The 72089-nt window shown below is 37.1% G+C and overlaps 5 protein-coding genes across 5 annotated transcripts; 3 read left to right on the plus strand and 2 right to left on the minus strand.

The window, feature by feature from the left end:
* Nucleotides 1-19635: 19635 nt before the first annotated feature.
* LOC115227736 (activin receptor type-2B-like) lies at nucleotides 19636-20304 on the minus strand. Its single transcript, XM_029798479.1, has one exon. The coding sequence runs from the start codon at nucleotides 20302-20304 to the stop codon at nucleotides 19636-19638; it is 669 nt and encodes a 222-aa protein (XP_029654339.1).
* A 1855-nt stretch (nucleotides 20305-22159) lies between these two features.
* On the plus strand, nucleotides 22160-22980 carry LOC115227737 (probable tRNA N6-adenosine threonylcarbamoyltransferase). Its single transcript, XM_036498736.1, is given in 2 exon segments — nucleotides 22160-22666; nucleotides 22669-22980. Coding segments are annotated over 2 exon segments (582 nt in total). The 3' UTR covers nucleotides 22744-22980.
* A 15920-nt stretch (nucleotides 22981-38900) lies between these two features.
* LOC115227738 (helicase SKI2W-like) lies at nucleotides 38901-39880 on the plus strand. The gene is given in 2 exon segments (XM_029798480.2): nucleotides 38901-39065; nucleotides 39362-39880. Coding segments are annotated over 2 exon segments (684 nt in total).
* A 5878-nt stretch (nucleotides 39881-45758) lies between these two features.
* LOC115227739 (transcription elongation factor A protein 2-like) lies at nucleotides 45759-46196 on the minus strand. The gene has a single exon (XM_029798481.1). It carries the CDS (start codon nucleotides 46194-46196, stop codon nucleotides 45759-45761), a length of 438 nt encoding a protein of 145 aa, XP_029654341.1.
* Nucleotides 46197-48755: 2559 nt separating this feature from the next.
* Nucleotides 48756-49697, plus strand: LOC115227740 (casein kinase I-like). Its single transcript, XM_029798482.1, has one exon. The coding sequence runs from the start codon at nucleotides 48756-48758 to the stop codon at nucleotides 49695-49697; it is 942 nt and encodes a 313-aa protein (XP_029654342.1).
* The last annotated feature ends 22392 nt before the right edge of the window (nucleotides 49698-72089 follow it).

Raw genomic sequence — 72089 nt, forward strand, 5'->3', positions numbered from 1 at the left:
TACTAGCAGGTCTTCACTTTCAGCGAACATTTTAATATCATCGATGAACATAAAATGATTCGTAGAAAAATTTTGCGTTAAGGCTTCTTCACTTGTTTTGACAGATATTGTGGGAAACTTGAGATTTAAACCTCTACTCAAGGGGTCCATCACCAACACAAACAATAATGGAGACAAACTATCCCTTTGTAATATGCCTCTTCCCAATTTCACTTTACGAATGGTACGAGTACTCAGCTTTAGATGCACAGTCCATCTTCCCACCAATGATTTGACAAAGTTAACAATCCACTTAGGGATTCCAGAGTTGTCCATGATTTTAAACAAAAACATATGATCCACAGAATCAAAAGCCTTCCTGATATCAATCCATAAAGAATATAGCTTGTGGTCCATGGAGTTAAATACAGATTTATTCAACAGGGCTTGTTCCTTTGCACCATGACAACTTCGTCTCGTACCGAGTTGGTTTTCTGATATAACATCAAATGCCTCCAGGTAATCAGCCATTTTTAAATATACACATTTAGTCATCAACTTATACAGTGACGGCATGCATGTTATAGGCCTCAACTCCTTTGGAGAAGTCAGATTCTTACACTTTGGAACCAAATAGGTTACCCCAGTATAGAACCACTCTCCAGGGTAGTAATTATTTCCAACAATCCTCATTATTTCTGCATAAATAAATTTGTGAAAAAAATCAAGCTTCTTGATGAAGTAATTAAATACTCCATCACACCCAGCTGCCTTCCAATTGGGTAGAAATTTAATAACATCCGTTAACAACTCCTCATTAATCTTAATCGGATCATTCTCAACTCCAGTAGTTCTTCGGAGAAGCGGATAATCACCATTCAAGACGTTTTTAGGTTTCCATACACTCTCCCAGAATTCAGCACACTCTTCCTCATCAATATTTTGGGTAGTAACTGGCTCTTCAGATTCAAGGTTCCTGTAGAACCTTCTTCGGTTTAGCTCAAAATTCATATTATCACAACGGAACTTCCTCCTCGACTTTAATAATTCCTTTCGTTTTTCCACAATCTTAATCCTGTCATTTATTAAGTCACCAATCTAGTCCGCTCATTCTGAACTTTCCTGTACCCAAATGATGATAATGCATTTGCCGCCTTTGGTTTTTCCTCCTTGGTCAACTTTTTTCCAAAGAATTTTGTAATAAGTTCTAGTTTTTCCTTCAGTTCGCAAATAATCTTATCAAAAGAGTCCACTGGGTCTTTCTTAGCAGGGTTCCTCATAGTCAATTTCTCATAGGCCACTTGACCTGAATATATTATATCCGAGATTTCGTCACTTCCAAATATTGGCGTAATTTAGGAAAATGTAAAATATTTTGTTAAAAATTAAAAGAGCCTACTTAAGAGTTAAAGAGCCTCCAAAAGATCGCGCGCCAGCTTTTGCCGACCCCTGTCGTAGTCGGACTAGTAGTTGTTGTGGTGGTTATTGTAGTCGGACTAGTTGTTGTTGTAGTGGTGGCTGGCGTTGTAGTCGGACTAGTAGTTGTTGTGGTGGTGGTTATTGTAGTCGGACTAGTTGTTGTTGTAGTGGTGGCTGGTGTTGTAGTCGGAAAAGAGCTAACAAACGTAATCAAAATATAAAATGACTAATTCATTATAAAAATGCAAAACTATCATTTGGAGTACAGTAAACATCGGTTAATTGCATAACATTTGTCCACGGAAAATCTTATGCAATTAACCGATATATGCAATTAACCGATGTTTTTTAATAAAAATCAATAATTTTTTAGTAGTCAAGAAAAGAAAATAATCAAAAACGTTTAAAAAAATCATTAATTTTGGACTGTCTAGTCTCTGGCAAAGGCGTAGGACGCTTTTTTCTAGTTCATAGAAGTTGTCCATATCCATTTCACTTGTTAAATCGCTGTTAGTAAGAAACTGCGTATTAATCTGCATGTACCCATAACTTCCGAACTGGTGTTTTCACGGGTATGGGACATGTGTAATAATAATTAAATTTTAAAATTACAATTATAATGCAATAATTATTATAATTATAATTACAAATTCTAGACGAAACAGGATCCAACGAGACTCGTCATCTTTTCCAAAGAGTCCGAGGGAACTGCCAGGCCATCTTATGCGCCGGCAGTTCAAAATAACTGCTTGGCTTTTTTTCTTGAATTGATAAGTTTTATTTCAAAAAAAAAATTATGCAATTATGCGAAAATTTTTATAAGAAAAAATAGTAAATGTTCCCCATGAGAGTATGCAATTAACCGATTTATGCAATTAACCGATATGCAATTAGCTGATATTTTTTCAATGGAAACCATATAAGTTATGGTTTTAAACATGAATTTATGCCATTAACCGATTATGCAATTAACCGATATGCCAATTAACCGATGACTACTGTATTTAGGCCATGATTAAATGTATTATTGTTTTTCTGTATCAAAGGGTAACTTTGAAAAAAATAACAAGTTCCATTTAATTTGTTTTTAATTATAATTAATTAATTCATTTGTTCGGTTTTACTTGCATTATTTTTCTGGTTCAATAAATAAATAAATTGGGCTGATCAAAAGCCATAATCTTTAATTCCACTCAAGGTCTTTTGCCTCGACCATCCCAGCTTGAAACTACAAACTAAAAAAATTAATTGATGAGTCTGATTTTTTAATTGGTTTATGATAAGCACAAGGTTTGAGTTGGTCCAGAAAGACAAGTCAGCACTGAGTATTTCCATTGAGAGATAGCTAAAGAAGTCAAAAATCTCAGTAGTGCAGCCCTTATAAGTTTGTTTCTAATCTGAGATGATGACAGACGTTGGAGAGTATTGATGGCTATCAATCATTAAAAAAATTGTAATTTTTATAAAAAAAAGTAAATTTTATCTCTAACAATGTTGAAAAAAGAATTATAAAACCAGCCAAGATTATATTAAACTCCATAAACGTGTTCCAACAATCATAAGTCAGTCTTTATATTGGACGAGAACATCTTTGTTGTTTATTTTAACTAAAATGCAGAAAATAATTTCTTTAAGGGAAGGTTTTAAGTACCTCATCATCGAGGATATTCTTGATATATTAAATTTTTAGGTGGATGGTTCTTGGATGACCTTGTCACTTTGGACTTGTTTCCCATTATTGGCTAGTCATAAGGGAGAAATATTTTCACAATTTAACTGTGTTTTGCTAATTTAAAGTTGGTGTGCAGACAGACAAAACACACCATTCAATTTTATTTTTAAGATTAATGAATATAAATCTACTGAAGATATTGGATAGCTGCTTACAGCTCTGTTATAAAAAACCGTTTTTTTCAAATACACATTTTTTATGACTTTAGCACTTAATGTTTAATGCAAACTGATAAATTAGTTCCTTTAGCGACATGTTTCTATTCACAACTAAATATTTTAAATTATCATTTAAAATTTTCAAAATCTAATTTCGTCGGTTTTTTATGCATTGAAAGCATCGATATTGAAAGACTTGATTAACTGTTTGCATATAAGTTTAGGGGAGAAAGACTTTGTCTATTTATTCTATAGATTGATCTATATTTTTTCAACGTGGATGAGAGTCTATGGTGACTTGTTAGAATTTTATAGGAATTTCTGTATCAATTTAGAGTAGTTTGCTTTTTTTGTATCCAAAAACTTTAGACAAACATTCACTGGGATATTCAAGTTTTTTTGGCAATTAGTCATCTGCCTTTTTCTTTTGACTTTAATTAAGTAATCTGAACATAACCAAGTAAAAAATAATATTGAACACGTTCAAATACCACAGGGTGAGTCAGTCATCTCTTATAGACTAAATTGCCTGGAAAAAATGTTTTGCTCATTCCTTTCAGTCTCTGCCAAACAGTTTTAGCCCCAAAAACTGAGGTGGTTTTTTCAGATCAAAAATATTTTTACAGAATAGAAGTTTTAATTTCCGTACAACCGGGAGCTTAACTATTTCATACACTCATTTCTGCGAGAGTATTTCAGGAACTAGTGTTGACTAAACCTACATGATGTTTGGAGTTTTGTTTATAAATGCAAAATGTGAGCAAATATCCCACAACCAGAAGTTATTTACGTCAAAGGATGTAATAATTTGTAGAATTAACTCGTCCAACCTATAAAAGTGGGTTTCATATTTTTGAACTGTGTCAAAGATCGTCTCTAGCCTGTAAAATCTTTGAAGAACTATTAATTTAAATTGATCAAAACAAACCAATAGCAATCGTGAAAGACACTTTTGAAAAAGATCGATAGTATGATTTTGAAAGAACTGTGTTTTAGAAAATCTTAGTACCGATCCTGTTTAAATTTAAAACCAAGTTCTTGTCCATGCACAACATTTTAATGTGTTTATTAGTCAAATCAGATTAGTGTTAGAATTCTCAGCTACAGATGATTCTGTTGACGTATTTATTACAGCAATTATCCCACATTTTCTCAACAGAACAGTCCTCCTGTCCCTTCTGCAGACTCTCGTCATAACACAGAGTATGTTCACAGTCCTCCTCTACATCATACAATTGTCACATTATAACCATAATTGGCAGATATCAACAAAAGGCAGGAAAGTAATAACAATACAGGTTTCATTTTATGTTTTTATTTATGCTTCTTTTAAACTTGTCCATGTGACAGCTGCTGTTTGGCATGAATATTTTTGTAATTACTGACTTGTGTCGCACTTCCAGCATGTCATTTGAATACTCAGCACCTAAGTGCTCTCAAGTTACACAGACGTTTCCAAGAAACGTACTTTAGCCATTAAGAGTAACAGAATGTGCCAGCAAATGTAGACCTTCAGTGACCAGCCTATTCCACCTTTCCCATTGAATTCAGACATTTCAGGTTGTGTAGGTCCTAATATTTGGGATTAAGTTGGGGTTTAAAACTTCAGTCTTCAATAGCAGTTTATTGACTTTATTTTTATTATATGACCAAAAACATATTTATCATTAATAATTATCGTTAAAATTTTTCTTAAAGCCCTGACAATGCTGAGCAAGGTGCCTTATTCGGTCGATCCTCAAGGAATGGCCAATCATGGAGTTGAAGATATCTCCACAGGCCTACTATGCTTGAATCCAAACATACCTCATTCCAAGTGCTCTTATTTCGTCTGTATTCCTTCCACTTTTTCTGTATAATTTTGACTGCGACAACTCGTCTAAATTTATCAATTTTCCTCTGAAAATGAGAATTTAAATTTGACTTGATAGGTCAGAATCCCCTCTGTTTTTTGTTGCCATTTTTTCAGTAAACGTCTGAGCCTCAGACGTCTCACGGCGAGACACTCCTTCTTCTTGGAGTAATGACAGAAAAGGTTACTAGGAGAATGTATTTCCGCACTGTTTTTTGGATTATTTTTACTGCTCTGTTTTTTATAAAATTCTGCTGTCGCTTTTGTCTCAAGACAAGTTTGAAAAATTTTTGTATATTTATTGCTGCTCTTTTTCGGATGAACTGGTTAACCTCTCTCTAATAAGTAATAAAGGATGTAACTCCCTCCTTATGGACCGACGCCCTGTGTCTCCGCCAGTTCCTTTGAATCACTATAGATGCTCTCTTGCGACTAAAAATGTCAATCTGTTTTTTCAAATTCGTCTCCACATCTCGATCACTAAAATCACGTGACTCATCTCGACCCAACTCGACATATTCCCCTAACACGATTTGTTTAACTGGTTCCTCCACTATTTGGGGTGAACTTGAGTACTTAACCAAGTGACTCACCTCGGGACCTCTTCTTCACATTTGAGAGTCAGTCGGTTGATCGTGGTTTGCATGTCGTGGATTTTTCTCAACAAAGCAATCTCCCGATCTTGTAAAAGGACAATTCTTTCCTCGACAGTGCCTCTCAGACGGATCTTCTTGCCTTTATTGAGGTCAAATAGAACTCCTCACAGTATTTCTGAGCCAATTTGTTCTCTACAGCAACGAGGAATAGTTTGTTTGTGGACTAAGTCCATATAACAGTACTACTACCCCCATTCCCAATGTGTCCATCAGTCTTCTCTCTTCTTCAAGTTTATCTACGTGTGATGGGCGGGACTTACTTATTTGTGCTTTGAGGACGCCGTTTTCTTGTATGGTTTTGTTAAGTTCGTTTTTTGTGATGGATAAGTCATTTTTTGCGCCTTCGTAGGTTTTGCTTATTCGGATGAGACTGATTTGGGATTCTGACAGTTTTTCGATCAGTTTTTCTTGTCGGCTTTGGATTTTTGCAGTAAAAATAACTTTTCTGAATTTTTTTCACTGCCTTCTATTATTTTTTTAAGACGTAGACATTCGTTGTAGTATATCTCCAATTCGAGTCGTAGTTCTTTATTATTCACAATTTTGGCATCTGATTCTAATTCCCTAAATTATTATTTTTTAAATATATTTAACAGTATTCTTTCGTCTTTTTTTCGTACTAGTCTTTTTAATTTAATGATGTTAAATTTGCTTTCTCGCAGTATCTATTTTAGTGGCTACTTTTATCACCTCATCATCCTCTTTGATCTCTCCAGTTTTTTGTTCACCGATGCCGCATAGTTTTTCAATCTCCAGTCTCTAACAATTAATTTTTTCTTTTCTGTACCTCTTGGTCGCCGTGACGGACCTTTATTTTTAACTCTTTTACAACTCTGTTTAATTCTGAAATTCTCTTATTATTATTTTTAACTTGAAATACTTTTTTAAGTACAAGAATTTCTTCATCTTTGTCTTCCGAACAGTCTTGACTTGAATTTACTTTTTTTGATTGTTTTTCTGACTTGCCTATCGAATGATGATCAGAGAATACATGCTACATCTCCTATGTACTTTCCTGGCTTGATTTTGGATGGCTTGCTCATATTTGTTTGGCTGGTATTTTTCCGTACAAAACGTGTATTTGTGTGAAGAACTCGATCACCATAAAACTGAAGAAATAGTATGTGAGTGGTATACAAGAATGTCATAGTCCGATGCTTTGCTGGCTGTTGAAGACATCAATAGTTATGAAACTATAGAAATAATGACTTTGTTTAAACATCATTAGATTTACAAAAATAATTATTTATTTATTATTTATTTTGCACGATACAGTTAGCGGAAATGATATTCTCGATGCGGTTTTACAAATGCTGACAGAAACGAATATGGATATATCTAAACTTGTTGGAGTTACAACAGATGGAGCTCCCGCGATGATAGGAAACAAAAAGGGGGTGGTGACATTACTTTAAGAGAAAATGAGAAATTTGGGAAATACGGAAAAGTTAATATTCATTGTATTATCCACAAGAGGTCTTATGTGGAGAAAATATCATTACTAAGGACGTTATGGATATTTTTGTAAAAACTGTTAACGTATATGTCACATTGGCGACTATGTCGCTATGGGCACCAGTCCTTTTACGTGTTTCTATGAAACCGCAGAAAGGTAAATATTAATATAGCACTATATATGGAAAGTGTAGATTAATCATTATTCTAATTTAAAATACATTTGAATTATCTTTTAAAAATGGCTTACCAGATATTAATTTTAACAGCGTGGTTACTCACACTTTGTGATGTCTGGGTTTACGGGTTCGTAGAAATATTAACGAATACAATCAAATTAAGGAAGCGTTAATCGGATATTCCCGGAGATATGAATGCTTGAAGCAAACACCGGTTGCCAAAAAGCTTCCAATTTTTGTCAAAAATGTCTGAAAAATCGTCAGCGGAAACATCATTTAATTTCGAGTTGGGTTAGGTAGATTTGAATATTTAGTTGTCACTTGCCACGTTAGGTTTGGGTTAGGGTTAGATTTTAATTTTATGTTGTCACTTGCCAACGTTAGGTTTGGGTTGAAGTAAGTTAAAGTTGTTACGAAAATGATGTAAATTATAATTTGCTAATGTTGCAATTTATATTACAAATAAAAATAATTCACTTATAATTGCTAAGGTTGTAATTTTACTATTTTAAAGCAGCATGTTCAAATTAAAAGATCATTTTCTAAAAATTTAAAATTCAATCATAGTTCGCATCGTTCCTTTATATAGTTGGCCTTTTAGTAATATTTGCTATGTAGTTGCCATGGAAACACGTAAAGGCAGGTTGCATAGGGGTCTGATCACCCATGTGATAATATTATCACGAGCCTTGTATCATCGTCAGTTTCAGCAGTTTTTGCTGATTATAGAATCCGAATACGGAGATCTAACGTATTTTTTTAAATGTTAGATGGCTAAGCAGGGGATATATGTTGAAACGATTGTTTTCATTGCATAATGAAGTACGATTATTCCTTGAAAATAAAAATTTTCGTGATCTTGAATGGCTTTCAAAATTTGCATTTCTGGTTGACATTAATTTCCATCTTAATGATTTGAATTTACAAGGAAAAAACCTGCTGATACATGAATTATATTCTCACATTATTGGATTTGAAAATAAGATTAATTTGTGGATTTGTCAATTCGAAAATCGAAACTTCATTCATTTCACAAATTTAAAAGAAACAAAATCAAATGAGATGTCCATATAGAATTGAAATCCTAGTTCTCATCTCGATTTTTAGACTTTAAAGCTCATTAGGACGAATTTAAGATGATTTCTATACCTTTCGATGTAGAAATCAATTCAGCGACTGAAATCTATCAATTGGAACTTATAGATTTGCAGTCTGATCACGTTCTTAAAACGATTTTTTATTCAAATCCTTGTAACATTGTGGAATTTTATGAGAAATATGTTCAACCGTGTGGAAAATATCCCCTATTAGTAAACCATTTCAAAAAAATGATATCTTTATTTGAAAGTACTTTTGTTTGCGAACAGATTTTCAAAAATGAAAAACACTAAAAACAATGATAGAACAAGAATTACAGATAATCATCTTAATGGTGCTTTAATTTTAGCGTCCACGACCTATGCACCTAATATCAATGAACTCTCGAACAATAAACGACAATGAAAAATTAAACATCAAATTCAATTAAAATAAAATTTACTCGTTATTTGGTTAAAGTTTTATTCAATTAATTAATATTAGCCTTAAATAAGTAAAAAAAATTATCCGGCCCGTGAAGTTGGAAATTCTGCCGACCCTGCTTTAGAGGTTTAAATTGTTTTAATTCCAACTTGTTAGAATTTGTAATTCTTAAAGCATTAGTATATAACCCAGACTGGCTAAACCAAGAACCTCCCACTTGGACCCAATTTGGTAAAAATTAAAAAAATAATTGAAGGCATAGTTGCCCTCGCAGTCGCCCTATAAAATTGCACGTAAAATATTCTGGAACAGCTAGTAAGTCTTGCGATATTTGCAGATCTTTGAGCAGATGATACGATTGAGGCATGGGAAGATTAAGATGTATCCATTAGTGTTAATTAATTATTAATAAGATTAAGGGTTTCGTTAAATTGGTATTTGACCAATTCTTTTTCTAGAAATTCATTTTCCTTTAACAACGTGTACATTTCTTTGCTATTTGTTGATTATTTTTTATTTCACCTGATTTGGTATTTTTGAATTTGAGAGATCTCATCAACTTGAGTCAAAAGACGTCTTCCATGACCTGAGACCACTCATATTCCAGCTCAAACTTCAATTCACCGTCCTGCGAGTATACACTTTTTTCAAGCTAAAATAATCCGGATTTTTCAACCTCTTCAACATCAAACGGAAGTGCCAGTTTCATGACTGAGGGGCCTGCCAATTTAAAATAATGAAATTTGATGGGTCGTTGACTCAATTTAAAATTATTCTTCCCCTGAACGTAGGGAACAAGACTAATTCTGAAAACCAGCCTCTTGTGTTGTCTACTTGCCAGTTCGTCGATATCTGCTGGACTGATTATTACGTAACATTTCTGTCCTTCACAATTCAGGGAAACACAAAGTTTGAAAAATATATTGCTCAGAGTGAAAGAGCCATTTTTCAATTTCAATGGGACAGTGTAAAGTGTGAAAAAGTTCAGAAGGTACAATTCAAACTTGAATGTGTTGGAGACTTTGTCAACGATTTGGAAGACGTTGGCACTCACTTCGTACCCTTCAGAGACCTGGTCGCTTAATTCCTGACGAAGGACGTTGGATTCAATGTTTTCAGTTCCGGGAAACTTTACTTTATACTCCATAAGGCATCTCTGAGTCGTCGTTGACAGTCGGTTAATGTTGATCATTATTATGTTTGGCTTTTTTTGAGTCTGGCCAAATGGGTAGACTGATATGTTCCATTTGTATCCGCCATAGTAGAACTTTGAGGTGACAAGACAAACTTGTCTTCCGTAGTTAAAATCGGGTTTTTTATCCAATCGTAATTGCTGACTGAGAACTGTCTGAGTGTTGTGTAATTCCAGGCAAAGCAGTATCCTGTCTTGACCCACAGTCACATATTTGTGTATATTTCCAATATAAATAAAAGCCTTTCGACATTTTACTGGTGAATTTGAATTGAAAATGCTATTTGTTTCTCCAAATGAAATGTTATCAGTGTAGTGATCCCTACACTTTATGACACGATGTTACTGAGCTTGGAGGTAAAACTTGAAGTCGACAAGCACTTTGAGGTGTTGAGATGCGTTTTTAAGTTCAAGGGATGCCCCAATATGTCGATCCGATGCAGGAAATGACACGATCCAGTCTTGGTGACCGACTGTCACTTCCATAGAATTGTGAACTTGGAGACCGCCAGGAACGCCATGTATCATCGAAAAAGTGAATATTTGGGCCCCGTCCGTAGCTCGAACACACTGACAAAGTTTGAGTCCGTGAAGGACATTTCTAGATTGTTCTAAAAATTTAATTTTTGCTCAACTTGTTTCCATTTAATTGTATTAGAAAGTCCCGAATGCATTAATGATTCAATTTAAGGCAATAAAGCCAAATGAGTCAATCGATGTTAATTAAAGGCCGTTAAACCGGGAAATCCAGGACTATTTTAAAATAGTCAAAATTATTTTAAACTATGGTCCGTAATAAGTGGACTTAAATAATCGGAAATATTTTTAACTTTTAAAAATGTCACCTGTAGCAAATAAATCATCAAGATCCCGTAAATATATATTTTTTTTTCTCTATTGCTCATCATTTTTCGGACCGAGCTAAAAACGGCGACTACGAGATTTTTACGAATAAGAGAAATAATCAATATCGTATCTTCTATTGGAAAAAAAATTTATACAATTTTTAACAATTCATTTAAACAAAAATCTGAATCATTTATTCGAAAAACAAAGATTTTCAGGAAATTAATCATTTAGAGTTTTTCTATGATCGTTTTTTTATATTTATTGCATTTGTATTGAACTTTCAGGCATATTCACATCAAAATTGTCGTCATGTGAAAAATATTTTTGAGGTCCAAAACACTTTTAATCAGATCTCCTTTAATTTGTTAAAATGAGATTTGAATGATTGAATGACCCCTTGATCCATTGGTTGAAGTTCAGTCGTCGTGTTTTTTGGTAAATATAAAACGTATATCATACATAATTAGATTGTTATTTTATGAGAGGGACAATGGTCTACAACCAAAGTATCCTACTTTTTATGTAATCTATCCAGATAATGATTTCGGAATCAATTGATAAATATCTACAGTGGGCCCAAAAAGTCATGGCACCAGTTAATAAATTTTAGTATTTTACGTTTTTACCCATAAAATATGAAGTATTCCTCCAAATATATTTGTTATAATTGAGACCAAAAAGTTCAATTTTGGTTTCATCTGACCATAATATGTTCATTATATATTTTAAATCTTTATTTAAAATATTCTGAGCGAATTTTAGTCGCGCTGATATATGGACTTTTCTTAGTAGAGGAATATGTCGTGCCCTCCTTTTATGAATTCCTTGTTTACGCAATGTATTAGTTATCGTAGATAAACCAACTTTGATTCCCACGGTATCTAAATCATCTACCAGCTTGCTTCTAATAATTCTGGGATCATTTGCCACACTCCTTTTTATCATTGAAAGAGAACGGCTCGATATCTTTTTAGGTGCACCAGACCTCAATTTATTGCAAACATTTCCTCGTTCTTTCCAACGGACTATTATATTCCTTACTGAACTTTTCGGAATATTGAATTGTCTGGAAATTTGGTTGTAACTTTTTTTTCTTGGTGGGACTTGACGATCATCTGTTTTAGCTCAAAAGAATATTCCTTCCGATTTCCCATAAAGTAGTGCTAAAAACGGCTGTTTTCGTAATATCAATATTGATAATGCGTTATTAAGTGATAACAAAGCTTTTGTGAAGAAAACTTAAAAGAAATAATCTGACAGAATGACATTCTCTTATCATATGCACTTAAACTAAAACTGTAGATATAAAAGTGCCAACACTTTTTGACCCTTCAATAACGCTAAAAATTAAAAAAGTTGTTTTTTCTTTGTAAATTATCAATATTTTAAGGATTTAAAATTATTTTCTAAATCAAAATCTTTTTAATTTTTCAAAAAAAATAATTAAAAGTCAAAATACTTCATATTTTATGGGTAAAAACGTAAAATACTAAAATTTATTAAGTGGTGCCATGACTTTTTGGGCCCACTGTAAGTTCCAAAAAACGACAACTTTTTTCCATAAATTGAATTAATTCCAAAAATTTCTGAACTTTTCGATCATAAGTAAATCTAGAGCAATTCCTCATGTTACACAAAAGGACACGCGGGATAAATATTTTATATTTTAATTTTTAATATTAAAACTTAGCGAGTAAGAGAATTTGGTGAGAAATGGGATTTTCTTTGTAAAAATGGCATTTTTTCTAAAAAATGACGAGTTATAGAAATAACGAGCAATCGAGGATAAACTGTATTCTCATAATAAAATTATTAAAACATTAAAAAGTCAAACGTAATAGTATTTAGTGGTCGTCAATTCTAAATGGCAATTTTTTAAAATCTTAAGTTACACAAAGATCTATTTGATGCAGAAAAAATTTGAAAAAGAAAACATGATGAATATCTAAGTTTCAAAAAAGCAACGACTTCTTTCATAAATTGAATTAATTCTAAAAATTTCTTTACTAACATCAACCTTTTATATTATTATTAACGAACACAACAATAAGAGTGCACTGGCTCCTTTCGAGGCAGGCCACCTACAACCCTCTCTGTGTTTATGAATAATGACATGAATAATGACATAAAAATGACAGAATAGGAATGCAACCTTTTATAATATGTATCATTTCGGACAACATGATCTTTTCCCCGATCTTCATAGAAACATCCGGAGCCATAAGCAACAAATCTCTCAAGAATCAGACAACTGATCTCCACAAGACGAAGAGAGCCTCGGGAGAAGCAATGGCTGTTCCAAAGAATCTTCATTGCGATTCTGAGGGGAAACGTCTTCTCGATCATTAGTAGTTTTAGATTAAAACTAACTTAATAAAAGTTCTGACTTAAAAATAGTAGCATTTTATAAAATAAATTTATAAATTATAATAAAAAAGTACATAGGTAAAAAATACGAAAAATTGATCTTTAAATATAGAGGAAATCTTGATCTTGCTAATAATTTCAATGATAAGTAATAAAAAGTTTGTCAAAATATTTATTTTATAGAAAAAAAAGACAGTTAGAAAAGGAGAAAGATTGTTTAAGACTACGCAGTTTAGGGCGCCCTCCTATCCTCACGGAAAAGATTAATCATAATTCAGTCGACGTAGTGACATGAATCAACAACACATCAAATACAATTTTCATGGCCGTTTGTTTCGTTTGTAAAATATCAAATACGCGCAAGGAGGATCGCTCTTGTGCTTTTTGTGGACATCCTTTTTATCTCTCCTGTGTGGGGCTTTCTAAGGCACACTCTTTGTTAATTCCTAATTGAAAGTATCAATAATGTCTTATGCTTTTCATTAACCCTTGCTGCGTTCGTCCCGCAGCTGCGATTCCTTCTTCCCAGTGCTTAGGTACTGAGTCATTTTTTTGCCTTCTTTTTTCCTTTCGGTTCTCTTCGCATTTTCTGGTGAGAATCCCTAAGTCAGCGAGGCTATCAGTCAATAAAATCTGATTTCACGAAAATTAGGCTTTCGTTAAATGGCGATAAATGTGAAATAGTACGACTTTTGGAGCCACTAACATTTCAGAGTAATGCTTTTATGGTCCTTTTGGAAAGGATTGATGGCTTCCGTCTAACTGCCCTTGTCTAACTGAAAACCCTGTTGGTGTTCACGCCAGGAGATCACTTGGACTTGACTTTCCGGAGAGTCCTTTCATACACAAGAATTAAGATGTCATCAGGTGTTCACACCTGTTGGAGAGTCTTCGCTCGCAAGCCGACCTGTTGCATCTAGCTTCCTTGAACTGCACCTGCCAGCCCCACTCGGGGTATTGGCTAAACGCTCTCCCGTTGGCGCACAACGGTCTACTTTAGGAGGATGAGGCTGTTCGCATCGGAGTGTGTATTTGACTTGGACTTGATTTATGTCAACTGCACTACTGCCAATGTGGTTTCATGATCCCTTTGTTTTGATCAAAAAATCAAAAAACAATAAAGATGTCATAGAAAAAAATAAACTTTTCCCAAATTGTTGAATACATATAACTATATATTGGATGCCACACGCTACAATATAGTTATCAGCTAGGAACGAGAAGACAATGTTAAGGTAGAAAGGAAATGTGTTTTAATTCTTTATTTTTTACTTATAGACAATTTAAAACTATTCAATTCTAACATTTCTTGCCGTCTTCTTTTTTTATATCAGCACTTTCAATTAGTTTATTACAAAAAAAGAATTCGGTCAAGTGTTGAAAGCTTCATGGACGGGAAGCCGACGCGATCGAGAAAGAATTAGAGCGTACTATCGCACTTGGCATAAATTATGAGACTACTGGCTAAATTTATTTCCTCTCCAGTAATGTTGATCCCATGTCTGTTTTTGACCATCATGCCATGTACTATCTTTAACACGGCTGACTGTACTGGATTTTCGTGTTTTAAATTATTAAAGAATCAACATTTTGTGGTTGATATAACTCACTAAACTGCGTATCTTTTCAATTTTCACACTTTTCTGATTACATATTTCACACAGAGAATTCACTTCACCACTTGGTTATGAATCATAATCTATGATTTTGGCATAATCTTTGTTAAACAATTTCGCACATTGGGTTGACTTTGTGGGCCGAAGAAAAAAACAACCCATATGGCCACATCACTAATTACTGCTTTTAAATATAAAATAAGCACACTCAATAGAATTGCAGATTGCAGCATTTGAGTACAGGAAAGTAATACAGTACGACCCCGGTTTGGGGCAGACCCCATGGGTGGGGCACCCTCGGGTTTTGGGGCACCCCCGCTTTTAGGGGCAGTTTTTGAAAACAGTAAATTTTTCATTCTATTATTTATTTTTGATGACCCCGGTTTGGGGCACTTATTTAATTTATTTAATTACAAAATGTTAGTTTATTTATTAATTATTAATTAATACTATTATTTCACGTGTTTATTTTGACTTTAGTATGGTTCGTAAAAAGAATTCAAAGATTAATTATGAAACAAAAATTAAAATCGCTAAAGATATAAAACATGGTCAATTTTCAGAAAGAGATCTTGCTAAAAAGTATAAAACGAGCAAAGGTATCTTTTTTAACTAATTATTAATTACAGGTACTATTTCTCGCATTAAACAAAATTTTGTTTATTATTTTGACGCGGGATTAACTGAATCCGATAGAATCAAGGAATCACATGATCCAAATAATGAATTAGATAGATTAGTTTTTGAAACTTTTCTACGTCTGAGAGATGAATTTCTTCCAATTTCTGGAACTATCTTAAAACTGATTGCAAAAAAATTATCTAAAAAGATAAATTATGAATCATTTAAGGCATCAAATGGATGGCTAGACCGGTTCAAGAAAAGACACGAGTTGCTATTTAAAACTATAAGTGGAGAAAAGAATTCATCTGACCTTTCTACGGTTTCCAATTTTTTTGCTGATTATGACAACTGTTTGGAAACTGTAGGAAGTGAAAATATTTTTAACTGTGATGAAACAGCTTTATACATAAAGCGAACGCCGTCGAAATCTTTTGTTCAATTTAATGACAAATGCAATGGAATTAAAATGAGCAAAGAGAAAGTTACCCTTCTCCTTTGTTGTAATGCACTTGGTGAAAAGTTAAAACCTCTATTAATTGGAAAATTCAAATCTCCTAGGTGTTTAAAAAATTTTAACGCTGAGGATCACGGAGTACTATATGCTGCATCAAAAAATTCGTGGATGACTAGTGATATTTTTGGGAAATGGTTATGGAAAGTAAATCAAGATATGATCAATGAAAAGAGAAAAATTGTCTTAATACTGGATAATGCGAGCTGTCACAGAAATACAGAATATTCCAATGTTTATTTACTTTTTCTTCCCAAAAATACGACCGCTTTAATTCAACCCCTAGATATGGGAATAATAAAATCCTTCAAGTCCCTCTATTTCAATAAACTGATTGATTTTACTCTTATATTTGAAAAAGAACAGCTTTCTGATTTGAATTTGAATAATGTCAATCTTAGACAAGTCATTACAGTTGTCGGGGAGGCATGGAAAATGATGTCAGAGACAACGATAATTAATTGCTGGCAGAAAATAAATGAAAACAGATCAAAAATTCGGATAATGTACAGTTGGACGAAGAATTAATAGATGACGTGATTTCAGATGTTATTTCAATGGATTCGACAGATATTATTGAGGACAAAATTACTTATGATGGATATGAATCTAAAAAATCATCAATTAAAGAAATCATAAACATCGTGAATTCTCTAGAAGATAATATTTTCAGTACATGTCCACAATTTTTGAAAATCTACTACGAATTTAGAAAAAACCTATCAGGAGAACTGAAAAAAAACCAATTCGGTGAGAAAATTACTGATTACTTTTAATAGTATTTTTTGTTGGATTTATTAAAATTTTTAAATTTTATTAAGAAAGGACTATGTTAGAATTTTTATTAATATTAAATAATTTTAATTTATAGTCTAAAATGCAATAAAAATCTATTGAGGAGAAAATAAAAGCAAAAAATCTTTACCCTCGCATTTTGGGGCACCCCCGCTTTTTGGGGCACTATGATAAAAATGCTGCCCCAAACCGGGGTCGTACTGTATGTGTGATATTTTAACATCATAAACACGACTTAAGAAAGGCAATATATCTATTTATTTTGAGTATATATCTTTTCTTGAAACAGAAACACATTTTACAGATATTCTTATGAAAAATGTACTCTTTGGCTGAAAAGGTGACCCATCTTGAAACTCGATGTAATAAAATGTGAAATTCAGATTACACCAAAAGACATAATGATATTGTGAATGTATTCACATGAAATTATCCCGGAGAGTTGGAATTATAATAAGAATAAAATACAACAATATATTCCTTCACAACAAAAAAACAGTTTAATATTAAAGTGAGTGTAACCTCAATCGATAATACAGTGGTCGTCAAAAAAAATTGCTCACCAATGTTTATGTCTTTATATAGCATTATTCTGATTTATTTTTTTTGTAAACATCTTTAAGTAGTATTTTATAAAATTTTTCTTTTTTATTTACAAACTTAAACAAAAACAAAAAATTGCAAAACAAAAAACATTAGCACAAATTTGGAAATCTCATTATCAGTAATTAATATGTCCTCCCCATGCTAAATATAAAGAATAACTCCTTTTTCTCATTGAATTTACTAGGTTTTGTAAAAAACTTTTAGGAATTGACTGCCAAATTTTCATAATATTTGTCTTTAGATCCTCTTTACTTTTCGGGGGATTTTTAGCTAATTCTCTTTTCATAAAGCACCATACATGCTCTATTGGGTTAAGATCCGGCGATTGCGATGGCCAATCAAGAATAATATATTTTTTGGTTTCGAAATATGCCTTAACCATACGAGATGTATGGCATGAAGCATTATCCTGTTGAAAAATAAACGAGGATAAGCCCATTTTTTCAGCTGATTGGTCCAGATTATTAGAAAGTAAATTTATATAATGTCCAGAGTTCATAGTTTCTTTGATAAAAACCAAATTGCCCACACCACTATACGATATACAGCCCCAAATCATAACTCTCCCTACTTTGAACTTAACAGTCGGCAGCAAATGTGCATTTTTTAACTCCGTTTTATTTTTTCTGTAAACAACCGTATGTTTTCTGTTGTTAAAAACATCGAACATTGACTCATCTGAGAATATCACCGATTTCCATGTACTATCAGATATCGATAAAAATCGTAGAGACGCAGACCATCTCGAAATAATATTTTTTGAGAAAGCAATGGCTTTCTTTTTGCTACACGACAATATACCCCATTTTTATTCAAAGTTCTCAGAATTGTCCTAGGGGAAACATCAATATTGAAAGTTTCTTTAGTTTTGTTGGACAAATCCACTTCCAACAATGTAGGATGTGATTCGGTTTCATTACATAAAAATTGTATTTGAGGGGAACTTAGTTTCGGAAGACGTCCTGAGCCCGGTCACCGATGCAGTGTTCCAAATTCTCGAAATTTTCGAATATTAAATGGTATTGTGGAATACGGCAAATTAAGTATTTTTGAGATTTCTCTGATTGATTTACCCTCTTTAAAGTACGCAATAATCATGCCTTTTTTAAATTCAGTTAACTGTTTCTTGGGAGAACGTGGCATATGCAATAACAAGAAAAGTGAGCAATGTTTTTTGTCACGAGATTTAAATTTTTATGCTTTAAATTCCTTATATTGAAATAAAATCGCATAAATAAATTAATATACTTAAGAATTAGAATAAAAAATGAAGCGTAAGATTAAATTTTTTATTAATTTGTCAATAAAAGCATGAAAAAATGGCTGAGCAATTTTTTTTGACGAGCACTGTATAAAATCTGTGCAAGTAGAAGAACTGCACAAATATGACATACCAGTCAGTCAATTACAATTAATTCACAAGGATACCAATTTCCCTGCCTGCGATGGGATTGTCCCTACGTTGCTCCGGAAATTATGAACCTTCTTAAGATCAAAGAAAGTTTCCATGGATTTACAGACAAAAATATTGGACAGCATCATTTTAGAATACAAATTTGGTTTTGAAAGTTTTTTTTCACTCAAGTAACAGATTTGACGAAGTACCGAAATTAACTATGAGAAGGCCTAATTCTATAATTGCAAACGACAAAAAATCAAATCAAAAAGTGTCTTTTCTCCAAACTGTTTTGTTAAATTGCTCATCACTTAAAGTGAATTCTCGAATATAATTTGACCAAGGAAATGTCAGAAAGATAAACAAAGTTAATTTAACCATTGAGATAGGGAAATACACAAACATTATTCAAATTAAAAAGCAAGTTAAAGTTCGAGAAATAATATAAATTTATTGACTATTAGAATTCCCAGCATCTTCACGAGTGCAACTGACTCCAAATAAAACGATCAGACAGGTGGATTGTTAATAACAAGTTGGTGGACACACTGTGCGGACAGTCTAACTCCGGGGTCCTCATCCCAACACGCAGTTATGATTTGACACCACACCCCGAACACCTGCGGAATATACTCCCCAGCCATACAGAATGGAGTGTCCACTCGGTGTCCATACTAGGCCTATACTTATTGACGCACACCAACTCCCTCAAACTCTCCACAGAACCATCACAACTCGCGAATGGTGGAGAATACGCAAGTCCGGCTGAGATAAACAAACACCAAACCTGCAGTCGACAACACTTCCCATAACACAAGAGAGAAGGCGTACATGTCGATGGCCAGATAGGCCGAATAGTCCACATCCACCAGTCCCTCCAATAGCTCGGGGGCCATGTAACGACAGTCCCCCACTTTGCTTCTGCTTCGAGAGTCCTCACATCCATTAAAGACCAGCGCAGAACTCATGTCGCTCAGAAATGCTCTCAATTGTCCTTTCTCTGACCTTCCAACCAATATTTTGGAGGATTTGAAATTTCTGTGTGCAATTGCTGGCTTGTTTGGACGCAATTCGTGGAGAAAGACCAACCCAAGCACCACAGACTCCACCAGATGACACAACTCGTCAACTTGTAGCATAGTTCGGCCATCTTTGAGCAAGTCATAGAGCGATCCCTGAGGGTAGTATTCCCCAATCAATCCAAATCGCCAGTTTGAGTCAGAAACAGAAACAACAGAGAGCAATTTGGCAATATTCGATGACAAATAACCCTCATACTTACTCAATATGTCAAAAACTGCCAATTCCCTCAAAATATGCGAGGAAGGGGCCACTTTGAGCACTATTTCAGTCCCCTTGTAGGACCCTCGGAATACACTCTTCCAGACATCGCCCATCTCAGTTTAACCACACGGAATACCAGCAACAACATCCCCTCAGTCGACATGTCACCTTCAGCTCGATCAACCAATTTTTGGGTGGTGGAAATTCTGCTTTTTGGAAGTCTCGAAATGTAACGAAATGCAAAAATCGCTGATATCACCATGGAAACTCCCGCCAAAAGTAGAATAAAAATCAACTGGGTAGACACTGATGTGGCATTTTCGAGTTTTTTAATCTACTAAAATTATTTTAAAATAAAACGTGATTTTTGGTGGGAGACTTAATAATTGGGACGTGGTTGTTGCTTTGGTTGAGGAATCGGTCATTACACCCGTCAAAGAGACAGCAACACCAGAGGATGTTGTCCGGCAAATATGTGCAGTTGGGGATGGGAGGACAGTTCAGTGGCAGAATACAACCACTGGAGTACTGGAATATATATATTAGTTATACTATTGTTGAATTTGTGGTAGAAATGGCAATTGAGCATGCCATTTCACGAGGGGGACATTCTCGAAGGACTGCTGTCTTTAGTTTATTAGGCTTGTAGTGACATTTTATACAAAGATTTGGGGCTATGTTTATATATTATTGAGTTACTTATCAGGGATATTAGAAGAATATAGGAAAACTGCATCTTGACAAAATTATATAAAATCTTCACAACAACTAACTAAAAAAATGAAATATATTTTAATTTAAATCAGCAATTAAATTTGAATTAAATTAAATATTGGTAAATTTAGTTTATTTATAATCTCTGAATGCCTACTTGTATATTATTATTAAAACCAAGATCACCGTCCAAAACATAGAACTAATTAATCAAATGATCCCGGGTTCTCTGAGAAGGGTCCTCATCTTTGCCCGGTGCTGCTCCTTAGTCCCGACACAATTTCTATGAGGGCGCGGTGGTGGAGTTTTAGGGCCTGTAGGCTCAAGGTTCCTTCCAAGATTTCTTTAAATGAGGCGATGGTTAGATGTTCATTCGGTCCTTGTAGTGCTTTCCGAAATCTTTCTTGAGTTTTTTTGATTTTTTCACGGTTCGTTTTACTGACAAACCCTCCCCACAAGCATAACTAATGGAGAGTTCGATGTATTGCCGATAGATTGATTGGCGTGTCGGGAAACTGATCCATTGTTTGCATTTTCGGAGGAACACTTTTAAGATGTTCAGTTTTTTCAACATTTTCACCTTGTTGGGATAAACACATATGACTACCGTGAGTCACGCCGAGGATTTTCTGGGATTTTTTAAAGGGGATTTTCATGTTGTTTAGATATAAGTTCACCACCATTTCCCAAGCTTCCTTGCTGAAATCATAAGCGTAGTGACTCATTTTTTACGACTCGTTGATAGTCGATTTATCGAAAGCCAACTTTCGAAATTGTGGAGGTAGTTCTGCAGTTTTGAACTAACCTCACGGCTCCGAGTAGCAATCACAATATCGTATGATAGATAGTATCCAAATAGTGTAGAATATAGATAATATTTTTCATAATTAGTAATTATTAAAGAACAAATTAAGTTAGGAATGAACAAAAAGGAATTTCCGAGGGGCTAAAGCACGCGTCCTTCTGCGATAAGTACCGCATGCGTATTTCCACGGAGAATGGCGATGGATATCCTCTGCAATAGCCACGAAACCTCGCGTTGCTCTTTCTCCCTATGGGCCAATTTCCTCCCGATGTCGCTGATAAATGCCGAGGTTAGAGGCCCGGCGACGCCCGATGTCTCCAGTGTGATTGGTGCAAATATACAGCAGCGTCCGAGTTCTTGGTATTTTTTTATTTTGGCCGTATATTAAATATTTTTAAAATGTCAAATATATATTTATATTTTAAATAAACATTAATCGGATTGTGTGAATGGTGGTGGCAATCGGGTTCGAAGGCAGTGCCAATAAACTTGGTATTGGAATAATATCTGATACCGTCGTCCTCTCAAATCCTCGAATTACATTTTGTCCCCCCACAGGGGAGGGTTTCCAGCCAAGAATCGTCGCTTCTCACCACAAAGCACACATCCTCGATCTCCTCGAAAAAGCTTTAAAAGAAGCCAAAATCACCCCCAAAGACGTGGACATAATTTGTTTCACCCGAGGACCTGGAATGGGTGCCTTACTCTCTTTGGTGGCCGTTGTCGTCCGGACTATATCCCAGCTGTGGAACAAGCCCTTAGTGGCAGTCAATCACTGCGTGGGTCACATAGAAATGGCCCGAATGGTCACAGGAGCCCACAATCCGACCATTTTATACGTCTCTGGAGGCAACACACAAGTCATTTCCTACAAAAATGGTCGCTATAGAATATTTGGGGAAACTCTGGATATTGCAGTTGGGAACTGTCTGGACAGATTTGCCCGGATTGTTAAGGTTTGTGTGTCTTTTAAGTCGAGATTTCGAACGATCCGAGTCCTGGGTATAACATTGAGTTGCTTGCGAGAAAGTAAATGTTGGGTAATTAAAGTAGGGGTGTTAAGTACATTCCTCTTCCTTACTGTGTGAAGGGAATGGATGTCTCGTTTAGTGGACTGGTCTCTCATTTGCAGGCAACGGTGGACTCCTATCTTAAGGAATATTCGCTGGAGGATTTGTGTTATTCTCTCCAGGAGTGTGTGTTTTCAATGTTGGTGGAAATTACTGGTTTTTGTGTGTATTTGGAGGACAGAGAGGGCAATGACTAATTCTGGTTCTGAGCAGGTCTTGGTGTGTGGGGGAGTGGGATGTAATGAAAGACTTCATCAAATGTTGGGGATTATGGCCGAGGAGAGGGGAGCACAATTATTTGCTACGGATGAATCGTTTTGTATTGATAACGGGGCTATGATTGCACGGGCAGGGACATTGGAGTATCTCTCTACTGGTGCTACCCCCTTTAGTCAGACATATGTTAAGCAGAGGTAAGATTGTATTATCCATCTCAGGTATCGGACCGATGCTGTCGATATCACTTGGAGAGACTATTGACTTTGTTTTGTCATTTTTTTACTAAAAAACGATTTTTGATATTAAATGAGTTACCTCGCATGATTGCTATGGATACCCTCTGGTACAGCCAGCTGGAAGTGGTACACGTCAGGAAGCGACGCGTACTTATTCCGTTTGTTTTCCTCGGCCTGGTGAGACGCGCAGACTGAGTAACGGTCCCCGGAGCAAAGGTGTCCGCACAGGTTACATACCATACGAGGCACTTCCCCTTGCTGAATGGGAAGAACGTCATTCCGTCCGGACGCTTGCCGTCTCCGCGATCAAGACCAGTGCGAACCGAAGGGAAGCCTGTGGCATTAAGTCCCCTTTTGACGAGGTTGTTCAAACTGGAGTGTTTCGGGGTACGTCCAGTGCTTAACCGGGTGGAAAGAGGGTAGAGGCCATCGGAGTGTGCCCACACTTGCAATGGTGGGGGTAGCAAATATGGATCTCGAGTAGTAGACAGGTACCGAGTCGAACTGACTCTTCGGTATGCAAAAAGAAAGTAAAGCAGAAAAAGAAGTCAAGTGGAAAAAAGACAAGCCCCTTTTTTTTACTTTGTATCATATAGCAATAATAGCAACTTTTTATTTTTAACAATTTTTTCAATACTTTACTTTTTTTGTTTGCCTTTTTTTCAATTTCTGAAATTTTCCCATTATAAATTTTCGAAATTTAGCGCAAAAGAAAAAAAGTCCAGTCCGTAATTTTGTTAACGAACTAGACTGTTTTTCCGTTTTGAAATAATCGCTTTTCCTAAATTAGTTTAAGAATTTTAGGGTAATAATAATAGTGACTTGTAATCAATTTTAAGGCTATCTGGTTAAATATTATGCATGCTGCAAAACTAAGTGACAAAATGGAGATAATATCATCTAACAAAGGAAAAAAATTGTTTCAAAGGTTATATGTTACAAAGCACTAAACAACAAAAAATTATATATTTTTTAACTGTGTTAAAAAATCTTCACAAGGATGCAGGAAGCTTAAAATAGTAAATGAGTAAATGAGTATAACTTTAAGTTTCCTAAAGAAGGAATCTTACACAATCACGAATTGTACCAAACTCAAATAAAACTTAAGAAGTTGTGCAACAAAGCAAAACTTAATGCAAAAAAATAGCCAAGAGAATCCTTTACTAATCTATTCAAATGTTGTTTCTCAATGTGATACAGCATCCAGAATTATTCGCCTCTTTGCAGATTCTTGAAGCAAACAATAAGAAATCAACGCTTGTCTCTACCAATTCCAAAAAATATTCTAAATTTATAAGATATTCTAGCATTTTTAACTTTAACTCTTGGTCCAGATTCAGAAAAATTTTTAATTTATGTTAATCATAGAAGAAACAAGGCAAATTCCAAAACACAAAATATAGATGGAAATTTTTTTATGGCACCATGTATATTCAAGCAAATACATTTTATCAGAACTGAGTTTAATTCCGGTCCAATTACAGCTATTTATGGATTATTTCCTTCTACATCAAAAAAGATTTACAAAGAATTTTTTGAGACTATTCAAAATGCAATTCATAATTTGAATTTGGAAGTTTGTCTTTATGGCAGACTTTGAAGATTCGGTATTTCTAGATGTCCTTGCAGTATTTGGAAGACGAATGCATATTAGAGGATGTTTTTATCATCTAAGGTAGTCAACTTGAAGAAAAATTCAAGAAATGCATTTAGTAAAAGAATATAAAGAAAATATTATTTTCAACATTTTTTGCTATGATCACACTTTTGGGTTTTTGCCCATTCAAGATATGGAAGAAGAAATAGAATTCCTAATAAACAATATACCAGAAGATGTTCCAGATTCAAAATATATAGTAGATAATTTTGATCGAACATATTTTTGTGGGTATTATCGTTGCTTAAATAACCAGATTATAAAAAATCGTGTAAATCAATTTTTTACGTTTTTAAATTTCTAAAGGAATTAATCCTGCGCCCGTTCTTATTTTAATCAGTTTTCGACTATTTTTAATTCTTTGGTTTAAATATATTAATTTAACATTACAATATTGATATTATAACAGCTGGACAAATATAAAACAAACATGACATCAACATTATCAATTGCTTTGTACATCTGGTGGAAATCATTGACTCCTTTTTGATTTTCCTCCGAAATTTTAAACAAAAAAACATAAATATAGACAAAAGAATATTTTATCTGAATAAATATTAACCTCATTCAAAAGACAAAAACAATCAATATCCGAACAAAGCTTCTAAATTAATTATATGACTATTAATTTATTAAACACAATTTTGATATAATTAATGAGACTTGCACGACAACAAAATTTCAGCACTTTTAATAAGCTTAATCGCAGTCAGCCACAGATGTTGACGCTGCGACCGAATCTTATTTAAATAAGTCAATGTCGACGGCTAATTAATGAAAACTGTCTTAGTCTTATTGGTATTTATTTCAATGTGCATTTCCAGGTTTTGATTGTATGCATCGAAATGGTCGAATCCAGAAAAGGTGACTATTTTGACAGACCTTAGGAATTTGCATGGACTTGTCTGGAAAGCTGTACTGTAAAAGGTCAAAGATGTACGGAAAATGTAACAAAAAACTGTTCAAAATGCTCTTCTGCAGAGAGACGTGTGATAACTGCGGTGGTTTGGAAAATAGAATTATTAATTGATTGTAGTGACTTGTATAAAAATTGTCAAATGTTGAAAGATTTGTGCCGTAAACAAAAAAATTTTAAATTTTCGTGTATGAAAACATGCATGATTTGTTAACTATCGAACTAGTGAGCTAACATTTTCTAACTTTATTTCTGAATAATTTGATTTAAAAATGATTTTAATAATAGTTTAAATTATTTATATTTTTTAAATTAATTAATATTTATAATTATTGTATTTATACGTTTCCATTTCCTCTCTTGTTGTCATTTAATATGTCAATGCTAAGGCTTACTTTATACACTTATTTGACTATTTATAGAGTATCAAATCATTATAAAATATTAATTATCAAATAGATCACACATGGCCGATAAGACAACAACGAAAAACCGAATAGTAACTCTTAAATATTAATCAAATTAAGGTATATAAAAAACCAATATCAAAACCCCGCCAAATCACCCCTGAACGGGAAATTCCGAAGATTGAAACTTTTTCTGACTCGATCAAACCTTCAGCAGTCCCCTCTAACCTTGTTGTCCGCCAAAACTACGACCCAAAGCGTAAATTCCGTGTTTATACCGTCATAGAGAACAGATCCCGTAAAATGTCCAACAACGTGACCCTAATTTCCCCACTGACCAACAAACGTATCACTGAAGTGTCCCATCACCTAAAAATAAGTATAAAAGTGGCCAGAAGGTTTAGATCTGTTGACAAATACGTGGAAGGAGGAGAAGGAGAAGTACATTCAGGACAGAAAGCGGATTGGCCAAGTCTTTGCGACGGGAGACGACATGCATCACGCTCTTCAGTTCATTGCTGAACGACGGTCGGACATTTTCGGGTTTGGGAGTGAAGAGACGATTATTGGGAAGAGGGTTTGTTAGTTTGGATATGTTTTAGATGACTGAGGGTGCCAAGAGTGCGGATGTGTTGGTGTTTTGTATTTATATTAACAGTGTCACTGTCACCACTAAACGGGAGAAGATTGGGCCTTCTCCTCTGCCGCCTTCCAAGAGAATTAGATATGATTGATTCATTTTTGTTTGATTTTTCTTAGTTTTCTTATTTTTTTAGCATTTAGGTTATTAGGTCTGTACGTAGTATTTGTTCTTGGCAATCCGGTTGTTTTTTAAAACAAGGAGATTAAGTTTTTCAGTTTAAATATTAAAATACTCAATTATACTTATTTGGCTATACTCTAACAGTTTTGAAGGAATTCATTTTTTGGGGTATTACAGTCTAACAGAAAGCGGGGGTGCCCTTCCAAACAGGAAGTCTGGTTCAAACTATTGAATTATAGTTCATTTAAATTTTTGTTTATATTGCGAACAAAGAACTTTTTCACATTTTCCAAAGTTTTTTTTTTTTTTTTTCACATATTATATGTAATTAACAAATAGTTATTAACTAACTAAATTCCCGGCATCGTAAATGGAAACACAGTTTCCACGTACTATGGCCAAGGAAATCCTTTCGAAAAGCCACTTGGACTCGCGTGGGTCGCCCCGTTTATGGGAGATCATGCGGCCAAGCTTTTTTAGAAAGGAAAGAGACTTTTCGCCGATGACGCCGGAAGTCTCGACGGCGATGGGAGTGAACAGATACCGTTCAGAGAGCTCCTTGTACTTTCCAATCTTCATCTTCTCGGTTTTGCGAGAGACTGAGCCAGGCTCGACAGCTGAAGAAGGAAGGTTGAGCTCCGAGAAAGTGTCTGAACACGTCGCATCCCATAACAGAGACTTGCCGAACTCAAACGGGAAAGTCGATAGGCCGTCGGGTCTTTTTCCGTCTCCCCCCGAGATTAACAGGCAGGGAAGATTGAAGCCACCCCAGAGCGTCGAAATGGATGTTGCACAGATACTCGGCTCCAGACTTCAAGATAGAATCGATATCGGATAACAGATTAGGCATGCGAAAACAAGGAGAACTCCTTAGGGTGTACAAAAGCCTCGGAGTTGAGAAATAGTTACGCAGAAGAAAGAACCCGACGTGGGCATCAATGAGGGAAAGCCGTTCGATCATGTTTGACAGATTGCTTGCCTTGGCGATGAGCGTTTGTGAGAGGGCCTCGTGACCAATTGGCGAACCAAGGATTACAAGGTCCTTTGTTTCTGATACCAGCGCGCCTTTTAGAATAGGTTCCAGGGCGTCCAGAGTTTCGGCAAAAAAATCGGAAGGAATATTCAGATTTAGGACTTCGGACTTGCTTGAGTTTATCTCCAGACCGATGGATGAAAGGGCCGGGATAATGCTCCGCAGGTCGTCTAGGACAGGGCGGGGAGGTCCACAAATCGTCGCGTCGTCCAAGTACCAGATATTTACCGAGACGGAGAGAGCGGACAGAATGAGCGACGGAGTTGACACACATAGCAAATAGGAAAGGCCCCAGGGGATCTCCCTGTTGCACTCCGGTCGATGAGACGATAAAGGAATCGCCAAACAGGAGGAGGCTGGGTTGTGAGTACGAAAGGTGGACTAGAGGATAAGCGGAGGGGGCGAGAGAAAGGCAGGTCTCGAGCAAATGATCCCGTCTCACTGTGTTAAACGCATTTGATATGTCCAGTTTAACTAAAAGATATTCCAATGAAGAATCCATAAGTTCTCTTACGGCATGGGCAGCCGATTCACACCCTCCACTGACGCCGACGCCCAATTGGACTGGCAAAAATTTCGGGACCAACTCGGGGATCACAACGTGGCAAACGAGCTTTCCGGCCAATCTGCGGAAAACATTACCCACGGCGATCGGCCTGACCCCGTATATTTTTTGCCCAAAGCAGTGAGATTAGCCGAGAAGAAAATCGCCCGGGCAAAATCCGGTAAATTCCCACCGATAAGACGGTTACAGAGATTGGTGATAGATTCCAAGAGGAGACGCCCTGCCTCAGCAGTAAGAGGTGAAGTCAAGTCTTTAATGTGTCCGGGCTTCAGCCCATCTATACCCCCACTGCTGCTTGGGGAAAAACTTTTCAGTGCCTTCTCAACCTGTGAAGCGGTAACCAGCAGTTGCGGAAGGGCGGTCGTATCGACAGCGGGTTGGGTGCGGGAGTTTACTGGAGGACTGGGGTGCTTGGATCTCAAATTAGACAATGCGGAGGGAGATGGGGACAAAAGCCGGTTAGAGGAGGCAACAAGTCTGACAGCTCCGCGGACGTCGCCGTCCAACAGCTTGCTGTTCACCTTACGACGGAGGTAAATGCCAATCGGAGGAAGTTTTAGTGTTAACCACAGAAGGGGCGACACATTTGTGAGAGTCAGAGTGGAGGGAATCGAACTGGGAGGGAAACAGAGAAGTACAATGATCGAATAGGGCGAGTGCTGTTTAATAATCGATGCGGGAGAAAGTTTTTTAGACTCGCTGTCGGGCCGGGAGGGTTGGATCCAATACCGAAAACAGCAAAACCAAAAAGGAGTAACCAGTCAGACTGGTCATTAGATGACAAAGCGCGGTTTATAGCGTGGACAAAGATGAGAGCAGCTTGAATCCTCGCTGCCTTCGGTATCCGTGCCGGAATTTTGCGGTTACAGCGAGAAGAATAGATGAATCTTAAAGCATCTTCGGCTGGCGGAGATGGACTTTCAGCAGGGATTTCCGGCGGACTGTTGGCCGGGAACGGCCTGCAAGAACGACAAACAGGGCAGTTCCAGGTTATGAGAGAAGCTGAAACGCGCCTGGAAAGTCGAACACACGAAAGGTGGAAGAAACTGTTGCAGCCAGAACAGTATCTACCTTTCTTCCGATCGTTGCTAGTTTTGCACGAAGAGCAAATAGCCATCGTAGGAAAGAAATAGAAAAGAAAGATGGAAATGTATAAAAAAGAAATAGAAAAGAAAGAAGAAAGAAGGACAGAAAGAAATGAAATAAAGAAATGGAAGAGATAGAAGGACAAATAAAATGAAAGAAAAAGAAATGAATGATAGATGAGAGATAAAATGAAAGAAAAAGATAAGATAGGTTGACAAATATACTGAAAAAGTGCACCACAAAACACAACGTGCAACGTGCAAAAAAAAAAGTATGGCGATAATATGTCACGAGCCTAGGATGTTACCGAGCCTAGGTCGTTACACTTATGGACTTAGAAAAAAATTCAAAAAATATTTGAATTCAATTTCAAAATCGACTTTGTCAAAAAAAATATTATAAAATGACAAATACTTAAACGAACGAAGAATTTTATTGTAAGAAAGAAGAGCGAGACAGAAAATTAGTGCGGAAAGTAATTTTGACGAGACGATTGCTTTGGGCATTCGAGCTCTTCCATGGTTCGTCCGCTTTGTCTGTCTATGAGCAGGGACACCTGCTATTCTCCACGATCGATGAATAGGTCAGTTACTTTAGAGCGTTTCCGAAAAGTTCGGATAGAAGCCTCGATGGCCTGCCGTAGCTCTGGAGACTTGCTCTCCGCCAGCTTGGGACAGGCTCCCATGGATTTAGCATATAGGCTAGTTTTAGAGCGTATCTTCGTATTTTTTCGCATTTTCGCAGAATTTTCTCATATTGTTTCGAGTAGAACCAAGCTTCCATACCATACAGTAGGCTGGGCAAGATTGTTGCATGGTATACAAATAGGAAGGTATTTGGATTCAAGTGCATGCTTCTTAGGAGTCGGAGAGCGGCGATGGCTTTCCCTTTTCTCCGTTTGAAATGCAAATGGTATCTCGAGTTTGCGTCGATTGTGAGCCCCAGGTAACGTATGCTCTCAGGGCGAGCAATTTCCACCAAAGAGCCGGGTTTGCGATCTTGCGACTTTCTTGGGTTAATTTGGAGATATGCAGATTTGTCCATGGCCAGCGAGAGTCGCTTACCAATGCACCAATTCTTTATCTCCTCAATGTAGCCGGCAAGTCGTTTCTCCGAGGCATTGGTGTCCATCGAGGTGTCCAGAACGAGAACATCGTCCGCGTAGAGGAGTAGGGATGTCCTGGGATCGGAGGGTGGGGGAAACTGCTCATTACCAATTGAAAAAGATTGGGCTGAGACAGGACCCCTGCGGAACCCCCCTTCGGAGCGAAATATATCTTGAGAAGAAGCCCGACTCAGAGATAAAAGAGTAGCGATTTGAGAGGAAGCAGCGCATCCAGAGGAAGACTTCCGCTGTTGGCTCACAGAGTTCGATCCTTTCCAGGAGGTCTCTGTGCCAGACGCTGTCAAAAGCCTTTGAGATGTCCAGACATACAAGAGATAAAGTTTCTTTAAACTCCGTTGCTCTCGAGATGGTGGACTGTACCGTAATGAAACAGTCACCGCAGCTACGTCCAGAGCGAAAACCCCATTGCTGCGGGAGCAGCACTTTCTTCTCTTCGGCGTGGAAGTCGAGGCGCTTGGCCATAATTTTCTCCATCAGCCTTGAGATAGTTGGGATTAGGCTTATGGGACGGTAGCTGCTAGCGAGATTCACCGGTTTCGCAGGCTTTTTGATCATCCGGACCTCTGAGATTTTCCATTTTTCCGGCACATGGCCCCATTTGAGACTTGCCGTAAACAGATCCGCGAGGAACACATGTAGGTCTTCGGGTGCTTCCTTAAACAATCGCATCGGTATTTTGTCATGGCCCGGTGCGTTGCCTTTTGACGAACGGATGGCCCAGGTCACCTCTGCAATGGTGAGGTGATGGTCCGGCGACAGTGGGCGCGGCAGTGGCTCCGACTCCCGGTTTTGCGACGTTTCCGGATTGGCCTCCTGGATAGTGGCCAGGTGTTCTGCAAATATGTTTGGCATCTCTTGTGGCGAGGCGGGCATACCAGACTGGTTGCACAACCTCGGGGGTGAGGATTTTCCTTCGAGGTTAGCCACTTTGTGGAAACAGTCCCAGAAATTTGGGTTTCTGTAGTCCAGGTTTTGACAAGCCTTCTGCCATTTCCTGGCTGCTTCCAGCTTTGTCGCGACGGACCTTATAACCAATTTCCGAGATCATGTTCCTAAGTCTTCCCCTGTCAGCTGGGTCCACACAGCGTTTGAGTTTATTTCTCAGCCGCTTCCTTTCGTTGAGGATGATCTTCACTTTCACGCTCAGAGTGGTCCTCCGTGCGCGGTCTGCACTTGACAATTCTCCGTACGACGTTAGATACTGAAGCATGAATTTGCTTAGCTTATCGCTTGCGGAGTCGATGTCGAGGGCTGAGTTATACCCAACAGGGCGACCGTTGTCGTGCAGGAATGCACTTATGGAGCTCCTGTAGTGTGGCCAGTTGATCTTTGAGAGATTGTAGTGAGAGGAAATGTGTTCTTGTCTAACAATGCTAGTGTGAATTTTGATCTCCATTGGTAGGTGGTCACTTCCGATATCGTCAAGGACTGTAGGCTTTTCATAAGGTTAGCGACAGAGTGAGAACAGATGCACAGGCACAGGTTGTCCCCGCCAAAGGGCGAGTGGTGGTTCGGGTCTTCGGATGTCCTGACGAAAACACCAAGCTTGTCAGTGACCTTCTTCAGTGTTCGACCATCTTGGTTGGTTAACCGACATCCAAACGCCGTGTGCTTCGAGTTTAAGTCTCCGATAAGAAGGCAATGAGCTGTGCTTGAGAAGAATTCGTCAATCAATCTGATGCAGGGGGGGAGATATTTGCAATATATTCCACCGACCTTTATCCAGAAGGAATCAGTTTTCACCTCAAGAGAGAGGAATTCGCACACCGTGCTCTCGATGATGGTGAGGTTACGGATTTGGAGGTTTTCGGCGTAGAAGATGCTCGAGCCAGTCCCTGGCGTAGAGCAGCTTCCCCATTTTAGGTCCACTGACCGGTAGCCCGGAAGTTCGTACGAGTGGTTTTCTTTGAGCTTAGACTCGTTGACGACAATAATGTCTGGATGGCCGCTGTTTACCATCTCAACGAAGTCCTGGTGCCGTCTCTTGATAGATCGGGCATTCACAGCGATGATTTTGACTGGGGCTATGTTGCTGGCGTGCTCCCCTCTAATAGGAGCCGTTGCAGCACCTCAGGTTCCACACCAAGTTTGGTTAGAGCTCCCACACAACGATGAAAGAATTCCATAAGGGAGTCTCTGTTGTGCAGGTCTTCGTCCGAGAGGGCACCTCTTTGCGATGAGATATTGTCTGGAGGGGTGTTTGTCTTCTTGCGAGCAGCAGCCGTGCGGCCAGCTCTGGTACTGGAACAAGTGTCAGCCGTCGGCTTCGGGTCGAGTTTAAAATCAAAGTCGGAGTCCGCCGATGTCTGAATGCAGACATCAGTCTTGATCGGATTCACAACTGGCCTCTTTGTCCAGATCGACTCTGTGCGTTCGGCTTTCACCCAGCGAGCTGGGTTGCTGGCCGGCGGATTTCTCACAGCCCGTAAGGCTGCAGACGCGGCTTTGGCGAATGGGCATCCACCGTAACATGCCCAGTGTCCAGGACTGTTGCAGTTTATGCAGGTCTTGACAGCAGGGTCATTTGGTCTGGGGTCTGAGTTCGGACACCTATTGTGTCGGTGTTCGCCACCACAGACCAAGCAACGAACTTTTTCGGTGCACTTATGGGACGTGTGTCCAAATTGGTGACACCGAAAGCATCTGACTGCCGGGGGTTTGTGCCATTCACATCGGATATGGCTGAAGCCCGCAGTTATTCCAAAGCGGATGAGGGTGTTGGCCTCTGCTCTGGAATCCAGGGTGAGTCTGCCGACAGGCATGTCTGTTCCATTGCGAGAGAATCTTTCGAACTTGAAGTCCGATTCTAGACTTTCTCTCAAGTGGAGGTTAAGATCCTCTGTCGAGATCCAATGAGGGATTCCTTTAAGGATCAAGACTGAGGCCTTCTCAGCTATTGAGGCAAGTTTATGGCCGCCTTCGCCAAACATATTCGATTGAGTCAGCTCTGCTTTGAACGCAGCAGCATCCTCGGGCGATCTGAATTTTAGAATGAAGGTGCCGGACTTCTGCAAAGTTATCCGAGCTTTGGAGGCAGTTAGCGACTTGGATAGGAGGTTAAACCTCTTGATCTTTCCAAGCGTCGGGTTTTCAATACTCAAGGAATATGTGAGGGTCTCATGGGATTGGGTCTCACTCTGTTTTTGGGGCCCAGTAGGCTTCGGCAGTTCTGTGGATCCTCAGCTTTGATTGGTTCACAAAAGGGCTGTGGCTTTGCCGCTGTTCGTCTTTGAGCTTTGGCGCAAGCTTTGATTGATGAGAGATTTTGATTATTCTTGACCATTTTTCTTTCTTTTCCTTGACCAAATTCAAAATTCAAATACTTAAAATGGAATTGGATGCCCAAAATTCCGATGATAAAATTAAAATTAAATGCCAACAGTCTGTGCTTTAAAATCGATTTCCTAACTAAAAATAATATTTTAATTATGAATTGCTATTTTGTTCAAATAAGAAAAAATTCAAAATGCTTTCAAATAAAAAAAATACGCAGAAAATGTTATTTTATTCGAAAATTTTGTCTATTTGAATGTTGGCTATAAATGTTTCTCTGCTAATTAGGATTTAAATTTTTTTATTAACAAAACAATCAAGACAAATTATGTTATTTAAATTTTTTAATTCTTTTCATAAGCGTCTTCTTAGTAGTTCCATCGTCCATTTCAACTCTGACCATATTATGCGGGAGGATTTCACTTATTGTACAAATTCTCGTATGGACTTCGAATTTCTTGAGTGCAAGTGAAGGATTGGTACCATAGTCCTTTTGAATCCTTATCTACAATTTAGAATAATTTGAGTTTACCTTATCTCCAATTTAAATGAATGTTTTGACTGATGAACACCCATGAACACGCAATCGATACCCATCCATATCTCTTACAAAGAACGCGACATAAGTAACACAGAAGAACACGCCTTTATATATATATTACAATTACAGATGTATGGTTATCCGGATATTTTTGTTTCAATATTTAATAGATTATTTTAATATTAAGAATAATTTTATTAGGATTAGGGATAAATTAATTTTTAATCTTTATAGAAAAATAAGCGAAATGTCACGACCTAGGCTCGGTAACAACCTAGGCTCGTGACATAATACAATAAATTGTACTTTTTGCTCTATAGTTTGATATTAATAGTCAGTTTGCCAGTTGTTTTGAAAAAGTACAGTTTTTATTGTAGAATTTGACTTGATCTTAAGAAAAGTAGTATAGAAGCTGCAGAAAACAGAAATAAACAAAAAATTGTCAATTAACTTTGTCAAATACTTTTTTAAAGTTTTTAATAAGTGGGGAATTACGTTTTGTTAACATTGATGGTCGAAGTAGACTACTTTAATGTTTTTCAAATTTTCCGTGTTTTGTTTATTTATGTTTTTATGGATTAATCGGTATTGCATGTTAGTCTTGGATTTTTGACTACAAAATATTGCAATGATTATTCATTGTGTTATTTAGGAAGGTAAACAAATTTCCCTTTCCCTAAAGAATATTCATCAAATTCTGAATCGACGAAATCTATTTTATTGCATAAAATTAATCAATTAAAAATTTTTTGTTTAAAAGTTGTGCTTTTAGTAATTCTGATAATACTTACTACGGTTTGAGATAATAAATATTAAATTTTGATAATTTTTATAAAAATAATTTCGTGAAATTACTTTTTATATTATATTATTTATATGTAAATTTTAATAATTTAGTGAGGTTAACCTTATAAATAAACGATTTATTTAAGCTCTTAAACTGTAAATCAAATTATTTTTCTACTTTTTATTATGAACATTGAATGAGGTCAAACTATCCCATCGAAAACCCTCGTAAATTCAGCGAAAAGATTGCTATGCATACTCATAAGCAAAGGCAAGAAATTGCTGAGTTTGATGCAGTAATGCGCGATCTCCACACAGATTTGTATATGGTATTTTTTTCACACGGTTTTTACCGGAAGAAAATATAAGGCGCTCTATTTAATCAGTTTTATGTGCATGTTCACCCCCTCTTTCCTTATCCCTACTAATTTATGCTTATTTGGCAATTGGATAATCAATTGATTGATTATATTTCAATATTCCACAAATCGATTGACCTTTAGTGCGAACTATAACACGCCCTCTTTAGAAGGACTCGTCTCAGACTCCTCTGCCAACAATCAACTCATTTGACCTGTTCGGTTCACAGGCTGCAAGTTCTTTTTCTACTTATCCAGACGTTCAACATGGATTCGACGTTTTATAATCTCAATAATCCACAGGTTTCCCAAAACAGTGTTCCCGGCAGAAGGAAGCCTCCACACTGTGATTTCTATTCGACCGAAAGGTATCAGCATTGGCTCTATTCAGGACTCATTCCGAGCCTTTCCTCCCTGAAATGTCATATGGAAAGGCTTGGTCCTCTCCAAAACCTGGTCAGGAGGACAATCAATGTATTCAGGGCTTTAACCAATATTACTCCAATAACTGGAACTCAAAGTGACTAATCATTTCTCTAATTTAAGAATCCCTAACTACCTTCCAAGGAAATCTGCGTTTGAAGACAAATCTGGGACCCCCGAGGACAATTTTGGATATTACAGACCAGTACAATTGTGACTAAAACAGACTAGATTCACGACTCTGGGATATACGAGCCACCCTCAAATACATTTCAGGCACATCGACTGCTGAACGAACCATACGAAGAGTACTCAAATTCTCCTCTGGTTAACAAAATAAGACTAAATTGACAGTTTCGTGAGTCGGGGGATTATTACTATCGTTCTGAAGGAAATCGAGTTTCGACTTTTTCGAATGTAAAAATTAAATTTAATTCGAAAGGACTCGTTTAGACAGAATATGGATATTGACCAGTTTAATTTTTACGGAATAAACGAGGATGATTTCCTCAACTCGAGTTTTCCAAGTGCGGGGGAAGAGTCGGAAAGGGCAGGGAAATATAAGTAGAGCACTGATTTTGTGCGTTGTATCTCACTAATATAGAATATATTATTTTTAATATTACTTATGTGAATCTGTCAATTTTTGTATTTTCCAAGACATTAGAGTAATCTGCTTAAAGTACAAATCATTAGAGTGACGTCAATCTAAAATTCTTGCTTTAATTTGTTGAATGTTGAAATGAACGAGTGACGTACTAATTAAGCATTTTTTTTCGTTTTGCTGATGCTGGTTCGAATTGGGAGACCAAAATTGAATAGTCCACATCCAAAAAATGCGTATTTTTAAAAATAAATAGAATAATTGACGACTTTAGGGTATTTGTTAGGTAATAAAATGTTCTAACTAATATGAGTTGAAAGAAATAATCCTATTATGTTTAATACATCATTTTTAATACTAATCTATGATAAATAGAAGCAAAAAGTTTTTAATCTGACATTATTATATGGTAATGGCTATTTTGTCGAACTTTTTGTGAAACTGAATGATATAATGTCCGAAAACCACTTCGGGACATGTAGAAATTGCCAAAAGCAAAAGAACATGCATTAGTTAACGAATCCTAACAAATCCTTGACTATAACTAACTCATTGAGTGTTTTTTTTGGTGTTTTTGAGAATTCTCATTCATAAATCATTCCCAAATTGTGTAAGGCGTCAATGTTCTGCAAAACTTATTTCTGCACGAAACCTTCATTACAAAATATTACTTTGCTCTGATTGAGCAAATAAGAACGAAAAAAGTACGTGTTGTCAAACAAAAAGGAAAGATTGTACTTGTCTTCAGGACATCTTGATGTGAAGTGAGTAACGTCGTCGATTTAAATGAGTGAATTCTTACTATGATGACGATATTTTGTGGGATTATTCCGAAAGAACCCTACGGAAACTCACTAAGAGCACTTGTTGTCAATATTACATTGCTCTGATTAAACAAATGAGATCAATGAAAGCACGTGTTGTTTGATTGAATAAATGAGATCAAAAAGAAGCACGTGCTGCCTGATTGAACAAATGAGATCGATGAAAGCATGTGAAGTTTGATTGAAAAAATAAGATTGAAAAAAACACGTGTTGTCTGATTGAACAAGAGAAAACAAAAAAAACCAAAAAAAGATTGTACTTGTTTTCAGGACAGCTTGGATGTGAAGTGAGTGACGCCTTCGATTTAAATGAGTGAATTCTTACTATGATGATATTTTGTGGGGTTATTTCAAAAGAAAGGCACCCATCCTATTAAAATTGGGTGGTACACATCTAGAGATCATAAAAAGGTATGTGTCGACTATGTATTGGTTTAGGTGCTACCCAGATTAATGTAAATAAGTTCTTCAAACTTCCAAAGGAATCACTACCTAAAAAGTGCTTCCCGACCCTCACCGATCAGTTATTCTTGCTTTTGAAAGATAGAGTATGACTGTCAAGTGTAGCAGTGAATCAGTCTCTACGGGCTGTCTTTTACTGAAACTTAGTCAGCCAGAGGGGCTGGACTGCACCTCCTGAAAAAGGAGATTGGTCCATTTAAAGGCAGAGATTTTAAAAATTATTTACATTAAATTTAATAATTTATTTTAAACAAATAAAAATTCTTAAAAGATATTTTATAATAAAATGTATTAAATAATTTTTAACGGTAAGTACGTGTGGTATGCAAATGGAATCTGACTCCAACAGTTTTGACACTGAAAAATGGATATCTGTAATATAAATCTTGATGAATATTCAGGAAACAATTAAAGCTTATAAATCCCGAACTGATATATTTCAAGAAGTCGAGAATCGTTACACCAACATGTCAGAAATAATGAGAAACAACCCCTCCATAATCTCCGTACCATACAACCTACACACAGACGACGTCATCAAAATGGATCCAATGGCCAATCCCTATGAAGTCTCCATAGACTTCCGGTCTCCAATCCTCCCTCAGCTACCTTATTCCCTGGTAGCTCAAACCCACTATTTCAGACTGTTATCGACCGTCGACGGACATCTCATATTGATTGTCGGGCGGGTTGCTCACGTGAAGGAAAGGCAACCGCCAAACACCTCCGTTCTCAGAGAATTCGGAGAGCTCATTTCGACGAGAGTGAGGACGTTGACTTTAAATTCAAAATAGACGGTATTTACACCTTTTTTAAAACTAAGATCTCACTACGGCTAGAATGGAAGGATTTGAGGACTTGGAATGCCTCAAGACCCACTCAGATATTTCTCTCGACTTGTCCAAGGCTCTGGAAATGGATTTGACTAAAGAAAATATCCGGGAAATTGTGGGGACTGTCGCAGATGACTTGGAAACCCCACATTCTGACCAAAATGTGTTATTTGTGAGTTATTGTGGCAGAATGAGAACATCCAAGCCCACATTGATGGACTGAGAGAGGAATTTGATAAATTCATGAAGGATTTGTCACGTGTGGAGGATTCTGTGGAGGTCCCGGTTGGTTGGCTAGTCATAACCACAGGATGTCGTGGGAGACGAGAGCATGTTGGAAGAACGGAATGGCGAAGTGGGGGGGAAATACGAGTATGCAGTGATGGTGGATATTGACCGAGAATGCCGTGACTTTGAACGTCTGCGTGGCCGAATGGCATACATTGTAGACTAAATACTCATCGATAGTGGCCATTCGAGTTGGACGCCTTCCAGAAGTTTGCCATTTGCTCACTGGAGGAGAGACAGAGTGTGCTCGTGTCAGCCCACACATCCGCGGGGAAGACAGTGGTGGCCGAATATGCGATTGCTTTGGCACTAAAGCACATGACTAGGTAGAAGGTGTTGTCATATTGTAGGGTTGTTTATACTTCGCCTATAAAAGCGTTGAGTAATCAAAAGTTCAGGCAGTTTAAGCAGACATTTACTGACGTGGGGATAATAACGGGGGACGTACAGGTGAATAGGGGTGCCAGTTGTGTTGTAATGACCACTGAAATCCTCCGTTCGATGCTCTTCAATGGGGACAGGATGGTCAATAACCTCGAATATGTTATTTTTGACGAAGTTCATTACATCAATGATTCACAACGGGGAGTTGTGTGGGAGGAAGTCCTCATTCTCCTTCCTAACTATGTGGTTGTGGTCCTTCTCTCTGCCTCGGTTCCTAACGCAATGGACTTTGCCGAGTGGGTCGGGTTGGGGTAGGATTTCTACTTTTAGTTCGATAAAAAGACGGAAGGTGTTTGTAGTGGAGACCTCTCAGAGACCAGTGCCTCTCCGACATCACATTTTCCTCCCCAATGCCTCTAAATTAAAGAGGCTGGTACCGATTAATTCGGCAGAGACTAAATTTGATCAGGAAAGGTGAGGAGTGGCATTATTGGCAGATATCGAGATTCTGTTAACTCGCTAAAGAGTTCTATTAACCAGACAAAAGATTGGGTGGGGATAACAAAAATGGTATCAGAGGCACGTGATACCCCCATGGTCGTCTTCTGCTTTTCAAAAAAGAAAATAAAGAACATTGCCATGTCTCTGATCCACCACGTTTGCCTCGTGTCTGATGGGGAGGCTCATAACATTGACATTTTCTTATCGAAGGCTCTCCAACGATTGCCTGAATGTGACCGCAATCTTCCTCAGGTTAGGCACATGACTGATGACAGATTTTTTTCATGAGGACTATTCTCAAATGTGGTATAGGAATGCACCACAGTGGTATACTCCCTATCATGAAGGAGTGTGTGGAAATGCTGTTTGAGAAGGGACTTGTCAAGGTTCTGTTCGCGACGGAGACTTTCTCGATGGGAGTGAATATGCCTGCCAAGACTGTCTTTTTCGAAAACTTAATGAAATTCGAGGGAAAGGGGATGAGGATGCTCACCCCGGGAGAATATCTGCAAATGGCTGGACGAGCAGGAAGGAGGGGAATGGATACAATGGGCAATGTCATAATCAGTCCGTCTAGTTATGTCCCCGACGAACAGGAAATGAAATCACTCATTGCTGGCTCAATCTGTCCTCTCCGTTCCCGATTCAGGCAGGGACTTGGTGTGATTGTGTAGACTGACGTATGGCACTCTTCTCAACCTCTTGAAAACTCGCAATATTGACGTTTCTGACGTCATTCGTCTTAGTTTTTCTGATTTTGCAGTCCGAAGTTGTTTGGTCAAATTGGGGTCGGAGATCAAGTCGTTGGAAGGGAATAATCGGAGAGAAGCTGTCAATTGTCAGGAATGTTCTGGCGACATTCGTTTATTTATCGAGTCATTTTCTGCCCTGACGAAGAAGTTGAGTGATTTTTTGGTTCGTATTTTCCGTGTTTATATCAGAACATGTCACTGAACATAAGTTCGGTGTTTATTCCTGGCAGAATCGTGATTGTCCGAAACAGGAACAAGAATTGTCTGGGAGTAATATTGTCGCCAGTCTTCTACAGGAAATTCACCTATTTCATATCCTGTCTTGTATTCCCGGCACCCAATGGAAAGGGCCATCTACTCTATCGAGGGTTTGTGGAATATTTTAAGACACCGCCGATTGGTATTTTCAACAACGTCAACACTGAGAGTGTGTGTTGGTTGGGTGACCATGTGATCAGTCTTAATGCACATACTGCTTGCAAAAACCTCCGAACGAGGTATGGATGTTGTTTGAGTGTCCAGGGGGTCCAATTGTGCGGAAGCGGTCGAAATTACAGAAAGGTTATACGATTACGTGTCGGAACACAACTTTGACATTCCATTCTTGAGTAAAGTGCCAAAGGATGTCAGCCTTACCAAAGAACTGCAGAATATTCGTCGAATTGTGGGCGAGTTGGGACAGTATTTGTGCACTAACTGTCCTCATTTCGTGACACATGTGAGTTTGTCATGTTTAATGTTGTAGTATAAAAAAATGTGTAAGTTTGTTACGAACGAGAGCAATTTGTCGTCCTTGCGTGGTAAGTACCAACAACAGGAAGAGGCGTTAGACACTGAATATTACTCTCGATTGGCGGTATTGTGGGGGAATATTGGTAGGTCCTTAAAGAACTCCACTATATAAATCAGGATGGAGTTGTGGAATTGAAAGGGAATTTTGCGCGTTTTTTAAATCATATGGAATTGTACTTGACCGAGTTGGCAGTCCAGGGAGTTTTTGCAGATTTGCAAAGTCCCGAATTGGTGTCGGTCATGTCTTTGTTGTTATACGAGGGCAGGGCCACACGAAGGGGGGGCCGAAGCTTTTCTTGTAGTTTTGAAAAGGTGTGGACTACTTTGCTCAGTTGTAGGCTCATCGGAGGATGTTGACTATTGCTAGCCAAATGGACAAGTTGCAGAACACGCATGGAGTTATTGACTCTTTCGAGTATATTATACCTCGACTTAACGATGGATTATCGGAGGTGGTATACAATTGGGCACTGGGAGTGGTTAGTGGAGCTGTTCTATTGTAGTCATTTGTCCAAGTAACGACAATGACAGAGGAGGACGAGGGAACAATCGTCAGGTGTATTCTGAGAATTCACGAAACTCTTCTGGATTTTCATAGTGCTTGCAGATCTGTCGGCGATTTTTCATTGTCTGAACGTGTGCTTGAGGCATCCAGAGTCATCAATCGGGATATTGTTTTTTCAGGCTCCTTGTATGTTGATTAACATATTTCTTTTCTAATTATGCCTTCTTTTATCATTTTAAAAATCACTTTTTTGTACTTATTTTATCGTAAATAAGACTAAGACTGTTTGTGATATATCTGTGTTACTTTTTGATACAAAAACTTATTTTTAGACATTTTCACTAATATATACACAACAAAATTAGTTTAATTGGAAGGATTATGTTATTTGTTTTCATGTATTCCCAACTTGTCCCAATTCTCGGCGTCCATTAAATCTCTGGGCTATATTCAGATATTCCAAACTTATCAATTCTACATTGGAAGTATTCCTTCATTAGTTTACGACAGAGTGAATTGGTGTTCCCGTGGGAAGCTAAGCAGTTCATATATTCTCGCATACATTCAGTGCATTCACCTGTAATAAAAATATTTATAGTACCGTCACGATCCAAGGGAAAACTGCCCCTTAGTGGAGGAGTGGGTTTCGCATAAGGAGATGATCCTAGAAATGACATACTCTCGACTCCACGAGAACTAATTATAATTCTTATTTATTATTAAATTTAATATATAGTCATTATAGAAAACAAGTTACAATGTATTGATTGAGGAGATTGTCAAAGTGTAGACGAATAGTTTAACCGACGTCTTTTTCGATAAAGAACTACGACTTTCACTCTTCAAAATCTGCTCAGGATTCCACATTTTGTTTTTTTTCATTTATTAGCTAACCAATACTTAAGCAAATGTATCTGTTCTTGACTACTATTTAAAGAATTTATTAGAGCGTCCAGAAAAGTTTACAGAATGCTCGATGACTGCTGCCCATCTCCACGTTAACGAGGCTGTGTTAATACTATCTCTCTACTATGGGATTAAGACATTAATAATATTTTGTGTAACATATGTTTATAATAGTTTTCTTGATCTCTATGGATGTGAAAACCATTAACTTCTAAAGAAATTGCTACTCAGTGGCAATCTTGATAGTTTTAATAAGTAATAATTCCATGGATTCTTTATCATCCATTGTTTATGCTAGTAAAAAGTATTAATAGATTAATCGATGCGAAGACCAGCGGCCTGACGGATCACCAAACTGTTCCTCTGAATAACGGCAATCGAGAACCGCTGGAAAAACAGTCCACCTCCCGAAGATCGTAAGTGGCATGGAGATTGTGGCCCTAAGCTTGCGGAGGAATTTTTCCGTCTTTGGACCAAGAGCACCCGACGTCTCCATCGCTATCGGCTTAAATCTTCAGCCTTTTTAGCAGCAGATTTAGCCTCCCGAGCACACAAAGTTAGGTGTGAAGCAGAGAATGTATCCCAGCAGGTAGCGTCTTATATGAGATTTTTTCCGCCCTCAAAAGAGAAGAGTCATCCCGTCAGGACATTTCCCGTCATCGCGGTCAAGACCCGGTGGGTCGAGAACCGAAGGGAATCCCGCCGAGTCGAGGGCCCTCCGTATGATGTCAGCAGAGTGCCTCGGAAAACGTCCAGCACTCCTCTTGCACGATAAAGGATGCAGACCGAAAGGGTTAACAGTCCAGCCACAACGACACACGTGCGGGACACATTGCCTTAGCTTGAGGTGCAGAGAGATTCCGATCCTTACTAATTCATCACCGAGGAGAGTGCCAGAAGGGGCGTTCGGGAATGCACAAAGCCAAGGTACACTAGCCAGAGATGCTGCCGAAAGAAGGCAGGCGCGGCAGTGTTGGTTGGACGACTCAAGGCGCAGATTGAAAGTTTGCTTGCATCCTATTCGATCCCATGTTTGTTGAGACATTCGATCTTCCGGAAAGTCAAGACCTTGTTCCCTCCAGACTTCGCTGAAATGAGCCACATTTGTGTCCGCAGAACATTCAGAAAAGGAGCGTAGAATTTCCATGACAAGTGTGTGGCTCGAGGAGAGGGACGAGAGAAAAGCAGGGAACGATAAGTCGGAACATGAGCGAATGCCGAGACCCCAAAAGATAACGAGAGGGTTGCCTGTCTCCAACCCCTATCGTCCGAATTGCATATGTTTTGAGTACAAGTACGGATAAGATGGTCAATGGCGGAAAGTCTCTCTGGAAAAGCAAAACACGGAGAAGAGCGTAGCAAATAAGAGAGCTTTTGGATTGAAAAGCAACTTCGTAGAAAGAATAATGCTGTGTGTGAGTTCAACTGACTGATACGTTCAAAAACTACCTCGAGAAAGAATTCCTTTTTGCGTAGGGCCACATCAATAGAATCGTCAGCCACAGGGGCTCCCAGGATAGAAAGTTTGTCAATTGGAGTAGATTGCACTCCAGGATAAGGTCACGGAATAGGCAAACAGCGTCTTCGAAGATAGTTGTTCGCAACCCTAAGTTAGAGACTCCACATTTAGAGAAATTTAAACTAAGGCCGACTTTTTCCAGAGCCGGAATAATTTTTATTATGTGGCGTCATCGAAATAGCAAAGATTTAGTAGGGAAGATATAAGCTTGGTCACCTCAGAGATTCCAAGACAGAAAAGGAGTGGCCCCAGAGAGTCTCTCTGTTAAACTCCCGAAGCAGACGAGATATTGTCGGATTCGAAGATAAGGAAGGATGGTTGTCCGTATGATTGGAAAGTTATGTCAAATAATGAAAGAATACTCAGAGGAGGCCTCCAAAACTCGGTCCCGTCGAATACTGTTGAATGCATTTCTGATGTCAAGCTTGATCAATATGTTTGGACATGGGGATTCCATGCACGCATCTGAGAATGTGCGAACCGACCCCGAGTTGGACTGGGCTGAGCTTTGCAGCGATAGTGGGGATTATTTTCCTGCATGCGATCTTGGCGGAAGACAAAGCCGACCGAAATTGGGCGGCTCCCTCTGCACTTTTTGCCAAAAGCGGTGAGATTGGCTGAGAAGAGAATGTGACGACAGATACCCTTGGAGCAGTTGATTTATCAGGCAAGTAATTGATTTGAGCAGACGTGTACCGGACTCACCCACGGTGTGGGCAATTAGGTCCTTGGGCTCCTCCGCTACTGCACGATTGTTAATTAAATTCTTTAAAATGCTTTTTTAAATACTTCAAACAGAAGTCGCGATTTCTTAATTAGATATCGAAAATTCCTAAAGAATTCCTCAGCATCTAAAACCCTAACTGTACTGAGATGTTAGCATTAAACCACACAGTTTTAAAAATGAATAAACTATAGAAAAATTGTAAAACAAATTGTAATTAAATGTTAGAATACATCACATGGAAATCAGTCAGATTGAAGAGTAATTAAGTAAACTAGAATAAATATAACCACACACCTGCCACCGAGCACCACATAAATTGCAAAAACAGAGAACAGTCATCGGCTCGTCCGACCTCAAAATCTGCAATTCGGTGAACTGAACATCATTTCCCTTGCACTTCCCACACTTTATCAACGTCGATTGTGACCCCATCGTCTGTGCTAACTGAGATGCATCAATAGCATCCCTTCTCAACTTCTCTCGGAGTTCCTTCAACTCTCCGTTAGCCATGTCCTGCCAATGCCTCCAAAATCTACCTCTGCAGACATTGTGGCGAACTCACGAGGGGATATCACCCCTGTCAACACAGCCCCCCGCAATTCCGGATTCCGACGGTCTCTCAAATTGATGACTCGAGTTCGAACTCCTTTCCTGTACTCGGCCTCCGTTTTGGAAGTCAGAAATATTTGTTCCTCAATTTGTCGACAAATTTCCTCAAAGTTTCCTCCCTGAGGACTCCCCTCCACGGCGTCCAAAAACATTGATCGACTCTTTTCACGGATTGTGTCGACCAGGTGGATTGCCCCCTGTTCGACTTGGGGCTTGTTAGGAGGGACGGAAGCATTCTTCTTCCAAAACAGTATTAAAGTCTTTGCGAGAAGGGAAATTGACTTGTTTGATGTTTCCTTGCGAATTTTGTTAACTGTCATTCCAATTTTTGTTTTCTAAAAATGTAAATGAAATGGGTACCAATAATATCTCGTAGGTGATGGGCATCGCTCTCAATTGTTCCAGATTACTTAAAACTGCGTCCTCTTCCTAGCTTATATCAATTTTGGGAATAAACCGCGATGTTCTCCTCTAATTGCTTTTGTAGTTCGTTTTTAATTTTATGAGTTTTTGTTATTAATGAGAGTTCAGAAGACATTTATATTTACTACAATTAATTATTAGATTTTTTTAACTTAAATTATATTAATATTCGCTTATTATAATGCTATTTAGAGTAGAGACGAAAGAACACACAAACGATCGTGCAGTAACTATGAATTTTAATTAATTAAAATATAATAAAATTTTAATTTTTGTAATAATAAAAAATAAATCAAACTTTAATTACTTTTTAAAACTAAAATCAAAAATAAATAAATTGTACTATCTGTTTCATTTATTTGTAAATTCGAAAAGGGCCATGTCACTTTCAGAAACAAAAACAACCTCATTTCTCTGACAGTGGAGATCTAGACTGTACTCGTACAGGGAAATTGATAATTTAATCAAATATGAAAAGAGACCTATTTATTGTGCATATTTTTAAATCAGAACGTTTCTGCCAGATTATAGAGTTAGTTAACCCAACCCTTATTAACAATGGCATGATCTGTCCATAAATCCCATAGAGAGAGTTGTGAGTCAGAGAGATTCAATGGAAGTTGCCCTAAGAAACAGAAATTTATTTATTAAAGCACATTAAATAGCATTTAACATTTCAGATAGGAAATTTTTATCTTATTTGGCATTCTCAGAATATGCTTTTTGGAATGTCTGTTCTTATTAATAAACAATTTATTATTAGCTGTTGTGTAAGGATTACATAATTTGCAGAACAATTTTCCATCCAATAAAAATGAAAAATTCTTAGGATATTTATTAACAATAAAAGAAATTCGCGCACGAGAGAGGCAGCGTTTTCCGTTATGATGAAAACTCCCAATGAGTGTTCAGAACACTCGTTTTATTCAGAACATCCTTGTTATAAAGATTAAAAACAATTTTCGGCAATAACTATCAGGCAGTAGAATTCCTCAATGTAACCTGGTATACTATTTACTCATTTCGACAGCCATGACCTTAATATATCAGATGATCAGCTTGTTCAGAGTTTATACGCAACTTTGGTCAAGTATTGGGAAAGAGGGGAACTTGATTTTCTATTCAAATTATCGGGCTAACACATTTCTTAAAAAATATGTTTTTGATATCTTTCTTATATGATCGTGTCAACAAGTTGTGTTTTCTGCCAAAGACGAGTTTGGTCACTTAGTGTACGTAGGTCATCAAAAACGGACAACTGCCCCTTTAAATGGGCATCAATGCAGATAAATCAGACCATTATTTCGAGAATGCAATGAAATAATGCATATCTAAAAAATAAAATCTTATTAAACCAAAATTTGCTTAGTTTTTTTGAACTATCAAATTCAATCCTTTAATCCAAATCGTTGTGACCTCTCTTTTTTTTCTAGAATACTTTCTTACATATCTCCATTAAAGGGTTCTAAGGAGATCCAGGAATCCCATTCTATTGGGACTACGTGGAAGAGAACTGTCTGAAGATTCAAAGAGGAAGAAGTATCTGCGTATTTCAAACGCTTTTGAGTTTGCCCTTCTCACCTTTGAAACATCTGGAATTGTCGGCAAGGCTAAGACTCAACTCCTCGCCGACATTTGTAGAAAAATCTCGTAAACAAACAACCGGAGGGAGACGAACTGGCTTTTCCATTGGCATTTAATACGTTGAGCTGACCCTTAGGCTCTCGACTATTTTCTTAGCTACTTACCTAACTAGCATCTAATTTTGTTTTCGGACTTTTGCACAAATAAATAAAATATATTTTATTTGTTGCAACAGAATTTTGTTGGCCATTATGTGAGGAGACTTTGTTTTTATTTTATGAGTTTGCTGGAGGTGATCCAAATCTCAGGTCAACGATTTGACAATCAAAAAAACGCTTTGATCAAGAACTTTACTCCAAAAAAGTAGAAAGAAAGACTCTTTACTTTTATTAAAAGTCCTTGAATTGTGAGGTGCTTGCATGAATGTGAAGAGTAGTTTAAAGATAATTCTACTAAGCTCTTAAAATATTACAAACTTAGCTAATTATTTGGAAATTAGACACGATTTATCGGAATTTAAGAACTAATAGCATTTAGACGATAATAACGCATTCCTTGCATTGCACGGAAATGTTTACATTATTTTTTGTTACTATGATTTTGCTTTGCTGTTTATCTTTACTACAACTCTTTTATAGAGCAAGTGAGTGTCTTTTTTGGGATTTCTTTAATAATGTTTGAATAATTATTAATAAACTATGAGAAGTTTTTTAAGTAATATTAATAATTATTTTTTAAAGGAAATAAATGTAAAATTTAATACTTGACATTGGTATATAAATTTCGCATTGTTTGTTGTGGTGTTAATTTTCTAATATAATCTAAATATTTAAACAACTTAAACAATTTATTAATCATTTTAGACCGTTCCTATGAATGATAATGACAATTTAAAATCTGACTATGTTGTGGCTAATCGATACAGACTAATAAAAAAAATCGGCAGTGGCTCATTTGGAAAGATCTATTCGGCCCATGATTCAATGACTGGACATCAAGTAGCAGTAAAAGTGGAAAGCTCACAGTCGAGACACCCTCAGCTCCATTTTGAGAGCAAAATCTACCGTTTTCTCCAAGGAGATCCAGGAATCCCCTTCTTTTGGGACTACGTGGAAGAGAACTGTCACAATATTTTGGTTATCGACCTTCTTGGCCCGTCGATTGAGGAATTGTTCAATTTTTGTCATCGCCGATTCAATCTCAAGACTGTGCTCATGTTGGCCGACCAAATGCTGGAACGACTTGAATATGTCCATTCCCGATGTTTTATTCACCGAGACATTAAGCCCGACAATTTCTTGATGGGTCCTGGACGGTATTCGGACAGACTTTATTTGATTGACTTTGGACTGGCCAAGAAATACAAAAGTGCGACCAGTGGGATCCACATTCCTTACAGAGATGACAAGAGTTTGACGGGGACTGCCCGCTATGCTAGCATTAATGCCCATATGGGGATAGAACAGAGCAGGAGAGATGATTTGGAGTCCATGGGGTATGTCCTCATGTATATGATTCGCGGAAACCTTCCTTGGCAGGGATTGCAGGCACCGACTAAGAAGGAAAAGTATGAGAGGATCTCAGAAAAAAAGAGGTCGACTTCCATTGAGTCGCTCTGCCACGGATTTCCTGACGAATTTGCCCTGTACTTGAATTATTGTCGGTCGTTGCTGTTTGAGAAGAGGCCGGATTATAATTATTTGAGACAACTCTTTCAGAACTTGTTGAGGAGGATGGGGTTCTATCACGATTTTAGTTATCAATGGACTACCGTCAAAAAGTGTTTTCCTGGTCCCCAGCCACACATTCACTGATCATTATTTTTATATAATCTACTTTCTTTAATTCCAACTTGTTCTTATTTTTACGATTTGGAGACTATTTGTTGATTGATTGTTGTTTGTCGAACTTTAATGGGTTTGTTATTGGCTTATTTTTATGTTGAGAGATGAATTGTTTTAAGTTAGTGCGTACAATTATAAGTGGATTACGTATTTGATATGTTTAGATGGGCTTATGATACACGAGAATAAATGTACGAAATAGACAAAGAATGACAGTACTATTAAAATAATTGAAATGTTAATCGAATTATTCCGTCCACTTGTCAGTGTCTTACTGGACATTTTAACCTTTTTACACACAAATTAAAGACAAAAAGAGAATCAGAGTTGAATATACAGCCCAGCTTCTTAATCTCGCCATTTTGGGGACCGACCAAATCTTGCCAAGATTTAGAATTTTGCAAGTAATAAAAGTCCTCATCCTCTAAATAAAAGAATTGATTTCTTTTAAAGTTTAGATTAGTCATTTAAGACTCTCCGTGAAAAGTTATTAACTTCATATTGTTCCGCTTCTTGAATTTAGAAAGCCAGCATTAGCTAGCTTTGAAATTAGTAATTCAATGTAGATCAAAGACTTTTTGCTTTGAAAAGAATAGAATTGTCGTCCATGAATGCGTTACAATGTTCGATACATTCCATCCATGCCATTTCTGTATCAATAGTTGAATACAGTAAAACTTCTGGTGCTCGCCATTTTCGGGACCGAAGAAAAAATGGCGAACAATAGAATTTGGCGAGCAACGGAAATAATCAATAAATTTTTTGAATTTGAAATTTTGAAAACATCTCGGTTTTCGATACTTTCTTTTCATAAGTGAGCCTTCCAAGTCATATTTGAGCAAAGAAACAAAGAGAATCGAAAGAAATTAAAAGGAAAAAATTAACTAAAAAAATCTTTAATAGTTTTTTTATTCAGCAATATTTCTAATAACGGTGTCGATTAGTTCCTACGAATTTATATCAAAATTTTCATTTTGATAAAAGAATGACTATTCTTTTCAACATTTTCAAAGCCTCTTCTAAATTCACATGAGATTCATCATTATGAGTATCTTCATATTTTTATGGGAAAGAATCTCCAGCAATATTAAGGTAATCTTCAATTTCATCTATTCATGATTAATAAAATCATCTTTATCCACCGGGTCCAATATTTTCAAGATATTTACCATTTGATCATAATTATCAATTTCAACAGTTGGTCTTTCGAGTTGATTTTCACATTCGATCCATTTTGAATGTCCGAAAAAATTTGTACTTGTTTTGGTCGTTGCTTTTTTCCAGGCAAAATATTTAAAAAGAAGACCGTCTTTTAAGGTTAATTTTGTACGAGCTTCCAGTGGATTTTCTCCATTTTCAATTTTTTCTAACATAAACTCAAATTTAAGTTTATTAAAATGTCCTTTGAAGGATCTAATGATTCCTTGATCCATTGGTTGTAGAATTGTAGTCTTCGAAGGTAGGTAAAGAACTTCAATTGACTGTAAATCAGCGTAAATTTTATGGGATGGGCATCGATCCACAACTAAAAGAATTTTTCGTTTTTTAGATGCCTATCCCATTTTAAAAGCCATTTGTTAAAAATTTCACTTGTCATCCATGCTTTTGGTGAATGACAGTAATAGACAAAATTTTCGACTTTAAAATTTTTAAAGCACCGAGGTTTCTAGAACTTTCCAATCATAAGTGGAATTTTTTTGTCTGTCCCAGTCATATTTGACCATAGCAACTAAGAAAATCTAAAAAATAAATAAAAATTAAACCGTTCTTTAAGGATTTTATGTCCATATCGAACCTTCTGACAAACACTTTTTGAAGAGATAGATTTGTAAAAAAATCCCAGTTTCATCAGCGTTATAAATGTTTTCAGCATTATATTGTTGAATCTTTGCAGAGATCAAAGAAGTAAATGCATCAATTTCTTGTTTCTGATCAACTGCAGTAGATCCTGATTCTCCACGTAAAGTCCTCAATTTTAAGTTGTTCCGTATCTTGAACTTGCTTAGTCATCCATTGCTGGCTTTAAACTCTTTAATTCCATAAATATTAGCAATGTTCTTTGCTTTCAACAAAATTGAATTATCGTCCAGAAACCCCCTTCTAAGCTCAATGTATCCCATCCAAGCTAATAGTTCGGTGTCAATAACAGAATAAGTTAAGTTAGATAATCTCTTCTAATTGGAGAAAATAGGATCAGTAGACATTATTTTCTCTTTTCCAAGTCTAAAATCGTTTACAGCCCTTTGAGATATTTTTTTCTTCAAAACAGAAGAAAAATGTAAGCTATACGGTCCATCGTGAAACTTTTGTATTTTTAAAAATTAATGGCGAGATTCAGAAAATGGCGAGAAATAGAATATTTATCAAAATTTACTAGAAATTTTTAATTTTTTGGAAAATATGTGGCGAGTAACAGAGGTGGCGAGCACCAGAGGTTTTACTGTATTATTAAAACACATTCCGTATAATTATAAACAAAGTTATCATCCCACACGCTTGACAAGCGACAACCTTCTGAACCATCCTAGTCCAGTCTCCTCTGTTATGGTCGAGAGCCCATCAATCTTTTTGACTAATCGTCTTATTTCAATTATTTACCCAACAAAAACAGTTTTTAATTAATTTTCAATCTCATTTCGAGTAAGACCATAAATTTTTTTTCTGACAGCTGACAAATTATTCTATCTCGCCCAAACTGATTAGAATTATGTGCTTTTTAAACATAGGTAAACTTATATAACCTCAACCATTGTTTGCTTTAATTCTTCCTCTTCTATACAAAAAAATCCAAGTAAGCAGTTGTTTTTTTGAATAAATGAATTTCCGTCAGGGAATTTGAAATTTTTTGAGTGAATTCCTTATCTATGCTTTTCCGTGGCATATCTAATAATCCTGTATTTGCACAATTATTCTAAACATATGCTTATTTTAAAATTTTCATTTCTAGAAATATCGAGAAACACTTTTACTAGACTAGATTTTTCATTTAAAAGTATATCAAAAATACAGGACCAAGTAGCCTAGGTCTTTATTGAGCTTCAAAAATCAATATTGGTATCTCTATTTGAAACAAAGAATTTCTTCAAAAATTGTCATTAAATGAAACAAAGCGTCACGATGTCACAAAATTGATTTTCCTAAAAATTAGCAGAATTCGTTCAATGTATGGAAATGTCTTTAAATTTACATAAAATATCATTTCCTCAACTTTTTTTCAGCATGTTTTTCAAATCCTCAACTTTTCCACTTTTCCTTTCTAAAATAAGCAGAGCTGTCTCTACAAAGACTCAATTGTTTGATTCCAAATTCTAGCATGATTAGTCACTTTATCTTCAACTTTTAGATAGTTCCCCAAAAATATTTTTCTTAAACCGAAGCTGAAAATGTTTTAAACAAAACTTAAAAAGCCAAAATAAGAAAAATTGGATCACCAAAATCCATTGATTCAAAAAAACGTCGAAATGAGATAAAAATTGTTTTGTTCAAAAAATAAATTCTGAATTAATCGAAGAGAATTCTGACAATAGGATCAAGCATATTTTTGGACATTTTGGAGATTTATGAGCCTGATAATTGTTACAATGAGTTCGCTTTATTCAAAAAATAGTTTCATTTTGTTATCAATTCAGAACAAAATTGGACATCTTTACAAAAAGTCAAAGATTAGACTTGTGACAAAGTCCAGACAATCGTCATTTAAAAAACATTAAACACAAACTTTTAGCTACGGCCGCCACAAGTATTGCGATGAATGTTGGGGCAATAAATGAGCCACTGAACAGAGAGGGTAGTTACCACAAGACATCGAGTTCACTAACTATGTATCCCGGCCCATTAGTGTGGCAGAAGAAGGCGGACCGGAAGCAAAAGGAAAAAGTTTAAATAAAAATTATCTGGATAAAATATTACTCCACTTTTTTGTCTCTATAACAAAAAATAATAGATTTAATAATATTTGAAAATTTAATTAAAAATAAATAAAAGTTAAGCATGGTGGAACATCGTTCTTCCCTATATCAATTTGCAGAAGGGATAAAAGAAAGCCTACTAAACTCAATTTTCTGGATCAGACGTTTGCAACTAAACACCCCATAGACTCAGAAAACGTAGTCCTGGCCAATAACGGTGAACCCTACCACTACTACCATCAAAAAATAAAAAGAGTAAAGGAAATTGACGAATGTCTCATGGACGACTACGCCTGTGTGTTTGAAGCCAACAAGCAGTTTATTCGAGACAGGTACCTCTGGGCAAATGACTAGTCTGGTTGGTGGACAGAACTATATGCCAGATCATGAGAAGTCGATACAACGAGTGCAAATTCTTCTGGGGACCCGACAAGGACACAATGTGTGCCAAGTCTAAGCGGGAACTGGACGAGTCGGAGACTAATTATCACATCAAATGTAGGCACAGATATTTTAGTGGGATAGATGGGGATTTGGGCTATTCTGGCAATGTTGTTAAGGCTTTTATGAAACAGAAACACAGGCTTGTGTTTGAGAGGAGAGAAGCTAATAATTAATTTACTAATTAATATTTTAGTAAATTATTTTATGTTTTTTTAATAAATTTCTTACTTATTGTTAAAGGGAATAAAGGATATAATTAGTTCGACGTGGAGACCAGGGTTACCTAAGCCTGGTCAACGACAGTCCTTCTAGGCAGCATTTAAATCTGAGAGAGGCTCGAATATATTTCCATAGCAGGGTCTTTACCTTAGGGGTGTCTCTTTCAGAGATTGGCTATATCCCTGGGAATGTGACTTTACCGTGTCTCCCATATTGTCAAAATAATGTGAAATAAAGGAATTTAATAATAAAATAATTAAGATTTTTTAATATAAATTAAGTATTATTTAAACAATAGATCTAATTAAATTATAATTCTTATTTAACACAAATATTTATTGTTTCCGTATTCTGTAATGTCTTGTCTCTTCTCCTCTTGTCCTCGCCTAATCGACTACTTCATTGTGGTAGAACTAGAAGACCATTCAAGTCCCCTTTCATCCCAATCCTCTAGGCTCTGAGTTCGGAAATGGAAGGATCGTTCAACGTTTCCCTGTGGACGACTGGAAGGACATTGCCTTTGTGGATAACATTGAACAAGTCTTTTATCACCAACATTTCCAGTTCTGTCTTCCTGGCGGGTGGCAGCAGTCCAGAGATCCTCAGCCACCCACTTTTTATGTGGCAATGCTGACCAATCAGAACGGGGCTCACAGCTTCTGTGCTTCGTTGGTTATAACAGAAGAGTCCTCAGAGGGACTTTTCTTCCCCAAAGCCTTCGTTCTGCTCTCCCAACATCCTCATGTGGAGACATTTCGAGTAGAATTGTCACCCGACTCTTAGAAATGCCTGACCCACATATTTCATGTTTATTCCAGTGATGTTTACCCCTCCAATGCCCTCGAAAAAATTGTGGGGAAATTACTCGGAAATGCCAATGTTCCGATTCCGGGTTAATTTTATGGGCAATAAATGATTAGGACAAGACCCGTTTTCACTGGCCCTCCCATTTGGAGACCACATCACCATAACTTCCTCCCGGTCTCCTCTCGTCCCCCTGTCCGGCTCTTATGTCTCCATTCTGTTCCGACAAATCGGTTTTGTTGTGCATTCAGTATAGGCGTGAGTAATATGCTCAGTCTGGTCTGTGCTTTGCTCACCGACAGGAAAGTAGTTCTTATTTCCAGCAGTTATTCGATGCTTTTACACTGTTCCTTGGCCCTCAATGCACTCCTCTACCCATTTTCATACATGTTTGTGACCAAAATGACACTCAGATATGTTTTTATTCCGATTCTCCCTGTCCAGGCGGTGGAGGTCGTCCAAGCCCCTTCTCCCTTCCTGCTGGGAGTGCATCGCTCGTTCTCTCATTTCATCACTGACGCGGTTGGTCTTGTTTTCTCAGTTGTAGGAAGAAGTCATTATTTGTGACATCGATGCCTGCCACATTCGCATTCCTCCGACACAACCTATCGATTTCTACCCAGAACCATTCTACTCACGTGCTCTAGACGGACTCCTGAGGGTATGTAGGCAGTCTAACTCAGATTTCTAAACCTGACTTGTTCATGTCCGACAACGCATTCCAGGACGTCTTCACTCGTTCTACGTGGTGTGAGGTCTCCTTTCTGTCACATGTCCAGGACAAGGAGTTGAGGTCAGTCTTCATCCGAATCCACGCTGAGATACTTTTTGCCTACAGGGAGTTCTTATGTATTGTGAGGATGATCCCCTTCATTGTGGTCTCCCTTCAGAAGGCATTCTGTTGTGCCTTACAGTGCAGTACAAGTTCAAACTGATGCGGGGATACGTCGACAATGAGTTCATCAGTGTTTTCCTTGATTCCCCCATTTTCGACAAATTCCTGGTTTCCCGGGGAATTCCGTTCAGAATAACCGACATTTTCGACGATGTTGAGTTGATTGCTCATTTACAGGCGTTTCTCAAACTCGGGCCTTCTTTCAACGGAATGCTGAGTGCAGACATGCCCAAAACGTGCATGGGAATTGCCCGGAAACTTCTTTTAAATGTGATCTTAGTCATTTATTTGTAGGAGTCCAAGACTGGCAGTCACGAGACTCCGCAAACCACAGTTACTAAAGACTCGAGCTACCACATTCCAGGAAAGTTTATTGTCAGCAAAAAACTGCTCGATGCTGATGCTGTGAACACAGAAATAAAGAAATCTCAGGAAATTGCTGCCAGTTTCGTAAAAGAGAAAATTGTGGTGTCAGCTGAATGTGAGTTGGGGCGAGTTGAGCACAGTCGAGTGTCTCTCCATTCGTTTGATGTGTCCATTGGGATTAGCAAACGTCGAATTCAAGTGACCAAAAGCTGTCTTCAGGCCATTTTTGACGGGAACATGTTTGAAGCGCAAAAGACGATTCCTGCAGTCCTGAAAATAGTTTACCTCAAAGCGACACGATTTTTTCTGTGTGAAGAAATAAAGACAAGAGTGACTGACGGAATGATATCCGTCACCAACGACCAGTTTACTGCATTGGCCTCCATATTCAAGTTTGTCCTCAAGGTAGTCTCCTTCACTCATCACAGTACTGTGCGTCACAAAACGACTATGACATTGCAGGAGAACTGCTGCTCATCTCTCGACGTATTTACAGAGTTTGTCTGGGATTGTGGATTTAGACCATCGCCGAGTTTGGGTCGTCTCAGGACTTGGTGGTTTGTCTGCAGGAATATAGCACAATCTGGTACAACTTGGACTTTTGGATTGAACTGTTCTACACTCACGTTGAGAAGAATATTTGTGAATTGCACACTGCTTATTTGACTGATTTGAACATGGCACAGTCATTGGGAGATGGGGCGATGGACATTGCTGATTATATGGTGACTGGTCGCCTCATTCTTAGCTGAGGAACCACTCCTTGTTGAGCGACCATCACGAGACGATGGGCTCCCAAGAAGAGGCGATGATCCTCTCCCAACTGAAGGATTTCGTGAACCTGATGGTGACCCTCCTCGTGCCCTTCACAAAGTTTTCTCCAGGGAAATTAAGTCAAGAAAAAATGAAGGAAATTCTGAGTGACCTGGGCAGGTTGTGTTCCCCGTTTGACTGTCAAGTAATGCCGTTGATGTGGCCATTGCTGCCAACAATCGATGGAATGAGTATTCACGTATTAAGAAGTGTGTGGTTGCCTTTGTCGAGTTTATTGGCAATTTGTACTACATTCCAGCAGTGTACTCCACTCAGATCGTCTCATCCCTTCCTTGTAAGTCTCCCAACCCTCACATTAGCCCGAATCCAAATTTACATGGAGAGTTATGAACAACTCTCTGAGGATTACAAGAGACTTGAACATGGAAATAAGGTTGAGGTGGTGATTTTAGTCCTCAGCATGATTATGAGGATATAAGTCTGCTGGAAGGTGAGAGTGTTGTGGCTGGTCCACTCAACGTCTTCCATTTCCTTCAATATTCACTCCAAAGTAGTCGATTGGAGGGATATCTGGTTCTTACTAACTATCGATTGGTCTTCAAGGGGTTTCCAAGTGACCCAGCTGGTGATTTCCACGTGTTATTTTAGTGTCACGACTGTGTACTGTCAAGAGTATCCCCCTCGGGTCGATCTACTCGGAGAAGAAGGTCTCACGGAAACAGTCGAACAGCATTAACACGGAGGGCTGGCGAATAAGGGCCAGCAATTTCCAGGTCGAACGGGAATTCTGATTTGTAGACTTTGAAGATTTATTTCGGGTTTCAAGTCACTCCGGAACAAATCGACGGAATAAAGAAAAATATGAACTCTCTGTTGTACCACAACAACGGCATGACACCATTCCCCTTCCTCTCTGCCGACAATCCTCAACTTGAAAAAAGTCTGGGATCACTCATTCCACCAAGAATCTCAACTTTGTACACCTCGATGCTCATTTTAGACGACAATCAATCGGTGTGGGCAGTATTTATAGAAAGAGCAAGAATATGTTGAAAGTTGGACTGTCGGACTCAGCAAAAGAAATCCCCGAAAGTATTCACTCTGATAATGTCAGATGACTTGTTGAGTGTTATCTCCTTCGATGGAAGTCAAGTTATTTTGGAGGAGACGCGTCTTGGGAAGGAATATTTTCGATTGGGATTCTCACCGCAAACCAACACTCGCCGACCACACATGGAAATAGTTTTATGCAATTGGAAGAATTGTCTCTCAAAGGCGTAAGGTTGTGTCCGTCACTGTAGATACCCCTTCCACGTCATTGCTCCTTCCAACGTCCTTCCAATCGTCCAATTGCTTGGCAAGTCCCACGTCAACGGACAGTTTCCCGTGAGTTGTCAGTCATTTAGATTCCCCATTGTGACCTGGAGTTTCAAATATCCGAAAAGATTTTGATGGTGAGTTCCCAATATTTAATACGTTCTCTGGTGGTGTCCACCAAAAGTATGTTTTTTGAGGTCACAGTAGACATGGATGCTAACTCTGACCCACGGAGTTCTGCCTCCAGTAAGTATCTCGCCTCAATTCTGGACTGTACATTGGCAGACAAGTCTGATATTGGGAATTCTACTCTATTCGATGGTGCCAAGTCCGACTCTGGTAGCACGTGGGGTGTCACTGATAGGGAGGTCAAGTCTTTTCTCTGGCCTGAGGCAGCCCAAGAATATTTTCAAGCCGTCAATGTGCTCAGTGTACATCTTAATACCTAAAGGTGGGCAAAAAGTAACATTTGCAACTAATTCTCAGTCACTTAAACTCCTGTCCGAATCCAATTGCTATCTAATTCCAGTTGAAGTAATTTCACGTGGCATTCAGAAACAAAAATTGACAAAACTACTAAAACTATGCACTCCTGTGGACATGAAAGACCACTCTTTGTTGATGACCAAAGTAGAAGAGATTGGATGGCTCACTTTGGTATGTTCTGGTGGTCTACGTCCAGATTAAGTTGGTCATCAGCACTGCCAACTCGGTGGTCTATTTGATGGACAATTGTCAGTCTACAGTCATCCTGTCTCTTGAAAATAGTGGAGCCGACTTTACTAGTCAGGTGTCCTCTCTGGCACAGATTTTGATGGATCCTCATTACAGGACTTTCGAAGGATTCCAAACATTGGTGGAGAAGGATTGGATGTCCATTGCACATCGATTCCCACGGATCATAAATTACCAGAACACTGACTTGGAGGCTGCCCTCTCCCCGATTTTCCTGGTCTTCCTCGATTGTGTCCATCAGGTCGATGATTGGTTGGTTCATTATAGGTTTTGGAGCAGTACCCTCTGTCTTTCCAGTACAACGACGTGTTCCTCCAATTTGTGGCATATCACCACGTTTCCAACAGATTCGGGAATTTTATAAACACCAACGACAAAGTACGTGGGGCGGACATTTGGGAGTTCATCAATTCTGTGAACGAGCACAGCCTTGTCTTTAGTAATTTGCACTACTCGCCTGCTTCTGTGGAGATATTGCACCCGTTTTGTGAGATCTACAACCTGAGTGTGTGGGAGTACTACACTGAAATGATATTCTCCTCCCTCCCCATCTACGAGTTTGTGATCAGATCGGACTCCCACAACGAGATGAGTGTGACTTTGCTCGAGTCGTATTCTCCCGGAGAGAGCGATGAGCCCATTTCACTGTGGAATTCCTCTCACTATGACATGCTTCAGAACACATGTGCAGTCTATCATAAGGTCAGTATGGAAATTAGATTTGTAGATTTTTGAGGAGGGAAACACTTCTCTGAGTGAATCGCTCAAAAAGTGCACAATTGGGTTGGATACACTCAAAGTGGTCGAGAAGGGAGAGGTCACTTCGATCAGTCTTGCCTATCACCAATTTCTATGCACGTGTTTTCTTGGGGGAGACACGGGAGGAGAATCAATCAGTGGATTGATTTCAAAAAACGTGTCTCATAACTTTATGCCATTTTCCTCACTGACTCCCATTCGTTGTGCCTACTGCCATCATTTTTCAATGAATCAAAATGGTTTGTTTATTGTTGTCTATTAAAAGTTCTTCGATGTGCCAAATGTCACTGTTCTGTGCACTTTAAATGTGTTAATTTGCTGTCGTCGGCGTGTGGGACATCTAAGCGGACATCGATAGAACTGCCCGGGAATGATGGAAGCACAATGAACTCGGCCATTCACTCCCAGGAAGTGCCAGGTATTCCCATTGGCATATCAAATTGAAATTCTGTATGACGAAAAGACAGACAGACGGGTGTCGATTGCATTCTCGTCGTATTTGAACAAAAAGGGGTTTGCTAACCGTTGGCAAAGACGCTTTTTTTCGTATGACTCGGCCAATCATCATGTGGGTGGTTGAGGGTATTGAAAGTACTAGATGTTGTACTTTGTGGATGAAAGTGCCAGTTCGGCCAAAGGATGCATTGACCTGTCCTCGGTTGTGTCCATCAATTCGGGGAATTCTGGTGATCTCTCCTTCGAGGTTTGTTTATAATGAGGAGGGGAGTAGTTGAAGGCACAGCACAGGACATATATATTCATGGCTGCCACCCCGGAGGACGCCAAACGGTGGGTTGACATTATAAGTGGATATATTCGATGACCCTTTTATTTGTCGAAGGATTTATAAACTTCTTGGCTTGTATGTTTCCAATCATTTAGTCATTTCGGGTTTCACTCTGCTTAGTTACATTCTCATTCTGGCCAGTTTGCTTTTATCATTTGCCACTCCATATATTTGATTGATGCGAGTAATTTCATAAACATTTATAAGAGGCTCTTAAGGCTCATATCAAAGTCAGGCTTATAAAGTGTGATTTGTTAGTTGTTTTAGGTATAAATTGGAAAATTATTTTTTATTAATAAAATTTTTTGTAAATATTTTATAATACTAATTAATAAAATTTATAGTTATTGTACGTTGTTGTTGCTGACAATTTTATTGTTAAAATGGCTGCAGCTCTAACTATTCTTCGAAAGTTTAACATTGAACGACGGGAAATAAAAGAAGGAAAAGAAAAAATAACATTCGGGGATGTCTCATGGCCAAGACACCTAATGACCAACTACATCGTGTGGGGGTACCTCTCAAAATACATTACCCAGGACAGGAAAAGACGGAATACCCAAAGACTACTACACCCTCGACTGTCTCCTATTCTTCCTCAAGTGCGTCCATCTGACCCACCCTCAGTACGTCCGAAAAGCAGCAGTATAACCCCACCAGCAAATCCCAGGCTGAGAATCTGATGGTCGTCCGAAGACCAGATCGAAAGGATTTGCTGGCCTTTCTCAGCGGAGAAATCGATGGAAGTCAATTGCCCAGTATTGACACCCGTCTCGACTTTGTGGAGGCTGTAGTACCCCAAAAACGTGACTACGAGGAAAGATCTCAGGATTTAGAAAACAGTAATCTTTTGGTGTGATTCCCAGAAGATGACTTGTCGGGTCTTTCCCTCAGTTCAGAAAGGATTGCCTCAATCAAGGAAAAAATTCGTCGAAAAAAACACGAATTTGACGTGTTTGAGCGAGGAGTTGTGGGAGTTGATGTGATCAGAGACGCAGTTTACAGAGAAAGGATATGGACTAACAGAAACACGGTCCTCTCTTGCCACAAGCCACTGTGGGATGGAATAAGGACAGTCCTCCACTCTCTGAAGGACCGTCGAATCAAGCAGATCCCCGAAAAGCCTCAAATCGCGGTGAGTCCCCACTTTTATGTCAGCGTCCTCCCCAGCATGGACGACTGGACTACAATCGGTATGACCAAGAAAGATTTAATCTCCAAAATGGTTTTTTTGGTGTTTTGTGAGGTTTAGACACGGGGGGATTTCATATTGATACAACTGGGACTTTTTCCGGGACTTGTGAACAGACGGCGCCACTGACTCCCTCACGGAAGAGGACAAGGACCCCAATAATTGTGATCCCTGCCTGCATGTCTTGTCTGATAAACATGTATAACGTGGAGGAATGTCTTATTAATCTTCGGTCTGTACTTTGTGTGAGAAATAGATATGTCCCCGCCGATACTCTCAAAAAAAGTGGTCTTGCGCGGAGTTCTGAGGTGTTGTTAATGAGGAAGCCAGTGGGAGGACAACAGAGTAGGAGATACAGAGTGGTGGACAGTGTTGTCAAGTTGGTGGATGAGGATTGGGATCATTTGGTGGCTGTGTTTGTGCAGGGACCCACCTGGCAGTTCAAAGGATGGCCGTGGGATGGTAATCCGAGTGAAATATTTGCACATGGTAGTAAAGATGTGTTATTTGTTCTAGTCAAAGCCTTTCATTTGAAGTTTAAGGACTTGCCTGCTCATGACAATATCGGCAAGTGGTCTGTGTCGGTGTTGAACATTGACCAGGACAGGAGACATGACGATAAGGCAGTTTTCACTCACTTTTGGAATGTTTTGGATGAGTTTGTGTTTTTTCTAAATGGTAGGTACATGGAATGTGAGCGACATTATTATTCCCGCTCGGTTGTTCCTTCTTTGTGAAACTTTTACTTTATTCAATCTTGTTTAATTATTTATTTTTTAGTGCAACAGGGAGAGTGACCCTGGGCCTTCCTCGGAACGGTGTTTTGTTGTTATTGTTAAAGTAATCATCCATTATCGTGTTTACTGGTGTGTTTACGTCCATCCTAAGTACGTGTCCAAACAGCCTCCATCATGATTCTATAATATCGATGCTTATTGGCACCGATTGTGTCATAGCGTATAATTTTCTGTTAGGAATCTTTTTTGGCCATTCTAGGCCCAGTAGATTGCAAAGTTGTTTTCTGTAAAACGTGTCCATTTTATGTAACTCTGCCTCTATGACACCCCAGGTACCCGAGTTGTACATGAGTACTCGTTTTATATAAGCGTTTTACAGCTTTAGCTTGAGGTTTGTTTTTTGAAGTTTTTGATGATTCCATATCTTTTGCATTTTCTTATACATTGCAGAGGCTAAAACTTTTCGGTACATTATGTCCTCACTATCACCAAGTAATGATCCCAATTTCCTTTTTTTCTTCCAACTTTCATCAATAAATTTCGATTCCCTTGCGATTCTTACGTGTTCAGTCTTTTCTTGATTAACATGCAAACACCATCTTTCAAATTGTTCGGAATTTCCTCCAAAACAGATGCAAGTTCCTGATCATTTTCTGACACAAAGTCCATGTCGTCTGCATATATAATTTCTTCGCACTTTGTTCTGAGATCTCTCAGTGCTGCCTCCAGGTATACTATGAATAGAATCGGAGATAGAGAGTCCCCCTGAGGTGTTCCAATTGTTGTCCCGAAAGGATTTGATAACTCGTTTCCAACCCGTACAGTTAATTCGGTATTAGAAAGTAGGAAACGGACGAGCCTACTGCTATCTTCATTAAGAAAACTCCCAATAACGTCCAACAACGATTTCCTATTGACAGTGTCAAACGCACTGGACATGTCAACACCCAGAATTTTAGTCATTTTTGTATTGCTGACACATAGCACATATCCATGTATGAGACCAGACAGCGTCTGCATTCGAGCGACCTTTTTTGAATCCACTCTGTCCTGGCGACAGAAAATCGCAAACATCAGAAGATATCCAATTAAGAGTTATCAGAGATGGAATTTTTCTCACTGTCTTCAGTAGTATCACTGATCTTAGATTTTTTAGCTGACCCTTGCCTTTCCTGGTTTATGTAAAGAAATTAAAATTCCATCTCCAAAGTTCAAAGGTGAATGTGTCTCAAATACCATATTGAAAATGTTCGTAATGATGGCTGTCAATTTGCTTGGTGCATACTTGATCATTTCTCCATGTATTTTGTCAGGTCCAGGTGCCCTGTTGTTGCAAAATTTAATTAGTTTCTTAGAATTTTCAATTTTCATTTAAAATTTCTAAAAATATCTTTTGAATATTCCTTTATTTCAGCTGAGTAAAAGGAAAAATAAAAAAAATATTAAGAAATATAAATTTTAAGAAAATACTTTAAATTTTAATTTATGTTAATAAATAAACAAAGATACTACAGTCGAGCCCTGCCATTATAAAAATCCCGTTTGTTAAGTACATTTTTCATCAATAATTTCCCAATTTGGAAATTATCAAAACCCCAGTATGAAGTATTTTTGAATAATATAATTTTTGAACACGTTATAATTTTCCAAAATTTCTATTGAAACAAAAATTAAATTACAAAGTGTCTACAAACTTCTGAAAGAGAAATTTCAAAAAAATCAAGATAAGCAAAGGCACAATTTTCAAATCAAAAAATTTTTCCTTTCATTAATCATTTCAAGATTAGTTCAAATAGAGGAAGTTAATCCAGTTTCTAATGAAGCATATCAATTTGAAAAATTTGAAGAATTATTTTTTTGATTTTTGTTGTTTGAGGGAAATTCCTTTTCTATTTTGGATACATTAATCAAAAGCATTGGGGAAAAACATCAAAAAAATTGAATTATCCCATATCTTTTGAAGCCTCGAACGGTTAGTTAGACAGGTATAAAATTCAATATAGAAAGAGTAACAGTTCTTCTTTTCTGTGATTCAGCCGGAAAAAAATCAAGACCCCTTATTATTGGAAAATCAACTCGTTGTATGAAAAGTTAACTTAATATATATTTTAACATAGATTTTGATCGTTGAGAAGATGCCGTCCAGGGGAAGTCCTCTGGTTGGTGGGAAGCAAATGGTTCTCTTTAGATACCGTTTAGGACTGTATCCGGCGCCACCAAAAAAGGTGAACCACATGACGCGCGCTAACCACATTTGAAAATATTATAAAAATAATGTTCATCTAGGGATGTAAATGTCGAATACGCGAAGGAAAGACTACAAAGAATACTGGACGACTTATATGGATGGCTATATGAAAACAGACTACATGCATGTTCCGAAAAGTCAGCAGTCACTCTATTCACGAAAAATAGGAAGATGGGGACGAAAACTATTGATGTCACGTTGAACGGAATTCCAATACCACAAAAGAAAACACAGAAGATATTGGGAGTAACGTTTGATACTTTCCTCTGTTTTTCACCTCACGTAGAATCGATCGTATCAACCTGTATAAAGAAGATCAATTTTGTAAAAGCCTTCCTTTGGAACTGTGGGAGAACTTATCCGCCAGGGGTAGAGACACTTTACAAGCAGTATATCGAGCCAACAATAGGCTATGCATGTGCTGCTTGGGGCTGTAACCTGGCGGCAACGAACCGGCTAAAAATCGAAAAAATTCAAGAAAGATCTATCAACCTACTGAAGGACCATACCGATAGGGAAATTGTCCATAGAACACTGGAGTCTCTCGTAGAGGCAAATGGGGGGATCGTGGAAATGGACCACAAACCATTTACCGTACATACAGAAAGTGTGTGGGGTCACGGTCGGAACATCGTGAAAAGATGGCTCGACTGTTGAGAATCACCGGAATCACCTGAACGTGTTAGTTAATGGTTAAGACGGTGATTTTGTTTGGCTTAAATAATAATAATAATTTTGATCGTAAAATTTAGTATTTTATGTGCAGCGTCAAAAAATTCCTGAAGGAACAGAGAAATTTTCAAAATGTGGTTCTTAAAGATTAACGACGACTTTTTCACAAGATAGAAAAATACTTTTAATAATGGATAATGATACATCCATTCTTTATTAAAATACTAAAATGTTAAATTTTTTTCCAAAAACACAACATCTTTGGTTCAACCTTTAGACATGGGTATAATAAAATGTTTCAAAGTACATTACACTAACTTCCTAAAGGACTTTATGCTTAATTTGAAAGAAGATACAACAATTAATCCTAAATCTTTGAAAAATATAGAAATGTGTCAGATTATAGTAGTTGTTAAAAAAAGTGTGTATGGAAGTTAAAGAAGCAGCAATAATTAATTGTTATAAAAAATTAAAGAAAATAGAGAAGAATTAGTTGAAAATAAAAATTACGGGGAAGAAGTCTTGGAAAAAATAATAACTGAAGTAATATCTGAAGAAAACGAAGATTTAATCAAAAGTCGCCGATTTATAATGAAATTACACAGAGAGCAAAAAATGATATCAGAAACGTATTAGAACAAGTTATAACATGTTTTTTTCAGTCACTATAAACGTTTTTTGTTTCCATCCGAGTCTACGTAATTTTGAAATGGATGTTTTACAGCATAATAAATCTCATTATTAAAAATTCTCATCACCTGTCAGCATCAATCATTATTATCATTAACCAGTCATCATATTATCTGATGGGATTAAAAAAGTTATTTTTCTGAGAATTATAACAGGTCTTGAACGTAATTAACTTTTAAAGAGTGAGGATACTCATTTGAAGCATATAGGCTTTCATTATGTTATATAACAGCTCAAACAACTGAAACTGTTAGTTAAAAAGTGTAATTTCCTATTTCAAAGACATTTAATGCATATAAGCATATAAAGTATTGTGGAAGGACATTTGAGGATTTTTGGAAAGCGCATAGCTAATAAAATATCATCGTGAATAAACGCCTACTTACTTTCTACCCATAGGTCCGATCGCTAAAAACGGGTTGAAAACTGTATCATATGTGGGGTTCAATCGTAACGTGTGATGAAGAAATAATATTAAACATCATTTAAACCCAACAATATTCCAACTTGAGATAAAATACTCCAAATGTTTCAAAATCGTAAAAAATAACTTTTTAGCACTATTTTTGACAAAATTAGTCTTTCTCTTAAAATTTAAGATGTTTAAAAATTAATATTGAACGATATCCCCTTGTTGAACGACATCCCTCTTCCTGAAAAACAAGAATGACATTTTACGGATAATATCATATGCGGATGATATAATCGTGTCAGCGAAGCTACAAGAAGATTACAGAAAAATATAAATAATCTGTATACATGGTTCAATGCCAATCTGTTGAAAGCAAGCCCGGAAACGTCTGAGCTAACCTTTTTCACAACTGGGGAATTTGTTGATAAATGTGACTTCAATTCCGCAAAATAAAACTCTAAATATATTAGGAATCACCTTTGACACGTTTCTAACCTTTTCTCCCCATACGGAAAACGTGTTGACGAATTACAATAAAAACTAAACTTTCTTAAAGCATTTCTTGGAAACTTGGAAGACCCCAAAGAAACTTACGGATTAGAGTCTCTATGCACCCAATACATTAAACCGACAATTGGTTACGGATGTACAGTATGGGGAAGCAATCTAGCATATACAAATGTCAAAAAAATCGACAATATTCAAATGGAGATTGTAAACCTCCTAGCGAATGTTACGGGAACAAAATTCAACCAAAGGAACTAGAAGAAATCGTAAAAGAAAACGGTGGAAACCTCAGAAAAAAGTCCATGTTCGGGATCCCCGACCTCTTAGATAATGCGCTGTAGAACACAGAGAAAAGATGCGAAGGTTTCTAAAAAAGACTGGGATAACCTGAAATAGTTAATTATGGTTATAACGGTGTTTTTGGTCCTAATAAATAAAATACAAATTTTGAAATTTCAGTAAAATTAGCGTGCCTTTCAAAATATTTACGGGCAAGACTATTAGATTTTTTTGGGAATACGATAATAATTGTATCTCAAATTTTTTATTACTGCAATATAAGTAAAGATTATTCCAATTGTCTTGACATGGGATGGAGTTGTCTCAAAGTTCTTTAAAAGTCACATGGATAAGTTATCCATTGAAGAAGGAACTAGGACATACATCCAGTCGGTTTTGACGGAGAAATGGAAAATGAAGGAAAGGTATTAAAAAGAAAAGATTGCAGCTATTATAGTCGTTAGAAAATGATACGTTTGATATCCAGACATCTTAACTTTAGAAAGAGTATATATCTTAAAACTAAAAGATGTTCTTCGTTCTTAAAAGTGCCCTAATTGCAAATTCACAATTAAAACGATGGACCATCAGCAACTAGATGTAATTTTTAAATTAAATTTCATTTAAGGGTAATAAAATTTTGGGGAGGATAAAGAGAAATACAAATAGATTTTAGTCATATATCTCGTAACCCAAAATCACGATTATAGTTATGCTATTCAACCAGTGATCTCGACAATTTTATTCAGTACCCATGCACTTCTGCAAACAACCCTCTTTTGGAGGCAGAGGAAAGGTGGGATTGTCTCCAAACATGCCTCGGAAGAGAAAAAAAGTTCTTTTTATTCCGTTAAAAAATTAACATAATTTTTTATATGTTACACCTTTTCGATCTGTTCTTTTTTCAACTTTAACAATGGTAGGATAGTTCTTTTATTCTGTTCTAAGTGCATGAAAATACTATATTCCTCTGTCCTTTGGATAGTTTAAGGACTTTGCTTTTGTAACGCGAATTTGTAGTTTTCTCGCTCTTGTACCAACATGCGCGATCGTCTACGTTTTGAATCTTCAACAGTGTAGTAATTTAAAACCATGAAATTAATTTGAAACAACGCACTCATGATCCTCGGGAGGTGGATTGGCTTTTTCAGCGGTTCTCGTCGCCGTTATCCGGGGGAACAGTTTGGCGATCCGCCAGGCTGCTGGCCCTCCCTTCGATTAATCTTTTATCACTTTTGCTTGAACATTTAAATAAATCTAAGCAATTAAAACTGATTTGAAACAACAATAATACAGGTGTGAAACTTCCAAAAATGTTAAATTTTTTAAACAAGGGGAGATTAAAGAAATATTTGAGTAATGAATCTACACAAAACATTTATTAGAGAATATCTTATGTGGCCAAATCACGATAAAAATGGGAAAATTTTTATTGAATTAAATAAAAGTGGCATTTCATGAATTTCTCATTGTTAATTAATGAGAAATCATATTTAACAGCTGTTTGAAATGATTGAATATCCGAAATAAATTTTTCATTATGAATGATAAAAAATAGAATAATTATTAATCTAACTAATTTTTTTTGATTTTTGCTTTGATCAAGATAGTTTGACATTATTTTATCAGCTTTATCTGCGGGATATTGATTTAAATTTTAGATTTTTTAATACAATAAAATTTAGAAGATAAATTTCCTAGATTTAGAGTGAAACATTTTTTTCTTAAAGTCAAATAGACTTGAGAAATTAAGATTATTATTTATTACAAAAATTCACTTAAGCTTTTCTTCATTCAAATCTTTGGAACCCAGTCTTAATTGAGTAAATTTATTCTATTTTTAAGAATTTAAATATATCAACCGAAAACTTGGCCATAATGGTTGTGTCGAGTTTCTTCCTAAATTCTTTTCTTTTCATAAGCTGGATCACCTGCCTTCTATAAGCTGAGTTCTGAAAACGAAGAAACGTGTCATTTTCCATTAAATTACAAATCTGAAATCAAAAATAATATCAAAACCTCTCGTTGTGCTGAATCAAATGTGGAAACAGTCGGATTTGTTAAATTCAGAGCAACTTTATTTTTGGTCTCCAGAGAAATGTTCAGACCGCAAGGAGAGTCATCAATGAAAAATGTATTGTAAATACAAAAAGCTGCATATGTTCTCTGAAAAGTCATTTTAACTAACCCAACTTTCTCAATATTATTTATCGAACGATATTTTTCAACCTTTTCCCAAAATTCAACATTTTCAGCACTTAATTCGGACATTGCAAATTCTTTAAATAACTTCCGCGTAGAGTTGTTGTTTAATATTTTTTGCAGAGTAGGAAAATCATTTTTTTCTGGGGATTTAGATTTTATATTCTAAATAATTTTTATATCATAAATATAAAACTGCTGATTTGGAAATCTTTAGAACTTTTCTTTGCTGAAAAAACTGATCGAGCATGCGACTTTTATGGCTCATTTGTACTTTTACCGAACATTAACTATTCTATAATATAAAATACGAACATAACCTTCACGCGAAAATATCAAAAATCTGTTCGAGTTAAATCAAAGGAATTATTTGAGCTGACATTCATTTGTCAAAAAAAAGCTGATGAAAGAAGTTTTGTGATAAGGCTCCCTATCAGTCTAAAAAATATAAAATTTTATTCAAGGCAGGTGCACATTTTGAGTGATGACTGTCAATTCGCAATGCCAATGCAATGATAGATGGACGGAAGAATGTCATAGAACGGAAGTAATATAGATTTAAGGATTGCAGGTGTTACATTAATGTATTTTATTGGCCTCACATTAACCCAACTATATTCTTCTCAGATATAAAATGTTTCCATAAATCAGTTAATGTTTTAGGTTACAAAAATTCTCAGATTCTTTTATTTACCTGATTGTGATCTGACCCAGAAAATTGAATATTTAAAAATAAGGATATTAACGATTTTTCGGACTTTTTTGTAATTCTTAAAAAAATTCAGAACGGAAACCCCTCTTATTGCGACATTAACTTGAGCTGGAAGTTTAACTAAAAATGACGAATCGTTTAAAAATAACACCTAAATATTCATTAATTAAAAATTAGTAAAATTTTAAAATATACTATCTAATAAAATATTTGTTTAGTTGTCTTAAATTTAATGACAGATTGCGATCCAGAAATATTCGAAGTGGAAACAATTTTGAAAAAAAGTTATCGACATGTATCTTTTTTCTCTTCATATTCCCAAGGGTAAACCGTTCTACTGGATCAAGTGGAATGGGTGGAGATCTAGGTAGTCTGTCTAACACATTCTTCAGTTACAATACTTGGGAACCTGAAGAAAACATTTATAACACAGATTTGATCAAAGAGTTTAACAAGTACAATTTATTCAATATTTAACAGGCGAGAGAAAAGGCAGAAAAATAAGAAAGTATTAAATTTCAGCATTTTTGTAGAAAAAACCAAAGGTCCACAATCAAACTAAGAAGGCTATCAAATGTCCGAGTATTTCCGAGGACGACGGAGGGAAAGAGCATTTGTGGTACCCTTCCGTGGAAGACATGGACCGAGTAAAAAATACAAGAATATTATCATTCTTAAATGATTCGGACGAAAGTGAAAAATATACGAACATTGTTCTTTTAGAAGATTTTAATTAATTTTTTTAATTAAAAATTATCAGAAAACTTTAACATGTGTCAAAATTATTAAGTTTCTACAATCTATATCCACTAATTCCAACAAATTCATTTATTCATGAATTTTTAAAACTTAAATTCAAATAAATATTTCAAAAGTTAAGATTAGATTACTAATAGGATTTTTGATTGAAATATAAAAACCATGTCAGGAATTTATAACTAGTCCTGATTAACGAGAATTTTATTTGCAAATCAGGCCTGTTATTTCTCTCTCAAATTACACTTCAATTTGTTAAACAAAAAAATACTATTTATTTAGAAAAAAAACTTTGGAAAAAGATTAATTTCGATTGTCGTCAAAAATGAATTGATTTTATTCCAGTTTTTAGAGAGGACGTCGAAACTTATCAAATCTTGATATTTCTAGCTTCTGAATATAGAATTGAAAAACATTAAGCCGGTGGCTCTGGTAAGTCAGAAGTGGGTCACTTTCCAACCCAATATTGGGAAATGCTTAACAGCAATTATGTCAGAAGACAGAAAACCTAAAATCGGCAAAAACTTTGATGTTTATTGGATATACTTTTATGTGGTTAAATCAAAGTGGCTTTGAATATCTAAATTTTTTTCTCAGGAATCGCACCTAAGATCCTCTAAGAAAGCTATAGTGTCTCACTCTTCTCAGAGTACGTTTTGAAGGCAGGCTTCTGATCTCTTTCAAGATTGTTTTTGCCTTCTCACCGATGACTTACACAATGTTGGGTAGATAGACGTACTTTGATTCCTTTCGAGCTTTCAGTCAGAGAACAGGCATGTCTGGCAGTCGTCGCAGATGAAGGAAAATATCAAGCAGGTTATATCTACTGAGCTTTTTCACTACATACTTCTCATCATCATCGTCCAACTGCTTCTTACTCGAACATTGTTGTTGTGCGGAGGGTATTCCGTCATCCTTTTCAAGAGACTTTCGTTGGAGGTAATGGA

This window comes from Octopus sinensis, unplaced genomic scaffold (assembly GCF_006345805.1).
Source record: "Octopus sinensis unplaced genomic scaffold, ASM634580v1 Contig07101, whole genome shotgun sequence".
Classification (NCBI taxonomy): Eukaryota; Metazoa; Mollusca; class Cephalopoda; order Octopoda; family Octopodidae; genus Octopus; species Octopus sinensis.

What these genes read in the sequence shown, in the direction of transcription:
- LOC115227736 (XM_029798479.1), bottom strand. Translation starts at nt 20,304, where the DNA reads ATGGGCGATGTCTGGAAGAGTGTATTCCGAGGGTCCTACAAGGGGACT.
- LOC115227739 (XM_029798481.1), bottom strand. Translation starts at nt 46,196, where the DNA reads ATGACAGTTAACAAAATTCGCAAGGAAACATCAAACAAGTCAATTTCC.
- LOC115227740 (XM_029798482.1), top strand. Translation starts at nt 48,756, where the DNA reads ATGAATGATAATGACAATTTAAAATCTGACTATGTTGTGGCTAATCGA.